A 72,089-nucleotide genomic window follows, 5' to 3' on the forward strand; every position below is an offset into this window, starting at 1 on the left:
TTGGTCACCTGTATATAATTTTAGTAGCCCAAACAACAACCTTCAATCACCCAAGGGTATTTTACACGTAAAGGTTAGGGTGCCCGAACAGCTGGAGAAAAGTCAGAAACAAGTTCGGTCGACCGAGGAAGATACGCTCATTCTAGTTCGGTCGCTCGAAGTCAAGTCAATGAAATTGACATTCCACAGTTCGATTGACCAAGGAAAATAAGCTTTGCCAAGTTCGGTCACCCAAAACCTCATGGTTTTTGGGCTAAGGTCCTGATTTCATGTGCTATTAAAGTGTAGGGACCTAAGGGCCATTCTAGAGTCATTTGAGCTTACAATTATCTACATGCATGACATGCAGAGATTATTACAGACCCATTTGAAATTAAATTAATATAGACCCAATAATATTACAACAAATGATATATATATATATATATATATATAAATGTTGGGTCTTCATAATCCTTTAAGCTGCTGCAAGGTATCAATGTGATCCAGTTAGTATGATCCTGCACACAAACGTGAAAGCCATCAAATACAAAGAATATTTGTCATTATCAAAATCGGGTGTGACCCATAGGGTCAACAGATACTCCATCTTGGTTTGTACCTTTCCACCATGAGTTCACTACATTCAGTAGTGACATGCGTTTAGGACTCAGGTCACTTCAGGAGAACGTGACCTTACTCCAGACTACCTTTTCCTCACTTGACCAATGCTTTACTCGCATAGAGCAGTTTAGGGCTAGTGCTTGTCGGAGCGTTGCTCCAATGGACATCAGCTCTACCCCTCCTAGTGATAATATCTTGTTTTTTTTAATGTTGTATTTTAGTAATCTATGTATTGGCTTTGCATCTCTACTTTTTTTTTTTTTTTTCTTTTTGGCATGCAACTCCCAATATTCATGACATTTTGTACACATTACTGCACTGCATGCATATGCATATTGTTGTGTACTATTTTAAGTATCCTTGTGACTTTGCTATTTGTTCTATTTTTGATTGATATTAAAGGGGGAGAGGCCTTTTAGAGTAAAAATGAGAGCATTTTTTTAAATAGCAAATGGGAGAAAACCAAAATAAGGAAATATAAAAACTTTGAGCTATAATGCAAATTATATGAGATAATGCTCTAATAATGATATGATATGATGACTTGAGACATGTTACTAATGCTAGTATGTTGAAATGAATTATGATGCATTAAAACTTGATTATGATATATAGATATTTGAACTTACATCTAAAACCTTGATTTTGATCCATATGAATGATTTTTCCAAACATTGTTTAAAGTATGCTTATTGAAAGGGGGGGATCTTATAAAGGTTTTCTAATCTTTACTCTTTATTTGTCATCATAATAAAAAAGGGAGAGATTTTTGGCCTAACATGACTTTCGAATCTTATTTTGATGAGAAAAAATAAAGGTAAATTTAATATGTTGTGGTTTAAGTGATGATGTTTCAAGAAATCAAGTATATGAAAAGTTCAAAAGTTCAAGTATCATGAGTTCAAGATCACAAGTGTCATTAAATGTTCATACTCCAAACAACAAGTGATCAAAAGCAAGCTTAAAGGGATAAAGACAGACAAACTTTATGAAAGCTTAAAGGATATTGAAGCTCAAGACAAAATGGACTCAAAGCAAAGATATACAAGAAGACTTCAAGTTTAGAATGTTTTAAAGTCTTAAGGAAGTCTTTTGTTAGTACTTCATTCAAATATCAAAAAGAATTCTTTGAAGCTCATTAGGGCTATTCATAGACTTAGAGACCTTATTTTGAAAACCCTTGAAATTATCATTTTTAAAGTATCAAAACAAGTTGGCAAGAATTTTTGGTAACAAAGTTTAAAAACTGTGTTTTAACTGTTCAGGCAACTCACAATTTTGCTGAATTAAATTTGGAAGACAGTATAGGCTCAACCAACTGACCCCTGTGAGATGAGGAGACTAACCCTATTTTGACTTTGAAATTATGCTATATTTAAAGATCAGGCGATTGTCTCCGATGAGTTCAGGCGACTGACCTTCGTAACGACTAGTTTAAAAATAGCGTTTAAATGTTTCAAAAATGAGTTTCTTGTGCCCCAAACTTTGTCAAAACTTGGGAAACACTCCAAGTAACTTGGGCAACATGAAAATATGACTTTTTAGCTCTATAAATACATGATTTCTCAAATCAAATTGAACACCAAGAATTGAAAATATGATTTCAAGCCTATATTGTTCATACTCTCTCAAAGCCTTCTTGCACACATCTACTTGCTAAGATTTTCTAAGAATTACCGAGTTATTGTTCACCGATCTCTGAACACAACTTTTGAGTTTTGAATCAACCAAAGAAAGATCCTAGTGATATACTTTTGAGATTCAATTCTATTCTTCATTGATATTTACATTGAAGTAATAATTAGTTGTGCTAAATCTTTTACTAATCAGCTTAGTTTGAGAGTAATTCTTGTACACAATAACTTGTTCTTATTTTCTTGTATTTTTTATAGTTCAAGGCTGTTGAAACGTTCTACTGAGCATAAGGTATCTCTTGGAGAGAAGGGCTCCAACCTATTGAAGGAGTGTTGTAATGGTTTGCTCCGCCCAAAAAGGTGTGTTATAGTAGAATCCTTAGGTGGTGTCCCTAAGGCGAGGACGTAGGCGAGTATAGCTGAACCTTGTAAAAATTAGGTCTCACTCTCTTCCCGAACCCTTTAATTTTTTGCATATATAAATTGCGTGGTTGTTTATTTAAGTACATGAAACTAAATTGATATTGAGATTGAGGAAACTTTAATTAAAGGGAGTACATTGATTAATCTTTTGTGGAAACCTTAAAAGGAGTACGTTGATCAATTGTTTGCGAAAAACTTGATTAAAGCAAGTGCATTGATCAAAGAACCTAATTGACAACAACGATTGAATCTTTGAAGTACTGCTGTAATTCATATATTATTTAAGTAACTTGTTGATTGTGTTGATTTATTGATTTGATTGATTGGGTGTTGGTTTCAATTGTTGTAAGACCAAGTTGATACACTTTCCAATTAAGATTTAAAAGTTAATTTGATTTTCAGCTGAATATTGTAACTGAAATTCAAAACCATCCTTTTGTGATTGCTAAGAATAAAATAAGTTGGGAAAGAATTTATTAAAAGAATTCAAAGAAATATTTATAAACCCAATTCAACCCCCTTCTTGGGACTACACCTTACTTTTCACCAGCGCATTAGGGTTTTACCCATTTACTGTCTGTGTACCTCATTCTCTTACCCTACCTTTATCTACTTTTCCATTTACTTTCCTTGAAGATGCATCAATGCTCGGAATCTCAGGCTAACTCCACGAAGCCGACTCCCCACAATCCCTCGCCAAACAGCAGAGGGTTCAAGACTTGTCGTGGGGAGAATCTTCTTCCTAGACTCAAGCGGCTTCGAATGAGTAGGAACATACTTTACAAGGGACAAGGGAACCAAGGGTAACCCTTAGGATGACCATTGGGGGTGTGCAGTTGCCCCTGAAGCATTCTGCTGTGCCACCAACTACTAAGCAGCTCTCAGAGGTTACCTTAGGCTTCCGGCAGCCACATTCCCCTAGTTGGTGCTGCTTTGAATGTTTCAGTTGACCATGCTAATGGATATTGCCACCAGGCCATCAGAAGATTTGTCAGCCTAGCCAGTCCAACTCCAGATTCTCATACCGCATAGGCAACCCTCCCCTTTTACTCCTAACCTACGCCGCATACTAGAAGAAATGGCACGAGATAGAGATGCAAGGAGAGCCACTGAGATCTCGACTTGTCCGGCCGGCTCTAATTCTGACTCTAATTTTGATTTCAATTCCGACTTTGATTGTGGTGGATTTTAGGATCCATTTTGCACTCTCTCTCTACATATGTACTATGCTTCAACACACTTTTTTTGTTTTTCTTTTCTTGGTATTTTTTTTTCTCATATCACGTCATGTTTTTGTTGGCCGTACCAATGCTTGTAATGCTCGATATACATTGTATTGCCTTTGGATATAAATGAGAATTACAGGGTGCTTTTGGTATTCACATGTCTTTTGTGCTTCAATGTATCAATTAATACGCTTTCTATTTCTGGATTCTATTTTGTTATTACTCATGCAAGTACACTGGTTGATTTAATTGCACCATGAAGTGTTTCCTTCCTATACATTCAAAGTTCATTCTTTCCACACTTCAGTGAGGACGCTGAAGTTTTAAGTTGGGAGTAGAGGTAGGAAAACACTACATGACACATATTAAGCACAAAAATGACACAATTTTTTAAAAATTTTTGGTAACATTATCTGATTTATGCCATGTTAGCACTGATGATGCCCTTTACATACTTCTATATCGCCTACATGTTGCATGAGTAGGCCCACAATTTATATGACTTTGTTATGCTCACTAACAATGTAGTGAGTTACTTATGCGTAGTTTCACATACTATAACTAATACATTACTTTCCCACTCTATAACGATTGACTACTGGTTCATTCGTGTTAATATGGTTGTGCAAGTTCTTGTATTCACATGATACTTCACAAGGCTAGGATGCACCTTCACATGATTTGTAGCACTTAGGGTTCCTTAAGAGCACTAAGAGAACAACCATGGCGACTCTGACACCTTGTGAGGTACTGTTGAGCCTTTCATTTACTTCTTGAGTTGTTGACGTCAAACTATGAGTTCACAGAACTCAACTTTCCTTTTCTGGATTATCCTTGTATGCCAGTCTCTGTTCTTGCATTTGCTAGCCTAGAGGTGATGTCTAGTCGGGAGATATAAACCTAGGTCTTGTAACCTACTCAAGACATGAAAAGTGAGTCTCCCCTAGAGATAGACCTATTTCATGGGCTTCTTTTCAAGCTTAATTTTCCACTAGTGGTATAAATACATAAAAGTTGTAATGATTTTCCTAGTTGACCATGAAAGAAAAATGCATAAAAGAATGAGCATAAGAGAAAAATAAATGAAAAACATATAGAATACCTGTTCCAAATATAAATTGGTCAAGCTAGGGACACAACACACATGATTCTACAAGTATAAAGCTTCTTCAGCTGTCCGATGCATCTGATGTATTCACACTTGTTTTATTGAATAAGTCAATCTAGGGTGGTCTTGGTTGGATATGGCGAATAGGTGAGAAGGTGCTAGGGTGAATGACTCGAAACCTCATTAATAGGCTGGTTTCCTTTCTTACGAGACTAGTTCACTCCATGTTTAGCATCAGTTCATCAAATTATGTGGGATGTTTGATCATGACATTCTTCCTCACATATGATAGTGAACCTATCTTCTTGAGTGATTTTGAGAGTATGCCAGTAAGGCTGAGTCAAGACGACCGTTCTGTGAGTGTCCAAAGGTAACCTGAGTGTAAAGAATCATTCACTCCACACATGTCTTGTGATTTTGTCTATCCATACTTGAATTTATATGATGATATTAACTCTGAATTGCAATTTTTGGTTGATTCTCTATGAGTTATGCTTTTCATGATGGTTGCACACTCTTGAGACTTGTATGAGTGATTTGTTACGGAGTTATGTGTATAATAGAGTTATGAATGAAAAAGCCTGCGTGTAATTAGGTTATGCACATTTATGTGAAATGGCATGACTTTATTGTATTTTAGTCCTACTTGAATGTTAACTAATATTGGTGTTTGTGGGTACTACCCTGGAAACCCTCACGAGACTACAACCCATCCACTAGGGTTAACCTAGGGGTTTAAAGCCTTGTTACATATGGTAAATGCAAAAGTGTTTCCCATGAAAAAAGGGGTAGATAGGATTCTCTATTTTTCTTAGTTTTTGCTTTGCTCGAGGACTAACAAAGTGTAATTTGGGGGTTATGATGAGTCCCTAAAATGCACTATTTTAGGCCCCCATTTACCTCTATTTTGTCTTCTTTTATAATGTAATTACCCTTTGTTATCACAGTTAGGAATTATGCAAGGTTTGTTCAGGTTTTAGGAAAAGCAAGTTAAAATCGAGGAGTTAAGGATTACAAGAAGCTAAATGAGTTTTTGGGATACTTAAAGCTCAAATGAGATGATCAGCCAAACCGCTAGAGCCTGAATTCATCAAAGGAGAAAAGACCCAACTCAACCATGCGGTGTTACCAACAACACACAGGGTCAACTAGGTCTCAAGCTGCAGACTCCAAGGTTCATAATGAAGAAGAATTGCTGCATGGTTCGACCAAGTGACCCTCAGGGGCGACTAGGTCGAGATACTGAGAGTCTTGACCAAGTACTTGACCAAAAAGACCTTGAGGGACGACAAAGTCGATGCGTATTCTTAACTACATTAGTGTGGATGTTTAGGGGTCGGTGAGGGCAGCATCACAAGTTGAACATGGGTATTTTATGAGGTTATCACGTAATGTTATAATTGGTGTATTCCCAAAAGGGGGGGGGGTTAATTGGAATTTTAAACTTTTCTCTTAGGTTGAACTAGATGTTGGCAACATATTACAACCTGGGGTCTTTCTATGTAGTTCCAAATGTGCTGATAAATATAATATATAGAAATTTAAATCAAGCACATCATCTACATAATAGCATACACGTGTGGTAAATATAAAGTTCGGAAATATAAATAAATACACGATATGTTATCGGGGTTCCGCCAACTGTGCCTACTTCCCCGCCTCTAACTCGCAAGCCCGAGGATTCCACTAATAGCTTACTTAAAGCGGGAGCACGATTACAACCAGGTCATTTAGCATAGGGCTGACCTCAACCTTAACCAGGTCAATTAGCGGGGCTGACCCCAACCTACACGCCTTAACAAGATGGCGCACCTAGCTTTCCTAACCGGGTCTAAGTCAATCCGGGACTATTCCAAGGCTAGTTTCCCTCTTCAGGCCCATGCCTGGAATACAATAGTTTTTCTCAATAAATGAAGTGGTATAGTGATTATGCTTTCAAGTAAAGCATATGTGAACCCAGTTACATTCAATCACATACACCACAAATGATATAATATGTAAGCTCAGTGTGGTCTAAATGTTTCAACTCTAAAATATATTTTCTATCAATGTAATGCATACATGAGAGTGTCAATAGAAAATCTTTGTATATCAAGATACTCACCCTATAAGTTCACACAAAGATATCAAGTCTCAAATATTTCAATCAGCAGGATGTCTCAAGCATGTAAATATCAAATAATGTATATGCTTGGTTTGCAAAAGACGTGTAATCTTTGTATTCAGTAAATAATATATGAGTGCATTAATATTGCAACAAAGATCACTATCACATAAGCAAATATCTTCTCAAAATTATATCAAAATAAATACGACAAGATATTTGAAAATGTTTTGAAGAGATTTTGTAATCCACAAAAAAATACGAACTTCTCAAGTTATTGCAATGGATATGCAATACTCAAAAGTTTAATACAAGTCTTCTTAGGTAAGACTTATTAGCAAAGTCCCCTAAGAATACTTAGATTTAGCTCTCAAGAAAATTATATCAAACAACTCGAGCAAGGAGAGCAAACCTATATGCACAACCACACTTAAACACACTTACAAAGAAGTTTGAGTAGTATGATCCGATAAGAATATGTGTAGGAGACTCAAATATGAGTATTATAGGTTTTGGGATTTTCAAGGACTTTCTCCTAATCACGATTGCTAATCTCTTGCTAATCTTAGCAAATGATGGACTATATATAGACATTAGAAGAATTATAGTCGTTAGGACATGTAGGGTATTATTAATTTTGTTTAAGAGCAATTGAACCCTAATTAACCCTGTTTAAAAATGTTTAACCGCGGTAAAAATCAAAGCAACCTGAGAGGTCCGGTCAACCAGAACCCTTTTAGTCGACCAGAGTTCATATGATTCGGTCAACCAAGGCACTTTTGAACTGAAGACTCGGTCGATCGAAAATGGGAAATTTCCTATTTTACCGAGGTTCGGTCGACCAGACCATTTTGAACTGAATGGTTCGGTCGACTAGACCATTGGGATTTCTTTCAAGGACCCTCGGTCAACCAGATGGTCAATTTGTTGACCATAGGAGGTTTTGGTCGACCGGGGGTTTTTAAACTACACTTGCTCGGTCAACTAGGACCTTGGTCAACTGTTGACCCAAGCCTATTTCGGTCGACCGTGACAGAATGAACTGCCAGTCAACCGCAAGTGCACAATGTGTGCATTTCGATCTTGTCTTGAAATGCACAAATCCTATTCAAGTGCCTAACAATCATAAGTACAATGGTGTGTGTCCTGGGGTCATTTTTATCCAATTTAAAGACACCGAAAGAATCCAATGTTGGCTGACCGAAGGGTAAACCCTAATATCTTTCTAAGGTCATTTTTCATTATGGTTGGTTTGAGCTTACGTATTATCATGCATGTGATGTGTGTGAGCTTATTACAAACCAAAGACCCTAATTAACTATTACAGACCAATTCTACAAATGAATATATTACAATTGAAAACAATAATTGGTCTTCAGGCTTTACTTGCTTTGTGTCCATCTCGATCTTAACAATTTTAGTTCCTGCACAAAATCTCAAACACCCATTAAATACAATGAGTGTTTTTCATAATCAAAACCGGGCGTGACCTATAAGGTCAACATTCTCCCCCTTTTTGATGATGACAAATATGATTAGCAAAAATATAGGGTTAAGGCTAAGAAGGCTCCCCCTCACAATATGCATCCAATGTATTTTTAAACAAATTCATTTTACCCATAATTTTTGCCCCTTTCCATCTCCCCCTTTTGGCAACAGCAAAAAGGGTCATTAGATACAAAACCTCAAACACCCATTAGATACAATGAGTATTTTTCATAATCAAAACCGGGCGTGACCTATAAGGTCAACATTCTCCGCCTTTTTTATGATGACAAATACGATTAGCAAAAATATAGGGTTAAGCCTAAGAAAGCTCCCCCTCATAATATGCATACAATGTATTTTTAAACAAATTCATTTTACCCATTATTTTTGCCCCTTTCCATCTCCCCCTTTTGGCAACAGCAAAAAGGGTCATTTGAGTTAAAATTCTAGACAATGGGTAAGTATTACAGTTATACAAGAAGAATTTGGAAAGATTTAGAAAATTTCGGCAGAGTGTCATTTGTAAATCGGACTTTCCAAAATGAATCTTGTATAAGTGTAACCTGTTTGAGTTGAAATTTCCTAGCAATTTATTCATAACTACTTAAATAGTTCAGTATGGTCCAATCAAGAAAATAAAAATCCAAGATGATCATGAATTGGACACGTTGTGCATCACAGATGATAATCAATACAGCATGTGATAAAAATATGAACTGTGCACACAATCAATAATCAACTTTCAATCAGTCTAAAGCAAGAAGATAAGTCAATCATTAATATCAGTTGCTAAGACCTAGAAAGTTCCCATGAGAGAGCTCCCCCTAAACTTATGCAAGTTATGAAACGATTACTTTAAATGTATATATATATATATGCACAATCGACTCCGAGGAATGTAATATGTAAATGATTTAACTATTGACATATTTAGATTTTGTGCACACAAAAGAGAATTGTTTTAATCATTTGAGCAAATGTCTGCAGAAAAATCAGCAGCATGCCGGCTGTAAACAGGACATTTCCCAAAATTTTTCCTGCACAAAAATGATTCTCAAACAAGTAGTATCATAGGAGTAAGGCATGCGAGAACCTATCATCTACTAGTAGGCAATTCTCATCAACTGCATCCGCCATGCAGTAGGCATTCTATGCTATTCATGCATTTCAATAGAATAATCATTTAACCACAAGCACATAGATGTCAAGGTACTGCTGATATATATCATAATCAAATAGGGTAGTATATCATAGTATCTGCATGAGAATACAAAATAAAAGTAAAAGCTGTTTTATTTAGTACAGACCAAATGATATAGAATAAAATAAAATGAATCAAAGCCACGAAATCTGATCTGCAAACTTCTTCAGAGTCTAGAATGCCCCTCCATCATCTCCTCCATAACCACTGTCACCGGCATCAAAGTCAAAGTCCATGGTCATCCTGTCTCTCTCATCCTGCATCTCTTGAATACGGTCGTTCAACTCACTGAAGCTGACTGTCATGGACCTCTCTAAATCTATAAAGTGACTAGCTGTAGAGATGGAGAACTGTTGGAACTCCTCATGAAGTGCAGTGGATGACAATGCCAAGTCTCTTAGGTCTGACTGGACTAATCCTCAAAATTGTGTGAATGAGTTAGACAAACTGGTGATTGCAGCCATAAGATCGACGTTTGATGGCTGCGAAGGTTGTGGTGGCTCTTGTAGGGCCTCTTCCTGCGCTACTGCTCCCCTAGAAGGCACCCAAATTTTACCAACAAGCTCGTACCCCATCAATCTCAGGGTCACGCCAGAGAAGATATCATCAGGTTGTCTCCTTTTCAGTGAAGCCACATTTGAGCACGTGACTCCAATATTCCTAAACAGCTTGTTTCAGATACCCCCATATGGCATTATAATTCGGTGGCTAATCGTTTTGGCCATCATCCATCGGATTATCAGGCTAGGCAGATCCAATTTCTTTCGAGAAAACAGACACCACATAATGAAACAGTCCAAAATTGACATGTGCACTCGAGATGATGCCTTAGGCAGGACATTATTCGTGATCAAGTGGTGCACAACCTTAGCCTTTAAAGTGAACTGACTATATTGCGGGGGATAGTTTTGGCTAGCAGTGCTAGGATCAGACAGGGTCAGGTTTGCAAATGTGGCAATTAAGAATTCCTGTTCGAAGATCCAGGAATTACCACATCGGGGCACTCGAAGTCTCCACGATCAATATCAAGGACATCTGAAATGTATTGTGCATCAAAACGTACATCTGTCCTCAATACACGGGAGAAGTACCCATTTTCATCATTACCCAAATTATCGTAAAACATTCTAACATACGTTGGGTAATGACCCCCAAGCTGATAGGAAATAAACGTTTTCTAGCCTTGATATTCGAACATATCCATTATGTTGCTAAAATGCTGATTCATGAAGTCCAGATCTAGGAACTTACCTAATATTGCCTCCTTGGGATGGAACTCTCATATGTATCTGACTTTGCACCTTTCTAAAAGAAAGTACTCATCCTCAGCGTGTGCAATATCGTGGGCTTCTATGTGTGCCGTGACTGCAAGGATGTGAGGCTTGGTAACAGGGTTTTCTTGGAAATAGAAGGAAAGGATGAAGGATCTCTCAAGTTTTTCGTGCAAATGAGCTGCAAATGAAGAAAAATTATATATATATATATATATATATCACAGCTCGGTCGACTAGAAGTAGATACGGTCGATAGACGATTGAACTTCCCCATGCCCCGACACTGTTTGGTCGACCGAGGAGAAAATGAACTGAGATGGTCAGTCGATTGAGAGGGAAAACTGTAACCATGTTTGGTCGACCAGGGGAAAACCAAAACTTTCAGTCGACCGTGGGAATATGTTTACTGAGGTTCGATCGACCGTGAGGGTCTAAGTCAACATGGTTCGGTCTACCGAGAGACTTTACTCATGCAATGCTCGGTCGACCGAGCATAGTGAATTTTACCAATTTTTCTTCATTTTGATCCAAAGTTCTCCCTTAGGCTCAGATTTGATATGTTACAACAAAACATGATTCTTACGGATTCTTGGTGAAGAGATATTAAAGAATTGAGGTACGTACCAAGAATCAACTTATTGACCGTAAATTACTTCCCTTTAAGTTCAAACTATTTTGGCACCGAGCACAAAAGAGTATGTGGCTTTTCCTAAGCTATGCTCTTTGATGATTGGAGAGTATCCTTTAGAAATGATGACATAAAGGAGCAAGGATATGAACCAAGGAATGGGTGAAACCTCACCAAGTATGATCGTGGTTTGGTAAGGACTCCCTATGGATGAGATAAACAAGAATTAAAGGATTTGTAATTCAAACTCAGAGGGACCAATTCCCTAGAGGATACCTCTAATTTGGTTATAGCTATGAGAAGCACTCAACATACATTAGTCATTTATGATCAATAGTGCTTTAAGCTTAGAGTGATGACTTGATTTTGATTTAGGCTTTTCATATTCAAAAGTGAGTTTAGGGTATAGTGATAATGGACAACAGTGGCTTAACTTAAAGTATTATATTTAAGCATGAGTTAAGCATTTGAAAATATTTTACCTAGCAAAGATGCCTAGTTCATTTTGAAGTGGAATTTATCCAATTTTTGAATTGGCATGCTAATCTTATGATTATTAGTATGGTAAGAGAGCAAAGTGAATACATATACTAAGGATTTCCATTTTAAGCACAAACCACTTCCTAAGCCTACAGTGATCACAACCCCTAAACCTAGGAACAATGGAAGGATAACTAGAATGCAATTTCAATTTGAATCTGTTTTTACTTAAGTCCTACGGGGTTTGCTTTGCTAATTATCGATTTCATTTCCTTTTCTAAGCCTCTGGCACTTCAAAGTAAGTAGTTAAACCATATGTGCCACACAGTTTTGCAACATAAGCAGGTATTGAATGTACATAAGGGATTGTGCTTATTTATTCCATTTTTCTTTAGTGAGGCTAGACTGTTGGTTCTATGTGAGCAACCTGAACCCTTTTTGAAAAGAGTTTTCTTTTTAGGTCCTAAGGGGTTGTTTAGGTTGCCTTTATCTCTTAGGGATTTGAAAAACATTTCAAAATAATTTTTACTTTTTCTTTCTGAGCAAATGATTTTCAAAATCTTCTCCATTTTTCTCCTTTCTAGTGTGGCCCGATATTCTTTCAAATCATTTAAGTGCTTTGCCACCTTTCCATTTTCATCTTTCAAAAATGTTTTCTTCTTTGATATTTCAACTAGAATTCTATGCATTTTAAATGAAGTCTTTTCTAGTTTTCCATATGAAGGCATCTCATCAAATGATTCATCATATGATTTATCAAAATGAAAGACACATGAATCATTGCATTCATTCATACCATCATCATCACAGGAAACATTTGAAGATTCATCACAAGATATATTATAGGAATCAACAGATGAATCATCACATCCAATATTAATAGAATTATTATGATATTCAACATATGATCCAGCATTTGATACATCGTATGATTTGGAACGAGAATCATCACAGTAAATATCACATGAGCAATTAGATGATTCAACACAAGATTTTTTATAGTAAGCATCGCATGAACCATTTACAGTATTATCAATAGATGATTCAGTATATAACCTATGCCAACATTCAACACAAGAGCCATCAGACAAGCTAGAGTGAGAATCATATACCTCTTTGTTGATTTCTAGCTCAAGATTTACCTCCTCCTGATCATTTGAGCTTGGAGCATTCGGAGGAGTTACGATTTCCTTCTCCTGGGACTCTCCATATTTTTTTTTCTAGTTCATCCTAGATTTCCTGTGCGCTATGACATGCCACGCACTCAACAAAAATATCAGAATCTAACGTAAGGTATGACATGTCCATGGCATTAGAATTAATCATATTAAAATTATTTTCATTTATTTGTGCACATCTTCCTTTAGCAGTCACAAGCCAGACCCTCCAGTCCATAGATTTCAAGAATATGGTCATTCTAACTTTCCACGTGGTGTAGTTGGCACCACAAAATAATGGAGGACTGGAAAGTGACTATCCCTTACTGAATGGGGATACACCAATGTGAGTCATTGCGATCTTTTCACAAAAAAATTTACGTCAAGTGCAACGAGGCTCTGATACCAATTGTTATAATTGGTGTATTGCCAACAGAAAAGGTGAATTTGAATTTTAAACTTTTCTCCTAGGTTGAACTAGATGAGGCAACATATTACAACCTTAGGTCTTTCTATGTAGTTCCAAATGTGCTGATAAATATAATATACAGAAATTTAAATCAAGCGCATCGTCCACATAATAACATACACATGTGGTAAATATAAAGTGCGGAAATATAAATAAACACACAATATGTTATCGAGGTTCAGCTAACTATGCCTACGTCCTCACCTCTAGCTCACAAGCCCGAGGATTCCACTAATAGCTCACTTAAAGGTGGAGTGGCACCTATTACAACCAGGTCAATTAGCACAGGGCTGACCTCAACCTTAACCAGGTCAATTAGCGAGGCTGACCTCAACCTACACGCCTTAACAGGATGGCTTACCTAGCTTTCCTAACCGGGTCTAAGCCAATCTGGGACTATTCCAGGGCTAGTCTCCCTCTTCAGAACCGTGCCTAGAATACAACAGTTTTGCTCAATAAATGAAGCGGTACAGTGATTATGCTTTCAAGTAAAGCAGAAGTGTACCCAGTTATGTTCAATCAGATACACCATAAATGATATAATATGTAAGCTCAGTGTGGTCTAAATTTTTCAACTCTCAAATATATTTTCTATCAGTCTAATGCATACGTGAGAGTGTCAATAGACAATCTTTGTATCTCAAGATATTCACCCAATAAGTTTACATAAAGATATCAAGGCTCAAATATTTCAATCAGCAGAATGTCTCAAGCATGTAAATATCAAATAATGTATATGCTTGGTTTGAAAAAGATGTGTAATCTTTGTATTCAGCAAATAATATATGAGTGAATGAATATTGCAACAAAGATCACTATCACATAAACAAATATCCTCTCAAAGTTATATCAAAATAAATATCACAAGATATTTGAAAATGTTTTGAAGAGATTTTGCAATCCACAAACAAATACGAACTTCTCAAGTTATTGTAATGGATATGCAATACTCAGAAGTTTAATACAAGTCTTCTTAGGTGAGACGTATTAGCAAAGTCTCCTAAGAATACTTAGGTTTAGCTCTCAAGGAAATTATATCAAACAACTGGAGCAAAGAGAGCAAACCTATATGCACAACCACACTTAAACACACGTACAAAGAAGTTTGAGTAGTAAGATCAAGTAAGAATAAGTGTCGGAGACTCAAATATGAGTATTATAGGTTTTGGGATTTTCAAGGACTTTTTCCTAATCAAGATTGCTAATCTCTTGCTAATCTTAGCAAATGATGGGCTATATATAGACATTGGAAGAATTATAGTCATTAGGACATGTAGGGTATTATTAATTTTGTTTAAGATCATTTTAACCCTAATTAACCCTATTTAAAAATGTTTAACCGCGGTAAAAATCAGGGCAACTTGAGAGGTCCGGTCGACTAGAACCATTTCGGTCAACCAGACTTCATATAATTCAGTCGACCAGGGCATTTTTGAACTGAAGACTCGGTCGACCGAAAATGGGTGATTTCCCATTTCACCGAGGTTCGGTCGACCAAGCCATTTTGAACTGAATGGTTCGGTTGACTAGACCATTGGGATTTCTCTCGAGGACCCTCGGTCGACTAGGTAGTTGGTATTCATTTTTGGCTCGATCGACCAGATGGTCAATTTGTTGACCATGGGAGGTTTCGGTCGACTAGGGGGTTTTGAACTACACTTGCTCGGTCGACTAGGACCTTGGTCAACTATTGACCCAGGCCTATTTCGGTCGACTGGGGCAGAATGAACTGCCAAGGTCGGTCGACCGAAAGTGCACAATATGTGCATTTCGGTCCTGTCTTGAAATGTACAAACTCTATTCAAGTGCCTAACAATCATAAGTACAATGATGTGTGTCCTAGGGTCATTTTTGTCCAATTTAAAGACACCAAAAGAATCTGGTGTCGGTCAACCGAAGGGTAAACCCTAAGATCTTTCTATGATCAGTTTTCATTATGGTTGGTTTAAGCTTACGTATTATCATGCATGTGATGTGTGTGAGTTTATTACAAACCAAAGACCCTAATTAACTATTACAGACCTATTCTACAAATGAATATATTACAATTGAAAACAATAATTGATTTTCAGGCTTTACTTGCTTTGTGTCCATCTCGATCTTAACAATTTTAGTTCCTGTACAAAACCTCAAACACCCATTAGATACAATGAGTATTTTTCATAACCAAAACCGGGCGTGACCTATAAGGTCAACACATATGGTCTGGGGATATCTTATATAGCACAAGTTGGATTTGTTTTCCAGGTATAACTTCTGGCTGAGGTGGAGTGCTAGAACGGGAAAAAGTTCCTCAGGTTAGATATTTTTTGCTAAGTACGTTGGTGTTCAATGAGTTTTGTTAGCTAGGCATGGTGTATGTAGGGCTTGCAAGGGACTTCTTGGCAAAGTCAGCAAGTATGGCGTGATTCTCGATTAATCGATCTCCGAAGGTATCACTAGATGGTAGAGTTGCAAATAGAGGCTTGGATTGGTTATACGGTAGACTTTGCAGGTCCAACTATGCATGTTTCTAGTGAGGTGGGATATAGACTTGGTGTTATGTCTAGACTGTGCATCTTTCTAGTATATAAGAAAGATAGGTTCAAGCTGGGTGATCCAATGGCCAACAAGGTGGCAATTGATGGAGGCATGGCTTTAGGTGTTAAAGCCATAGGACAGTGTACTCAGATATATGAAGAAAAACAGGTGCTAGTAATTTGCAGTAGTTGCAATGAGCATGTTGTGCAAGTGGAGTTGGAGACTCGGGGTAGGAGTGCGGGGATTTCTAACTCAGAATACTTGTGGTATCACTGAATAAACTGGAACAGAAATGAAATTGTGATGCAGGTGGAGTTTCATACTCATGGCAAAGATGACGTTTGTCATGATGTAAGGAGATTGACCTCAGGAAACCAGCAGGATCACAATAGACTCAGAGGCACTATCAAGCCACCACCTAGGTGTGATCTGATGTCTTGTGCAACCAGTACTACCAGGAAAGATCCTACTACCTTTCAGGTTGAAGTGCATGCCCAGGAGAAAGGGAGGGATACAGGTGCACTGGTGCAAGAGATGGAGGTACCTGTATAAGAATTAGATAGGAGGGTTGGTGGTGCCCCCAGAGGGGGAGAGGGAGATAGGTTGCGAGTGGGCAAGTACTCTGTTGTTTTATGTGAGTGACATGTCAATTTCTGGAAAGGTTCCGACTGAGGTAAATTAGTCGGGGACTCTGTTGAGAATGGAAGTTAACATGAAGGCATTAAGTGCTTCCAAAAGTGTTCTTGGGTTGGAGATTCACAAGAATAAAGTTATAGGGAGATTGGGATTATCTCAGGGTGACTTTGTCACTTTGGGGAGATTTATGTTATCTCAAGGCAATTTTATGGACAAAACTACTTGGAGATTGTGGTTATCTCAAGGTTGTTTTAGGAATCAGGTGTTGGTGAGGTTTAGCATGGTTGATGTTAAACCTTTCACCAACACACCATTGGCGAATCTAAGTAAACGGTCTATCGCTTTGTACTTGAGGATGGATGGTGATGTTCGAGTCATGTCAAAGATTTCCTACGTCAGTCCAGTTGTGTACTTTGGCGGGCAATAGAGGGTTCCATCAGTTGTGAGGTTCACCAATGGGGACTACACAAGGGGCTTGGAGGCAGGACGCTTATAACAGGGTACGTTATAGGAAGGCCTAATTGTTGAAAGTCCAAAGTATAGTATCAGGGTGCACTGGTTACAACTGGTTCAGAGTTCTTAGCAGAGGCTAAGGCTGACAAGATAGCATCGTGGTTTAAAGGATCATTCAAGGAGTTGGGTGTTCATCTAGGTGAAGTTCCTATTACCACGGTCAATTTCAAGCATGGCTTTGACTTGGTTTACATCTCCAAATCTTAGAGGGGAGTCAGGTTCTAATCTATAGTCCCGGGTGGAGTAGCAGTTATACTTTTAGATTTCTAAGGTTGTGAATATTTGCCAAGATGGAGATTGTTAGGGACATGGATCATATTCAGAGCGGATCACATGTACTAGAGAGAGCTACGTGAAGCAAATGAAAATTAGATGAGAAAAGGCTTAAGGCAATACGCAGGAAGATCTTTGCTTAGTTTCCATTAGCGCAGATTATGTGATTTGAATTCGAGGGCTTGTAGATTTGGCTTACCTTAAGGATTTTCCTTCGGGAGATCACTATAGATGTAGTTTAGGTTTACTAGAAAACTTCTATATGCATTAGATGTTATATAAACATCATTATGTAACCCTATTGGGGGGAAAGACATTGACCATAGTGAAAACCCAAGTGTTGATCCCGTGGACGTAGGCTATTGCCAAACCACGTAAATCTTGTGCATTCTAGTTGTATTTTTTATTCTTCTTATTATTGTTTGAGTACTTCTTGAGTATATTTCAGCATCAAGTGATTGCATTAGTGGTTGTTGATTGTTTTGTGTTTGATCGTGTGCTTCCACTGCACCTGTTCAAGTTGAACGAACATCAATGGATTTTCTTGAAAATCTTGAATGATATAACCATTATGAAAATTGCAAATTTTGAGAATTATAGTCTTTGTTGAATAATGAAAATATGATAAAATTTTTGAAAATCATGAATGTATGCATTCTTAAAAAAAAAAAAAAAAACCACCAGAACACTTAGGTTCAAACTTGATTTTCAAAATTATAGACTACTCTGCAAAATTCTTATTCTCTATTTTTTTTTTTTTTCCACTTGATATTGACAAAGGAAAAGAAATTTTCAATCTTGGAAAATTTGTTTTTAAGTTAATTGGTATCAATTCTTGTTTATTTGACTTATGATCAACAACAACTGGCATCAATTTGCACATATGACCATGCATTAATTTGGTATCATCTATTTTCATATTCTTAACCTTGATAAAAATTTCACGATGGACATTTTGGTTTATCTTTTTAGAAGAACATATTTTTGGATAAAATTCAAACCTTGTGCTTAAAATTTTTAATCTTTAGCCTTATCCCTCTTATTTTGGTTTTGATGATGTCAAAGAGGTACAGATATAAGAAAAATAGGAATTTGTGAGTAAACTTAATTGATTTATATTGTTCCTACTTTTTGAATAGTTTGTCTTTATCAAAGGGGGAGATTGTTAGCCCCACAGTTTCATCAACCTGGTGTAATGATAACATACTATGTTATGGAACTAATGACTATGTGCTTAAGTTGTGTTTTACAAGGTTTAAGTCATTAAATTTGAAGAAAAGTAGAAAAACTAAGAGAAGATATAGAAGACTTAAATTTGATTTATTTGTATTGTTTTCTTTTTGTTGAATTTTTGAGTCTGGTCCCTGTTTTGATGCTGACAAAGCACCAGTTTTTTATGTGTGTTTTTAAGTGTTTGAACATGTTTACTATTCAAAACACACATAAGGCGAAAAGGAAATGGAAGTTGGGACGGGACTTAAAGCATACACACAACTTGGTGTATCCCATAAAGAAAGAGCAAAAGACGAAGACATTTATTTTAAGTTGTATATGCATTTAATTTTTATTATTTTGATCCGTAATAAATGCATACATCCTACATGATATAACTTAATGCTTTGATAGGCCATAGACATACCTTAGGTTCGGTCGACTAACCTTGTGTTTTTATACCCTTTAACTAAATTGCCACAAGCTTATTCACACAAGGTTGAAAAAGCACAGGGGCTAAATAAAACATAAATGCACATTTTTGAATAGCCTCGGGCAACCGATCAATTTATGTGTTATAGCCCTCAGTCAACCAAACACACTATAGGCCAAAAAGTCAAATTGTTGACTACACCTTGGGCGATCGAAGAAAAATGAACGCATCTTCCACGCTTGATCGAACCCTGGTCATTGACTTTTCCACCATCCCCGAGCGCCCAAACTTTTAGTTCAAAATCACTCCGGGAGATCGAATTGTGAGGTTCGACGGACCAAACCATTCACCGGGCGACCGAAACCATGAAGGTTTGGAAAATTGCCTAGCTCAGCCAACCGATTGTTGCCCTCAGTCAACCGAATCTAAAAAATTCACTTTTCTCTTTGTGTCTATTCGGGCGATTGACCCTAAGGACCGAGCAACTAAAACTCTTGGGTTGCCAATAATTATTTGCTATAACTCAGGTTAAAATTTAATTAAACAAATCTAATAATACCTGGCGTGTCCCAATGGTCATATCTTTTAGAAAAAACTATAAATACCCCTTTCATTTGTTTAATTAGCAACTTTGATTAACCAATTTTTCTCTCAAAATTATTTTCTTAATCAAAGTTCCCCCACTCATATTTTTATTGTAAAATCATTTTTGGGGTAAATTTTTACACTCTCCAAACTCTCTTTGATTCTTTCCTTGAAACATTTCTAAGAGAGTATTTTGTTTGCACAATCATTTTGATAATGTTTATTGCAAAAACAAATTTTGAGCATAAATCCTAATTTCTACAAATAATTTTTATTGCTAATCTTTGTTGGAGAAATATTTATTTTATTTTGATTTTTGAAGCATGTATTGCATATTTCCCTTAACATCAAAGATCACACATTTTAGTTTTTGCAAAAATATCATTAAGACCAAAAACCTTAGGGTTCTCTGGTTCGTATTAGAAAAATATTTTTAGGAGAATATTTTATTAAGGGTTCAAATCTTTGAAGCATTTTATCATATATATCTTTCTTTAAAGATTGGAATATTTGTTTTGAAAAACACCCTTTTCTACAGAGCATAACTCATATCATATTAGCGTGCATGTATTGAGCTACACTATTGTACATCATCTGCTTAGCATAAAAGCATTGTCTTTGTACACAAATTTTATTGAACATCTGTTGTATTCCAGATGTGTGATTTGAAGAGGGAGACTAGCCTTGTGAATAGTCTTGGATTTGCTCATAGTCGGTTAGGAGAGCACCGGATTGGTTCAAACCCAGTTAGGAGAACTAGGAGATGCACCCTCCTGAGAAAGTGTGCAAGGTGGCTCCACCTGGTAAGTGAGCTAGGGAATGTCTGCTTCGGAAGGACATTGTAAACGGTTTCTGCTCCACCCATAAGTGAGCAGGGTTAGTAGAATCCTTAGGGGGTACGCCAAAGTTGGGGATGTAAGCTGGTTTGGTCGAACCTCAATAACAAATCTGTGTGTCACACTCCCTCTTTATCTCATTTACATTTCTGCACTTAAATTTCTGTATATATATATGTTTTTTTATTCACGGTTACAATTATTTGCATGCACACATTTAAATTAAATAAGATTTACTGCACACGTGTATGCTTGAACTCATAGTTTAAACATTTTACATACACGCGTGTACATTAAATGAGATATGATTTGTGGCGAATTGACGAATTGTTTAAATTAGCCAAAACGGTTTTAAATCCCAATTCACTCCCTCACTCTTAGGATCACACCAATTCCAACACTCTCTATTGTACTATTCTTCAACTTGTAATACTATGATAAAATATAAGACATAATACTAAAGGGCTTAAATTGGGATCAAATGGAAGGCCAAACCCCGACCTCGTGTTAGGGGCGGTCGATCAGCCCCAATAGGCAATCGATCGGTCTAGAATATTTTGCCTACAATAGCCATTTTCCTTCTTTAATGACTAGTAAACGGTCGATCAGGTCTAGTAAGTGCTTGATCGATCGATCTGGTAAGTCAAAAGGTTTCAACAAGTAGAAAATGACTAGTTTTCATCCAAACTCTACATATATGCCCTCCTAACCCTTAAGAACTTGAAAGAAACTATCTATACTAAATATCCAAGTGTTTTTGCTTTTAATTCTCTATTAGTCGATCCACTATTTGTACTTAAATTGCTTATCTTTAAAAGAGAAATCTTGAGCCTTTCGTTTGATTATTCTTTAGGAGTTTATTTTGTGGGCTTCAAATTGTAAATCTTCCTTGTGAGGAATTTGTTTTGTAAGCTTTGATGTATTTGGTTCTCTGGTCTTAAAAAAACAATAATGTTAAGTTGGTTGCCTTATCTCTGAAAAACAAGGGTTGTATTTGGTTTTCTTGGCCTTTGTTAAAATAAAGGGAATTAGTGGAACCTCAAGATAGCTAGTCGTATGAGAGTGGATGTAAGCGAGAATATCTGAACCACTATAGAAAGAAGTTTGCATCTTTCTTCCCTTCTCTCTTTAAATTACTTCCATATTTGTGTGATTTGCTTAATTTGTCTATTTGTTTCAATTTTTGTATCAAGCTTTTAATAGTTCATTAAACCCAATTCACCCACTTCTTGGGTTGCCTTTGGGCCATCGCATATCAAAAAGATCTCATAGCTTGAACCCTGTAGCCCCTTTCAAAGCAAGTGAAAATGCATATTTCGAAGATAGGGTCTAACTTATATTCGGGCTTGATCACTATAGGAATGTGAGCATTTTCTAAGAATCGAATATGCTCTATGTGGAGTAGTCTACCTCTTAACTTGTCCTAGCTTCCTTCGCCCATTTACTATCCAACTTTGTAGAAAGTGGCTTGTTTAATACTATAACAAGTTGTGTTGAATGCATCTAATAAAAAAAAATTAAGAAATTATTAATGTTATCTCAATCTCCTAGCCTTCTCAAATGGGGTTTGTTAATCCTCACTACCACTCCATCTAATTGTGACGTCCTATAGAAAATGTCTAGCAATTCCCCTAAACATGAAAAAAATTTAAAAACTTGTCTAAATATATTATTATCTAACTTGAGACACTTCACTGACTTTCTTGTCTATTTCTTAACTTTGCCTTCCATTGTATTTCTTGAATGAGAAAACGTTTTTTTTGTTTATAAAGTAAACCATAGCTTCTTGGAGTGATTGTTATGAAAGTGACAAAGTACAAAGTTCCATTCCTTACTAGTCTAGTACGCTAGAAATCCCTAAACATCAAAGTGAGCTTAGTCTAGGTGTTTTACTATTTTTGGAGCATGATTATACTTTTAGTGTGCATTATTTTCTCAACACATAATACGTGTAAAAGTCAACTTTGAACTATCTACTTCAAACCTTTCAATTCCTTTTGTGGAATTCTATCTGATCTCACTCGCATCCAACACTACAAGTTAAAGTTTTCCTTCCCATCAAACATGGCTAACTTATTCATCTTTTATGCATTTAGGATTGGACATGTTATTGAGAACTCCATCGGTACATATTTTGACCCATGTTTAATCCCCATATGTATCCCTTATCTCAAGTTTGTCTCTCAAGTTGAGGTAGTTCGAAGATTCACCCTGTGGCTGGTGGCCATCTGACATGTTGATTGTGATAAGAATCAATCTTATGATCGACATTAGGGGGTAATGTTTGTGCATGATTTTGATAATCTTGAGGTAATGATGGTCTTTTCATCTCTAGGGCTTCCCACTACTTAAAGATTAGGTAATTGAATAAGATAGAAAAATATGACTCTTGATTAGTAAAATTCAAAGGTAATTCCAAACTAATCAAGTACAGTGCGTGAGATAGGCATTTAATGGGCTCTAATACCTTCTCTGGACACAATCAAACTCCAAAACCCAACTTGCAGAGGCCATGTCTACTTATTCATTGCACCTAAGTGTAGGTAAAAAATAAAACAATTGATCGATAGCGATTAATTAGGTAATCTAATTGCATTTAGGATAAAATTTAAGAGGTGGTTTTTGACACATTGCGATAGCTCTACCTCAATTATTAAAATTAAACATCAAAGTTAAAAGACTATACCACTTAATTAAGATGATAAACACATAGAGACCCAATTATTTCTAAATGATTAAAACATGTATATAAGTTGTCAAAAATAACAGCCCTACACTAAATCTAAAATATTTCCCCAATCACAATAAAAGAAATCCAGAAATAAATTAAAGATAAAAATATAATAATAATTTTAATCATTTATAAATTTAAAAATTGTGAATCAAATTGTCGCCTGCAACGCGTGGATAATATAATAAGCTTCAAATCCCGAGAGGCCTTGTCATCAACTTGCTACGTGCTTGCAATTAACGATTACTGCGTGTATGCATGTCTGCTCCATTCAAGTCCTCACAGGAAAAAAGGATTGCTCCACTGCCGCCTCTGAGTTAGTTCAACCATGAGTTACCTCATTCCCATATCATTGCACAACACGTTGCAAATTAATCCATGCATTATTGATTTTAATTCCGCAACTTCAATTATTGGGGAGAGAGAGAGAGAGAGAGAGAGAGAGAGAGAGAGATGTTTTTGGCAGGTTTCATGTGTAGGATATTTTGTTTGAGATGGGTTGGAGGACCCTTCGTTATCCAATGGAAGGGCGAATTATATTGCTGTCCTATGCTCCGGGACTCTGCAAGCCCTGAGCGGTCGTGTCAAAACCATCGAGCAGCATCTGCTGTTTTCGACGCGTAAAAATCTATTGTTCATTGACGGGGAATTCCAATGGCATAACGATGCATGATTGCTTCAATTCTCATGCTATAAAAAATAATAATAATAAATTTTGACATGACTGTTTGCTGTGGTAGGTATTCCTCTCTTTAATGTGGGGAAGCAGATGGAAAGAGACCTACGTGTTTATCCACATGGATTCCATCTTGACATCAAACTTTTGGGTACTTTATTTAATGCGGGAGTGATTTAATTTGGAGGATGTTTGGAAAGTTGGATATTTTACAAGCTTGTCTGGATCAAGAATTTAAGAGTTAAAAAATAAAAAATCATTATATTTTTTTTTATTGCAGTTTATTGTATATTATATTGTATTAAACAAATGAAAGTTGTTCTAATAAGATTAAAAAATTTTAAAAATTAAATATTAATCATGAGCAAAATTAAAATTTAATTCATTCATTTGTTATATATATTTTTTATTTTTTTCAGTAATTAAATATGAAAAAATGAATTTCTTTGTATTTTTAGTTTCTATTCCCTATATTTTTTAAATTCTAAATAAGACCTTTAGATTCTTTAGAAATGTATGATGCTTTGAACATTCAAAAATTAAAACAAAATCTTGGATTCTCAAGTGAATCTAATTTTATCATTGTTAATTGATGAAATAATCATTTCACATTACTAATAATACTATTCTTGGTTTTTTAGTATTCATGGTTATTATTATTATTATTATTATTATAGACAACCAATTTTGTCTGGAGCCCAATATAAAAAATTTAGGCATTCCCATTGTTCATACAAATACCGAAGCGGGGTCCGGGATACTAAATTTCAGGGAAATACATCAAAGAAATACCGTGAAATACAAGAAAAATACAAAAGGGAATATGCCAGAATATATTCAATTAAGTTGAATGAATTATTTCTCAAAATTGAATGATTTATAATAAAGAATGATGACTTGTTTCCAAATTCAATTAACTTGTTTGTAATTTATATGAAAAGAAATCAGTATAAGACATCTAGTTGAGTCTATGATGGAAACTCTCTACAAATGGAAAACACACGCATGAAAAGAAAAGAAATTGCCTAAGATGGTTTGGTTTACTTTTAATTATGAATAAAATCTAGCCCTATAAGTAGGGGGCATCCGCAAGGGGAGTGACGACCACGCAAGAAGAGAGGGAAAAAAAAAGAATTTCGTGCATCCTTGGGGCAGCTAAGAAAGAGTGAGGGAGAGAAGAAAATTATTTGCTGAAAATTTAGGATTGGAGATGCTTGCGCAGTCAGTTTAATCTTAACAATCAAATGGTAATTTCTCGTCCGATTGAGCTGAAAGTTTGACAAGTTGTTCTGATTCATCGTTCTTCATTTTGGTCAGTCATATTGTCATTTGGAGTTTTGAAAATATGGTTTTGTGGCTTAGGTAGCAGCCCCATTGCGTCAACACCTTCAAGATTGGAGGTTCTTGCGCAGTCAGATTGATCTAGATGTTCAGATAGTGATTTCTCGTCCAATTGAGATAAAATTTTGTTAGGTTGTTCGTGACTCATCCGTCTTCATTATTGTCGGTTAGATTGTCATTTGGAATTTTGTAACTTTGGTTTTATGGCTTGAACAATAGCCCCATTACAACAACAACCTTGATGGTTGAGGCTTAAGGTATGTGATTGGGCTGAAATTGTTCAGATTTATTTCTTACATGTTTCTAGATATTTGCATATGCTTAACTCTTATACCATGTATGCTCCTCTGTGCACCTTACTGATTCTATTAGATGCTCATGGAAATACATTTTGAATGAATGAATCATATTTGTTCTATGCTATAATTGTTCTAATATGTTGTGTATGCTAGTTATCCTTCCATGACTCCTTGAATGAATGAATGATGAGGAGTGATTGTAGCTTTTATAACTAATATGAGGATATACATAAGTGCAATGAATTCTATTATTACTTACTTGGTGCAACATGTCTTTAAAATAGGTTCTTATGGGATGCATGTAATTGCTTTTATTGATGTGAGCTAATTGTAAACATTGAATATTTTTTTCAATCATGAATTTATATTTTCTCTTGCATCTTTATTAATTTCTAGTGTTCTCAATTTCTTGGCTTGCCTTTTGTTAGAAATCACTTCAAAAGCATGTGTTGGCATGCCCCTTTTTTATAAAGGCTGGACAAATTATGGGATACTTCTAAAAACTCTTTTGTTCACCTAAATAAGGCTTATGACTCTTGATTTTGATGATAATAAAGTAAGGTTACTTAATTGCTTCAAAGTTGCGATATTTTCAGATATTGAAGTTAAAGCATACTTCAAGTGATTGATTTTAAAAGCTCATATCATATTCAAAATTGAAAGCTCAAGGAAAAATGAAGCTCAGGACTTGAAAGAACTCAAAGCAACAAATTCATAAAGATTCTCAAAGAGTTCAAGAGTTGAAGAGGGTCAATAGGACGTGGTTGTAAGTACTTCAAGTATATTCAAAGTATGGAATTCTTTTTTAAGCTCATTAGGAAAAAGAGACTTAGAGACCTATTTTTAATACTTGAACATACTTTAAAAAGAAAACAAATTAACATTCCAAGAATTAAGAAGCAAAGAGAGAGAATACAAACATATTTAAAAAAAAAAAAAAACCAGCATTTCATCTTGACAGGAGCCTGACTGGGCATTGTCAGTCGGCTGCTCAATAAAGGGTCTTTAAAATACATAGATAGAAGGTTGTCAGGCTACTGTTTGGACCTTGACAGGCACCTAACGGTGCAAAATGAGAAGCCTGACCAGGTTTCATCAGGCTGTTGTCACCCTTCTGCCTATTTTTTTAAAACTGAGTTATTTAGTGACAGGCGCTTGACCACATGGTGACAGGCGACTACCACCTTACTGCCTGTGAAAATTAATTATGTAATTCATTGACAAGCCACTAACTGAAAGCCCTTCGGCTACTGCCACACGGTAGATTTTAAATTTTATAACAGACATATTTTTGAAAAATAGATTGCTTGGGGCTTAAACCTGTTCAAAACTTAGACACTACTCCAAATAAACTTGGGGATCAAGTTAGACACTTTTCTAAATCTATAGATAACCCTAATACCAATGAATTTAATTACCAAGAATCAATTATAGCTCTCATACTCTCTCAGTTGTTCTCAAACTCTCAAAGGCTCTCTCACTCTCATCTTGTGCACGAATCCTACTAACGTACCGTTGTCTTTCATTACTAAAATTGTGCATCAAGTTCTAAATCTTTCATCTATTGAAGGAACCATTTGGTGATATACTCTTTGAGCTTCAATATGAATTTCATATTTGAATTGCTCTGAAGTATATAGATTGAATTTGTACTAATCAGCTCTTTTGAGAGCATCTCTTGTACACCTTCTTTTAAATCTTGTCTTGTAGATTCATTGAGGGTTCGGGTGCTTGAATCGTTGGACTGAACGAGGGGATATCATTTGAAGAAGCACACTCTAGCCTAATTGAAAAAGTGACCGAGTGAGGGGATATCACTTGGAGAGGCGGGCTCTAACTTATGAAGGAGTGTGTAACGGTGTTGTTCCACCTAGAAAAGGAACTGATATGGTGGAATCCTTTGGTAGTTTTCCAAAGGCAAGGATGTAGGCTGGGGATAAGTCGAATCTCGTAAAAACCTGGTGTCTCTCTCTTTTCCTTACTCTCTTTACTTTCAACATATATTAACTGCGTTGATGTTTTAAATTCTTAATAATAAATACTACGGAGTTTGAAAATTAAATAAATTGAAGTTTAAATTTTTTTTTGGGATTGCGGAGACTGAAAGGGAGTTCGTTGGTTTATCCATACTTTGCGAAAACTGTAAGAAAGTATGTTGATTGGTCAAACACCCAAAGACTCTTTAACTGAAAGTTTATTTAAAGTCTAAGCTTTTGGAAAGAGTATTGGATTTTATATTAAGCATCATATTGAGAAAGCAAATCCATTACTACAGGGATTGAATCAAAATCATATATATAGGGTTACAAACAAACAAAAGTTGAATTCTTGTAAAATGCTGAATCTTATATCTTAGTTTGGATCTTGTGGTTGATTGGATAATTGATTGGTTGATTAAGTTTAATTTTATTGTGTGGTTGTGGATTGAATAAAGACTTAAAGCTTTTGTTGTAAGTTTGATAAATAAATAAGAGGTAAAGAATTCTTTAAAAAGATTTAGAAGAAATTTTAATAACCCAATTCACCCCCTCTTTTAGGACTACATCTTAGTTTTCAATTGGTATTAGAGTGGGGTTATAACAAATCCTAACAAGTAGTTATATAAAGATCTTAATGGCTCACATAGGCGTGACTCCCTTTGGAGAGAGCCAATCCTCAACTAGGCCACCCATCTTTTGTGGTTTAAATTATACATTTTTGAAACAAAGGATGTGAATGTATAAGAAATTATACATCTTCAAACTATGGATTTGAGAGCTTTGGAGGTTGTCACGGATGGTGATCTAACTCCTGCCAAACTAGAAGATGGTAAAAAAAAAATCCCTAAAGAGAAAAAGGACATAACTGAAATAGATCACAAAATGCTACAAGTAAACGCAAGTGCTATCAATGCTTTATATTGTGCTCTAGATATTAATGAATTCAATAGAGTCATGACCTGCAAAATAACCAAGAAAATATGGGATAAATTAGAAGTTACCTATGAAGATACTACTAATGTAAAGGACAATCGAATCGATATGTTCACTAGCGAATTTGAAGCTTTTAAGATGAAAACGGATGAATCGATCACTAGCATGTACACTAGGTTCGCCCACATAATTAACTCCCTCAATGCCTTAGGAAAAACATACACCACTTATGAAATGATTAGAAAAATTCTTAGAAGACTGCCACCTATATAGGAACCAAAAGCCACTGCAATAACCGAAGAAAGAAATTTGAAAAATACCTTCTTAGATGAACTTATAGGTTCTCTCCTCACATATGAAATGGTAATGAATGAAATAAGTGGAAAAACTAAAGCTCAAGAATCTATAGCCTTCAAAGTTTCAAAAGAAAACTCTAGTGATGAGGATAAAGATGAAATGGATGAAGATGAACTGGCCTATATATCTAAGAACCTTGCAAGAATACTAAGAAGGAAGAACAAATTCAAAAGAAGAATCCAAAACTCCGAATCAGATGAAGAAGAAACTAATACAAAGAAATCAAAGAATAAAATCCCCACATGTTATAATTGCAAGAAGGATAGACACATAAAATCGGAATGTCCACTGCTTAAGAAAGAGTCTAAGAAGAAAAAGAAAAAGGCAATGAAAGCCACTACTTAGGACAATTTGAGTGCAAGTAGTTCCGATAATGAATCAAGTGACCAAGAGGTTGCTTATACTTGTTATATGGCTTGGGACGATGAGGAAAGCTCCTCATCCAAATTGGTTAATGGCTATAGTAGTGATGAATCCAATGATGAAAGCATGTCACCTTATGAAGAGTTATAAAATGATTTATTCAAAGTGCATAAGATGTTAGTCAAAGTAACTAAACAATACACAACATTGAAAAACAAGAATTTGCATAACAAGATATTGAAGTATAAGTTCTTGATTGGAAAGCCAAATTGCTTTTCAAGTAGCTCGTTAGAGAAACAAGATGTCTTATACTTTAGAAAAAAAAAAAAAAAAAAAACTCGTTAAAGAAATAAACTCTGATACTATATAGAATTTGCAGATGTTAGAACCGGAGGAGCCCATGGGTGGGTTTGATACACATGGTTGAACACCAATTTGACCCAAAAGTTTAAACTAATTGGGTCTTGGGTCCATCCATGTATATAAGCACCCATCATTCACTTTAATTTTCCAATGTGGGACAAGCTCACAAGTGGAATTCTCAATAATCTCCCCCTCACTTGTGAGTTCCTCTACTCCCTCTTGAACGGAAATCGTCTCCCTTTTAGGATAATTTTCCAACAATTGCTCAAGTGGGCCTTACCACTGGCATCTTACGTGCCTCAGATTGCATTCCACATGCTTCCAAACCAATCCTACCTCCCACGTCTTGACCCTATTCGGATCCATCTGCAGCCTAGATGATCCTTATTGGCCTCAGCCACACACTTGGTCCTCCAACTGTTAACACGTCAGGAGAATTAGCTTCTCATCTTGACTTTTACGATGTCACTCACCCAAAGTTACGAACCGTCGGCTCTGATACCACTTGTTAGGACCCGAGGAGCCCATGGGTGGGCTTGATACACATGGTTGAACACCAATTTGACCCAAAAGCTCAAACTAATTGGGTCTTGGGTCCATCCATGTATATAAGCACCCATCATTCATTTTAATTTTTTAATGTGGGACAAACTCACTAGTGGAATTCTCAACATCATATATATATATATATATATATGACTTGTACAAAGTATGGTAGTTACAAATTCAAAAATATTCAAATGCATAACAAGAATATCTTAAACTATTAGATAACAACAAATATTCAAAAAATATAATAAGACAAATCTCAGGCTATTGGATATCAACCAATATTAAAATAAGAAGATCCTCGGTTGCATCAGCAACGAACAAAATTGTCAACATTTCCAACAAACCCCTAACTGTTTCAATACACCACCTTCCGTTTGAACAAACAATCGACGGTTTCCTTCTGGAAATGTTTTTGTCTGAAACCATCGATGTAATCGTCAATGGGCTATGCAATAACCGTCGACGGTTTTCAAGAAATCTAGTACAACTACATGATTTCCATTATACATACATACTTGCACTATTTCCACAATTGTTTTCTTTTTCTCTTCTTTTTCCATACATGATCCACCCCCAACTAAATGAGAAAATGCACTTACCCACAATACCAAGAATAAAAAAGGAATGCTAAATTTCACGAGTCTATTACCATCGTGGCTTATGTGTTACGAGGTGAGTGATTGAAGCAATATTGGTCTCTAATGTGATGGGCCAGTGTCTTTAAGCATTTTGGAAAACAGAAAACCAACCCCTTTCTCCATTCTATGCATGAAAACTATCTTCTGCTTCCTCCAATTCAATCCCCTCCTCAGCTAGCCTTGTGTCCTTGTACACGTACCACTTGGCACAAACCAAATACACTCCCAAGTTCAAGACACTCAATACTGCCAAAAGCCAATAAAAATTGTAAAGCTTCCCCTTGTTGAGGTTATCAGCTAGCCATGGCTTCCTGTGCCCTGTCACCTTGTGCACTATAGAAACCAGAGTCGAACTAACGAAAAACCCTAGCGAAAGGGTGCTCAGAAACAAGCCTGTGCTCATAGTCTTCATCCCTTTTGGACATTCCCTCAGGAAGAAATCCAATTGCCCAATATAAGTGAAGGCCTCACCAGAACCCACAAAGAAGAACTGGGGCACTAACCAAAACACACTCAGGGGGATCTCGACCGTTGGGTCGCCCGTCAATCCGTTTGATCGGGCATATCGCTGCCGCTTGATCTCGACAAGGGCTGCTGCCACCATTGCACATATTGAGAAGACAAGACCGACCCCTATGCGCTGCAGCGGAGTGAGGCCTTGTGGGTTGTGGCGCAACCGAGCTGCAATTGGTACAATGAGCCGATCGTAGATTGGCACGGTTAGCAGAATGCTGCCGACGAAGAAGACCGTGAGCGATGCTGCAGGGATCTGGAATGATTTGCCGATGTGGCGGTCCATGGTGGTGGCCTGAGATACGGAGAAGGTGGTCATTTGGGCATAGATAGTCCAGAACATTATGGTGGTGGCCCAAATGGGCAGCATTCTAATAACCAGCTTCACTTCTTCGACATCTGTTAAGGTTGATAAACTCCATTTGTTCACTTTAGTGGTGCTTACGTTTTCAGTTCCCTTGATGGCTGCCCTGTCCAGGAAACTGCACTCACGGAAAGAAAACATAAAATCACCTGTTAGCCCGCAGAGAAATGTTTCTACACCAAATTAATTTACAGGAGTGACCACTAATTTAACTTGATAGCATAAGAAATTAAGCATCGGGTCCCTCTTGTGCAGATTCCAGTTTTTTTTTTCCCCGATGGGGGACAATTCATGTTCGATATTTCGAAGTTAGAGATCAATTGACACTCTGACGGAGAGATCTGTAATTAATTATTCAGAGATTCTTTTGTGCGTCTTTTTGCATAGGAGATAAAATTTGGTAAGCAGAAAAGGGGGGAAGCTTATAGGGAGGAATGGAAAAAGTGGGAAGTAAATAGGGAAAAATAGAGCAAAATGATGGTTAGGTAGGCAGGGGGAGGTGGTGATGAATTGAATTGGAGAAGACCAGCCGAAAGCAAAATCTGTTGGGAAAGGTCATGCGTTACTTTGTATCCAATCCATGAGTTGCAGAGAGGGAAGGCTGGTTAACATAAATAATGTATAATGGAGGTAGAAAGAGACAAAAGCGAGAAGACTAAAGTGGGTGCGGGGGACAGAGTGGTACAATGGCTCGTGATATTTGATTCCCTTCTTTATCTGTTCTTTCGTACCATCAGTTCAACTAATGTTGCAAGATGTGTCCATGTGTGGTGCACCTCATCAACTTCCTAGGCCAGACCCGAAACCCATTAATATCTGTACTTGGTTTAAGGAATAGAAAGGGAATTAAGAGGAATAAGGATGAAAATTTAAATGATGATCTTGAGGAATTTGTACAAAAGAGGGGTATGGTTTAGTATAAGTTTTAATAAGGTGAGTTTGTACTATTTTAATGGATTTTGATATTACTATAATATTTTGGTGGGTTTTAAATCTTATGTAAAAAAAACTTGTAAGGGTATATTTGTTGAAGCCTGAAAATATTGGAAAGATGCAGAATTGGAACATCAGCAAGAAGCGGGCAAGCTGAGCTGAGTTACAAGGTTGTAATAGAAATATTCCCTTCAATTTTTTATTTTTTTTTTATTTTTGGTGTAAAATGTTAACAGATATATACTTTGTACAGAATTTGTTAGAAGAAGAATCTTTCACAAGCTGTATATATTTGACAATTTGTTCATTGAATAAATTAATCGAAGAAGAGAAATTCTTTCTTCTCTGCAATTTTTTCTGTGCTTCAGTTTTTCCACTCTAAAAAATCCAACATGGTATCAGAGCATGAGCTAGAAGAATCCGAAATTGGTAATCCTCCTCCAAACACCAACCCCAATCCAAATCAAAGCCAAAATCAAACTCAGCCTGTAGGACAAAACTCAAGAGCTCTTCTTCACGATTCTAATCACCACAGCAGCCCTTTCTACATCGACAACAAGGATGCAAATGGTGGCATGCTTGTTACTCACCGTTTAGATGCCAATAATTATCACTCTTGGACTCGATCAATGAGAAGAGCATTAAGGAAAAAGAACAAGCTCGGTTTCATAGATGGAACTCTCTGTGAGCCAAAAGATCCGGAAGATCCTTTAATGGAGCATTGGCTAAGGTGTAATGATATTGTTATAACCTGGATGCAAAACACAATGACACTAGATATCAAGAGCAGCATTGTTTATGCTGAGACAGCACATCTCCTATGGCTGGATCTTGAACAACGCTTCTCCCAGAAAAATGTCCCACGCATTTTTGAAACAGTCTTGATGCAAAATCAAGACCCTCAAAGTGTTTACTTCTCTAAACTCTAAACTCTTTTGGATGAATTGCTAAACTATGAGAGTATTCCTAACTGTACGTGTGGAGGCTTAAAGATTATGGTTTAAAATCAACAAAGGGATTGGGTTATGAAATTTTTAATGGGGTTGGATGAGTCATATAAGGAAGTTAAGGCCCAGATTTTGTTAATTAAGCCATTCCCTAGCTTGAATGAAGTTTATTATGTGATTCAACAAGAAGAAAAGAGGATAGAGATATCCAATCCGAATGCTGTAGTTCCTGATTCCATGGCTCTTTTCAGAAAAGGGAATTTCTGAGAGGGAGGCAAATCAAATGTTTCTTCACAAAGAAAAGACCAATACTACTGCACTCATTGCAAAATCTCAGGTCATTCTATTGAATGTTGTTTTAAGGCTAACCCAAGTAGACCAGTCTGCTCTCACTGTCAAATGCTAGGACATACAACAGAGAAATGTTTCAAACTCCATGGGTATCCGTCAGGGTACAAAAGTAATTATAAGAGCAAATCAGTTGTTAACATGGCCGCTACAGCTATGGTTCCTACTCAGGAAATGGTGAAGGACAAAGGCCAAGTATCTTTGAGTCACGAACAATTCTCCCAGCTAATGGCACTCATCAAGCCACCTACGAACCCTCAGCCCTTCACTTCTTCATCAAACTGTTGGGCTTTTGTGCAGCCTAATTGTGTTTTAATTTGGATGCCGACCCGAATTGCTTTCAAGTGATTAGGGTTAGCGCAGTTGTACCTGCGAGAGAGTGAGAGGGAGAGCATTGTATCGCCACACTCTTTGTGTTTTCTTCCTGATAATATTGAAATTCCTGCAACTCCGTGGACGTAAGCAAAATTTCCGAACCACGTAAATATTGTCTTGTGCGTGAGATTGATTTTCTTTGGCGTTATTTTTCCTCTATTTTGTTTGTCACAGGTTTTGGGAATTTGTTCTTTATTCCCAACACAAACAATGTAAAAAGCTATAGTTACTCCCTCATCCTCTGATGCAAGCATTCATAAAATGTCTAGTATACCTTTATGCTTATATGTTTTTCAACACAAACCAGGAAATGTTTTTTATACTCCCTGGATCCTTGATACAGGAGCAACAGATCATATGATCTGCTCCACTCCCCTTTTTACTTCTATTCAGGCAACTGCATCTTACTTTGTAGTTTTACCAAATGGAGAAAATGTTCTTGTAATACATGTAGGAACTGTCAAATTCTCAGACTCTCTCATTCTCCATGATGTCCTTTGCATTCCTAATTAATTTTACTTTCAATTTAATTTCTGCAAAGAAACTTGCTCAATCTCTAAATTGTTGCCTTGTATTCTTTTCTGACTACTGTTATATTCAGGACCTTTTGACTTGCAGAATGACTGGAATGGGTGAAGTGAAAGATGGGCTATACCATATGCTGCGACAACAAGTGTCTCCTTCAACTCTGTCAGAAGTTCTTGACCAATTCAATTTTTCGCTTCCCTTCTCTGCATCAACCACCAAAAGACGTCAGGACCTTGATCTCTGGCACTACAGATTAGGCCATTCTTAATATTCTGGTTTTAATCTTGATAGCAATGTTTGCATACCTGCATCCTCTAACACCAATCCTTGTTCCATTTGTCCCTTGGCGAAGCAACACAAATTACGCTTTCATGTAAGCCGGCACAAAACAAAAAAAATGTTTTGATTTAATTCATTGTGATATTTGGGGTCCTTGTAATGAGATTAGTACAAATGGTTACAAATAATTCTTGTCCATTGTTGATGATTTAAGTAGATGCACATGGGTTTATTTGCTGAGATTGAAATTTGATACAACCATTATTTTACAAGATTTTTGTGCCATGAAAAAAACCCAATTGGAGACCAAAGTCAAAATCATTGGAACAAACAATGGAGGTGAATTTAATATGACTAATTTTGTACAATATTTAAATGTGTGAATTTGAATAGCATGTATAATTTTGTACAATATTTCATTGAAATTCACAAATTATAAATTTAAGATCCAAACTAACTTCTCAAATATGTAACTACGTGTATATTATCTTTTCATTAGTTTTTTATGATAGCTTCTAAAATTGTAAAAATTTAAAATTTTAATTTCTTTAGTGGATGAGTCACCTAGAAAATAGATAATGCTTAGTCTTATAAACTGAATTAAGTTTTATTGTATTTCGCAAGTCAAACTTAAACTTATAACTCTTCTCATTTATACATTGTTAAACAATGCTAAACATGACATGTTTTGTTAGTTGGAATGCAATATTGCAGATCCATCTACAAATATGTAGGCCCACATATTGCATTCAGGTAGAACGTGTGTATCATATCACTTAAGTTTATTTCTAATAGTGTGATATTAGATTGAAAGTATAGATTTCAAATTTTGAATTTAAATTTAAATTTAAATTTAATAAATTTTAAAAAAAATTAATATAACTTTATATTTCATTCCATCCAAATTTAATATAAATTCAAAACAATAATTAAAAAATGAGATCTAGAATTCTCGACTCTGATTGGTTGGACTGAAAGCGTGGAATTGAAAACCCAAACAGGAGATCCAGACAAGGTATGACACCTGTGCAAGCGTTACTCACGTAATGTGATGCAACACTCGGAACGGTTTTTGGCTTGTAATAGCTGCAGCCAAACAATATCCTCTGTTTATCCCTGCCCTGTGGCTGGCCTATACCACACCAATCTAGAATCAATAATTCTTTGATTCTGATTGGCTGGTTTTGCTTAATCATTGATACTTTTTCGTTCTTTCTAAAATTGCCTAATCAATCTTAAGAAGAAAAAGATAATTTCTGCAGATTGGTTCAAAAGACACTTACCAGAATTGCTTGCTATGGGGTAACCTCTGTTTCTTCATTCCTTGTTCCTCTGCAACATCGTCAACGTTGAACAGAAATGACGGATCAGAGGGCAATTCCAAATGCCTTTTTCTCCAAGCTGCAACAACCACAGAAGCAATCTGCGTTAATGGGCTCCCAACGAGCTTCTTGAATCGGTATCTCCTGGTGCCCGATAAGAACACAACCAATCCCATAAGTATGGCGCAGGCAGAAATCCCATAACCCCACTGCCTCCCCAAGTTGTCTTGTATATAAACAAGAATGGTTACTGCACAAAGTGATCCAATGTTTATGAAGAAGAAGAACCAATGGAAGAACTTAATCATTCGGCTTTTCTCCTCCTTGTCCGTTTCGTCGAATTGGTCCGAACCGAAGCCGGAAACGCTCGATTTGACGCCGCCAGTGCCGAGCGCGGTGAGGTATAGCGCCAAGTAGAGAACCACGAGCTGAATCCCAGTTGCAGGAACGCAAGATGGGCCGGTGTTGGCTGCGCATTTCGGTGGCCTGAGGCTGGGGATTATAGTTGAGATTGTCAAGATTATGACGCCCTGTTCAAACAAAAAAAAAAAAAAAACACAATTAAGCTCAAGAAGCCAGAACTGAAGTGCCACTAGCTCTGGGCGTCCCCTAAATTTTTTGAAACGGGCCATAGCCTGCTACCAAAGGCAGAAGAAATGTCCTTTTTTATTTATTTATTTATTTTTTTCGAAGTATACTTTTCTTTTCTTTTTTTATAAGGAAAAACACACATACAAGAAAAAGGGTAACGAAAAATATCACTGATTTAGAGGGATAAAAACAAAGAGGTAATGGAAAATGATGGAACCAAGGGCAGGGCCAAAGTCTTACAGTGGCCTCTACTGTGGCGAAAATGGCGACGGTAAGGTACCTGTTATCAAATGAACAAAAAAAATGGTTAATAAGCACAAAGCATGCTTAACCCAAGCATCGGGTAACAAAAATGGAAACAAAAGACAAGAAGAAACCAACAATAGTGCAATGAAATACAATTAAACTTTGAAAAGAAAAAAAAAAATCGAATACGGTAGCTACCGGCCGAGAAACGTGTCTGCGATGAAACCGCCGAGCAGGCAGAGCATGAAGGAGGTGCCAAGGAAGTTGGTGACGGTGTTGGCGGAGGTAGCATTGCCCAAATGCATGGTGCCCGTCAGGTAAGTCACCAGATTCACCACGATCCCCAGCGTGGTTAGCCTCTCACATGCCTCCACCCCTGCTCCATCCCCCACAAAATTAAAACAGAGAAATTAACCATCAAACAGGGACAGAAATGTCAGAAACTACTAAAATCAATACCCAAACAAGTTAATAAATCCCCTAATTAGAAGCCAGAAGCAGAAGAGAGAAGATACTAAAAGAGTGCAGAGAAGAAAATCATGGCGGCAGCAGCAGCAGCAGCAGCAGAAGAAGAAGAAGAAGAAGAAGAAGTGGACCTAGAATCATGGCGGCGCTGGTCCAGCCACCGGTTCTGGACTTGGAGGCGGGGCGGCCCTGAAAGTCCCAGGCGTAGGGGACCATGACTTGGGGGAGAGCCATTGTTATGGCAGTAAGGGAGCTGTTGAGTCTGATTGCAGAGCTTGTTTTTATCTACTACTCTGGTGCAAGGGGAGGAAGGCAGGGCATTGGCCCATTTATAGCTGCCCAAGGGGCCTTGACTTGTAAGGGAATTGGGTGACTATTTAAGAAGTGTTGTAAAATGGTAATTACTGGTCGTAATGCTAATTCATAGTTTTTTATGTGAGGTTTGCGTCACAGACTTCACCTTTTATAAATTTAGATATTACTGGTGAATCTAATTCGGTTTGAGCTTATTAAATTAGAAACAAATTTTTTTTTTTTTCATTCAGATAATGGTAATTTCGCACCAATTAAGAGGCTTGTTAAATAAAATTATTTTATTAAATCTGATTTAAATTATTAAAATTTTAATTTTATTAATAAATATTTAACTGCAAACAAATGACTTCTCATCTTTAACACGAAAATTGTAGGAAAAAAAAAAAGTATGCAAAATTAATTTCATTCCAAATGAGAAATTAGGGCTCAATTTCGAAACATGAAATTTGAAAAATGTCTATATATAATGATTATTGTTGTATACCGAGTTATAAATTTCATAATTTTATCCTATAAAAGGTAATTGAAGGCAAAATTGTCATTAATGCTTATAAACTAAAGTTTTTACTAGTGTACATTTCCATGTGGAATCATGATATATTGTAACAAGATATTGAGACTTTTTTTCCCCAATTGTCCAATTGCATAATGTTCCGTTGAATAACATTTAAATTTTACTTTATTTTATTTATTTATCTTTTATGATTTAGACCTCCAATCTAGACAAATCATTTGGATTCATGTAGGCGAGACCAAATAAAGGGATGAAAACATTGTCGCCCGTTTACTGACACATCTCTAACAATTTATTAGGCAAACTACAAGTAAAAACTCGAATATATGATCTTGAAGTCAACAAAGTCTAACTTTATCCTTACCACTTGAACAAATCTAGATGGACAATATTTGACATATAAGATGGGATAGAACGTAATAAAAATTGCTCACTATAAACTTTTATTTCATTCTAGTACAATAAACATTGTATTTTTTTCAATTAATAAAAAGGAAAAAGAAATTAGAAACTATCACCAAAAGAATATTGAAACACTCATGTCCTTCAATCCTAATTATGATGCAAAAGTAATTTTGAAGTAAGCATGATGTCCTATTAGATTAGGCTTAAAGCTTGACTTTATAGTGGTGGTTACCAAGAAGATTAAGGTAGTATAAGTGAGAGGTGGAATCTAACCACCTCTCATATTTTAGAAATTCAAGTTATGTTTGGGTTATAAAATGCCTAATTCGTATGAATATAATTGATTAAGGTGTAAATGCATTAGGAATAATATAAAATAATAATATACAAGAAATTCATTCGTATAATTACGTGGTTGTGCTTGGGGGTATAGGAGCGGCGAAGCCCCTATTTGTCCCCTTGCGGTATCATACAATACATTTGAATCAAGAAGTAATGTAATTTTATTATCATATGATGGTATTTTGGGATTTTTATATGGCAAACTATATACACATACTACGACAATCTAGGATTAAAACCCTAAAGCTGTTTTTGTTTGATATTGAAAATTATGCAAAAATTTTTGAATATAGGCACATTACCAAACAATGTAAATTCGTATTCTTTGTTTCTATTTTTATTTTCTCTATATTTTATATTTATTGTGTATGCGTACGCGTATAATCCTATGGAGTAATTTTGCAACATTTAATTAAAAATTTTATATTAAAAATTATTTTGTGATGGCAACACTTATAAGTTTTATAAAATTATGTATATTATGACCTAATATTCTTAACAATAAATATTTGATAAAATGTAACCTTAAAAATGTGTTCACCTATAGAACATTAGGTGATGTTAAAAAATTTAAAGACTTGTTTAATTCTCCAATTTCCACAATTGAGAAAATGAGAAAAATAAAATTATATTTTTTTCACGATTATTTGAAAGCATTGAAAATAAAAATAAAATTTTATTTTCCCCGCAAAAAATAGGTCTTATGTATCCCATGACAATTAGGTAATGATAGGATGATGACAAAGGAGTATTTCAATATGACGACAAGGGAAGTTTAAAAGCTTGCTTTATATAAGGGTCTAAGAATAGGTTTTACTTTCTAACATGGCCCTCTCATGCATGTGCAAAATATTTGGGTACCATGAATAGAGCATGAACATATTCTTTTACTTTGCACCTTATATAAAATGAAAATTGGGCACCTAGAATTTGACCTTTTAGACCTTTTAACTTAAAGAGACTTGGTATTTTATCTTTGTTGACTTTTTGGGTCCGTCTTTTGTTTTGATTATGACAAAATACAGTATCTCATTTGTGTGTTTTGAGTATTTGAACAGATTTATTTTTCTAAACACGGATGACAAATGAGAAATGGAAGTCAAGAAGTACTTAAACGAGCATACCTCAGCGTTTTCCATGGTATTGCAAAGGAGCAGCGCATGAAAACCTATCTTTGTTTTAAGTTGTATTTTCATATTTATCTTTCGGGTCTATAATAATAATGTAAGGTCTGTAATAATTAATGCATCTGCATGCATGGTAGGACTATAAGCTCAGCAATATCGTGGACAGACCGTAGGATAACCAAAAGACCCTATACCTTAAATAGACCTTAGGTCCTTGCACTAGCACTTAGAAAAGTTCTCATTATCATATATTCTATCAGGGGAAAACAATTTTCAAAAAACAGGACTTAGGTGTTAAAATATTAAGATTTCGGGCGACTGAACAATTGAAAAGTCAAACTGTTGACTATAGTTCGGATGACCGAACAAATTTGAACTAAACATCCACAGTCAACCGAACCCAAGTCTTGACTTTTCCAACAACTCAGACGCCCAAATATTTACTTTCAAAATACCCCCAGGTGACTAAACTTAGGCCCTGGCGACTAAACCTTGAGTAGGTTGGAAATCACCTTAGACTCAGCCACCCAAACCATTTTTTAGGCACCCAAACTTCAAAAATTACTTTTCTTTATGTGTCTATTCAGGCGATCGAACCTATGGCTCAGTCGACCGAAACTCTTGGGTTGGCCAAATCTTACCACGGGTAATTAAAGGTAAATTAGGGTTATTTTTTATAAACATGTTTTAAACAATTTTAATTATTACAATTATGTCCCAATGGTGATATTTTTGAGTGGGGCTATATATATAAGTTCATTTGCAAAGATTAAGCCAAGATTAGAACTTTTGATTAAAAAATTTTCTCTGAAATGTTTAGAGCTTCACTTCTACATATAAGCCTAGACACTCCACCCTTTTTCATTCCTTTGTTAAAACCAATCTACAAGCTTATACTCTCATATTAATTGTTGATTTTAGGAGAGTTAAGCTCAAAAGTTCTCCCCATATATTTAATCTATAAATTCGTTTTGTGGGAAAACTTGTTAAGCTTGTGAGTCTTGAGCTTGCTTGCATTTTTTGAAGAACACGTGGTTGATATATTTATGTAGATTGTTTCAAAGAAATTTTCTAGTACACTCTCATACATTGATTGCACATTGACATAATATTGAGAGTAATTTCACATATCTTCATTGAGCTTATAATTCTATCATTTGGAAGTGCATTAGTTATTGCTTGTGCATATTGGTACATTGTGATACCCTGTGAAAGAAAGGCTTAAAAAAAATTTGATGATAGTACCCATATCAAGAAGGTGCACATTTCTTTTCTGGAGGCTTCCTATAAGAACTCCACAGTTAAGCGTACTTGAATTGGAGTAATCTTAGGATGGGTGACATTCTGGGAAATTTTCTTAGGAACTTTGTGAATAAGGACAAAACACATTGAAAAGGACACGTGTTGATCTATGGAGCCAGTCATTAGTCCGATAAGGTCCGCCCCTTGTTGTCTTGTCCAGGTGGAAGAAAAGAGACGTAGTGCTCCTTGGCAGACCCAAGTTGGGGCGTTACATAATGGTATCAGGGCAATTACCCAGCTGAAAATGTGATGAGATTCACATTGCCTGGATTTAGAAATGTGGATTCACAACGAGGACATTACGTTCTGTAAGTGGGGGAGAATTTGATACCCCATGGAAGAAAGGCTTAAAAAGAATTTCGATGTTACTACCAATATCAACAAGGCGCACCTTTCTTTTCGGGAGCCTTCCCATAAGAACTCTACAGTTAAGCGTGTTTGGCTTACCCATATCAACAAGGTACACCTTTCTTTTGGGGAGTCTTCCCATAAGAACTCCACAGTTAAGCGTGTTTGACTTGGAGTAATCTTAGGATGAGTGACTTTCTAGGAAGTTTTCTCAGGAAGTGTGTAAGGACAAAACACGTTGAAAAGGACATGTGTTGGTTTGTGGGGCCACTCATTAGTTCGATAAGGCCCACCCCCTGTTGTCTGGTCCAAGTGGAGGAGGAGAGACATATACTCCCTGGAAGACCTAGGTTGGGGCGTTACATAGATAATCTTTTTGTATTAGAAGCATCTTCATTTGTACACAAAAAATTTGTATTCATTGTTGTATTCTAGGATTGGTTTGAGGGAGCATTGATCTAACTCATAAGGATCGATAGGTGTTAGCTTTGGTGCAATCCTAAGAGGGGGGTGAATTAGGTTTTAAAACTTTTTTTCTAATTTAAATGTTTCACCGATTCACCACATATCATATCCCATTTTCACGTGTGTAAGTAAATTAATGAAACAATAAAAGCATACATACACATGAAATATATCTCATTTAAAATAGAGGTGAACATGCAAATAATTATAATGACAAATGAAAGCATACACATGCGAAAATTAAAGTTCAATAATTTAAATGAGATAGGGAGAAAGTGACACACAATATTTGTTATCAAGGTTCGGCCAAACCAGGCTACGTCCCCGCCTTGGGCATACCTCCTAAGAATTACACTAACCCTGCTCACTTAAATGGGTGGAGCAGAAGCCTTTTACATCCTCTCCTTATGGGGCGAGGAAAACCCCAGCTCAATTACTAGGCTGAGCCGAACTAGTCTCACTTACGGGGCTGGGACTCCTTAGTTCAATTTTTGGACTAAACCGAACCGGTCTCACTTACGGGGCTAAGACTCCCTAGTTCAATTAACGAGCTGAACCCAACTAGTACTTGAAAAACATTTTTGCACATGAAAATGTTTCTGAAAAATTCAAGCAGAAATGTACACATTTAGGCTCATAAAAAAAAAAAACACACTCCAATGATATAAAATAATACTTAGGGAGTAAGAGTGCTTATATAAATAATGTGCACAAATAAAATACGCAGATATAAAAATGATTATTATGTTCTCCAACAAAGATTTTTTCAAATAAAAGTATTTGGAAAATTTGGAGTTTATGTTCAAGAAAATATTTGTACAATAAATAATTTTCTCCCAAAAAATATTTATCAAAGAAATAATCTGGGAGAAACCAAAGCTATATTCTAAAAAATGATTTTCAAAAATAACTAGTTTGTGAGAGTATAACAAGTGAATACGAAAAGAAATAACCAAAATAAATATATTTTCTTTACCAAATGATTTTGAAATGAATGGATTGAAAGAGAGTTGGAGAGTTTAGTTTGAAAAATTTTGCCTCAAAGAAGAAATTTTTGCAATAAAAATGGGTTGGGGGAACTTTGATTAACATAGGATTAGAGAGAAATTTAGAGTTAATCAAAGTTTCTAATCTAGAGTTTTGAGGGGGTATTTATAGAATTTTTAGAAAAATATGATCGTTAGGGACATATTAGGGATTTTTGGAAAACTTTAAATGAGGTTAATAAAATTTTAACCGTATTTTAACCTTGGTAATTCTCGCCAACCCGAGAGCACCAGTTGACTGAACTTAAGGTTCGATTGACCAAGTGTCCAAGTTCGGTCGACTGTGGAGAAAATGAGTTGAGTTGTTGGTCAACCATCTCAGAAGATTTGAAAGTGATTTCCCAATTAAGCGTGGTTCAGTTGACCGGGACACTTTGACCTATGAAGTTTAGTTGATTAGGTAATTGAGACATCACCCGAGGAACTTCAGTCGACCATAGTGTTGCAACACATTTTGGGTCGGTCGATCAAAGGGTCAAAGTGTTGACGTTTGGGTAGTTCGGTCGACCACCATAATTGAATTGGTCTGGTTCGGTCGACCGAGCCATGGTTAAATTGTTGACCACTTACCAGGTTGATCGACAAAATACTTTTCAAGCATTCAGGTTCAGTCGACCGAACATGCATTTTTTATGCATATTAGTCTTGATCCCTTTATATATTAACCCTATTCATATGATGTTTATTTTTAATGCAATAGGGAACCTTTTTATGTAGATTTGTGGGTCCTAAGGTCAGTCTAAGGCATTTGAGAATTAACCCCAAAAATCTGGCGTCGATCGATCGAAGGGTGATTCCTAAGGTTTTGTGGCCCCCTATGGTAAGTCTATGGTCATCTGAGCATATAATTCATATCATGCAGATGCATGCATTATTACAGACCAGAGTTATGAAAATAAATGCAATACAAATAAAACACAAATGTCTTCTTCTTTCTTCTTTGTTCTTTAACTCTATGGAATACGCTAGATATGAGCTTTGAGTCATGTCATGGCTTCCATGTCCTCTTGATCTTATGTGTGACCTAAATTATACCTGTTCACCCACTTAAAAGCACACATAAGAACCGCTTGTGTTTGTCAGCATCAAAACGGGGATTGGACTCAAAAAGCTAACAGTAAGGCCTTCTCCGCCCCATAAGGAGAGTTTGTAAAGGTTGAGATCAGCCCTGGTAATTTGACTTGGTTGTAAACGGTGCCGCACCACCCGTTAAGTAAGCAATAGTGGTAATCCTCAGGCTTGCGAGTTAAAGTGGGAACGTAGGCAGTATTGGCCAAACCCTGATAACATATCCAGTGTGAATTTTATTTTTCGCAATTTACTTTCTGCACCTGTATGTTTATGTTTATTGTTTGAATATTTGATTGGGTTTGTGATTACATAGAAAGACCCTAAGTTTGTGTAATACTGCTTGTGCAATCTGGTTTAAGCTATGAATATTTTTAAATACCCAATTCACCCCCTCTTAAGAATACACCAATTCCAACAATCTTAAAACTTCTCGAACTTGTAGTATAATGATAACAACTACAACAAAATCAAGTCTTAAGTCCCATTAGTTGGGGTTGGCTATATGAATCTTTTTTTTCCAATTTATATGATCATGGATCATTTCTTTTAACAAATTCAAGTTATTAAATCCTTACTCACTATCTTATTTGTTGTAATATGTGGCTCATGTAATGAGTGGAACACATGTACAAAAAAAAAAAAAAAACATAGTGGAAAACAAGGAAGCTAGTGTGTAAGAAATAGTCGACGATTTTAAAGAGTTACAATGATGATTTGTTCTCATTAATAAATTATCGACGATTTGTCTGAAATGTCGATGGTTTTTCTTGATGGTTTCAGGTTCAGAAGAAAACAATCAATTACTTTATTGATGATTTGGTCTCAACAATAAATCGTCGATGGTTTGTTTGAAACCATCAACGATTTTGCTCGGTTACACAATGCTGGTTTTCGGATTTTGAATTGGGAAGGGGAATAGGTTGGGTTTCGAGGGAGGGGGGAACCTACGATAGGGTTATATATACAATGTTATATGTTGTAACTCAATGTCTTTAGACACAAGATAGTTAAAATTCACAACCGTTTGCTTCCGTGGATTTAGGCATTTTCGAACCATGTAATTCTTTGTGTCATTGTTTTATTACTTTTTTTGAATCTATGTGTTTGTTTTTTTTTTTTTTTTGTATATTGTTTTTTTTTTTTTATATATTTCATCATTGGTTGCTGCATTGTGTGATTTGGTTTTCCATTGCACATTTATTTCCACAACAAAATTGGTATCAAAGAAATTGGTTACAATAGTTTATGGGATTTCTTTTGCAAAGTTCGATGCTATCAAGTTTGATGGATCGGGAAACTTTGGACTATGACAGAGGAGTGTTATGGATCTATTCGTGCAGCAGGGTATGGTGAAGGCATTACACGGAAGCCAACTGGAAGGCTTGGATGAAACAAGTTGGAAGGAGTTGGAAGCGAAGATTGTGGCGAGTATCAGGCTTTGTCTGGCTAATGACGTGTTGTATCATGTCATGGATGAGGAATCTACTATGGCTGTTTTTTCAGAAACTGGAAAGCCGATATATGTTCAAGTCTTTAATAAACAATTTGTATCTTAAGCAGAAGTTTGTATTGGCTTAAGATGCAGAGGGTTCAAATTTGAACCAACACATCAATGTATTTAATAAGATTATAAGTGATTTGATATGCGTTGATGTGAAGTTCGAGGAGGAAGATAAGGCTTTGATGCTACTTAATTCCTTACCTGCATCTCATATGTATGAAAATCTAGTTACAACTATAACATTGGGGAAAAGAAACCTTGAATTTGGAAGAGGTTACAAGCGCTATGCTAGGCTTTCATCAAATAAAGAAAGCCAGGGATGAGATTTTGCAAGGTAAAGGGCTTGTGGTGAAGGGTAACCAGGAACATGGGAGAAGCAAATTCCAGAGCGGATCGAGTAATAATAAGTTTCGGTTGTAGTCCAAGAAAAAGAAAGACATATGGTGTTTTAAGTGCGGGAAAAGGGACACATAAAACCGGAGTGTTCGGAAAGGAAGAAAGGGAATGCAAAAAATTAATAAGTGTGATTTTAGGTGTAATCCCAAGAAGGGGGGCTGAATTGGATATTTTAAAATTTTTCTAGGTTTACTATCCTATTTTAAAATCACAGCCAGTATTACTCAACCTAGAGTCTTTCTAATCAAGTGTAAATCCAACAGATATAAGAATATCTAAATAACCTAAACAAGTATAGCAGTTTCAGTATTTCCCAAACAATCACAAATTAATACTTAAAAAAAATGCAGTAATTCCAACAGATAGATAGAAGCATGCAAGTAGAGGAATGTAAAGAGAATAGGGAAATAGTGACGCAGGGTTTTTATTGAGGTTCGTCCAATCCTACCTACGTCCCCACCTCAAGCTAACTCACTTTAGGATTCACTAAATGCTCACTTAACTGGGTGGAGTGACGCCATTTACAACCTCTCCTTACAGGGTGGAGTCTCCCTGGCTCACTTACCGAGCGGAGCCAAACTGGTTCTCCTTACAAGGCGGAGTCTCCTTACCTCACCTAACCGGGATTGAGCCAAACCAGTACAACTGATCCTTATAGGATGGATCACTCCTAGCTCACCTAACTAGGCTTAAGCCAAACCGGTAGACCTTACAGAATGGTTTCCTCCTTTTCCGACGATACCACATGCTAGGAATACAAAGATATAATTTTGTATACAAATCAAGGCTTCTAAAATAAGAAAAGATGTACAAGTTTAAGTATTATATGCACTTTCAGATGATTTACAAATGAAACTCTGTAGAGTATGTAATTTTTTTTTTCAAAATGATTTTTCAAATAAAGACTGAGAGTTTTGAAAAATGCTTTTTCTCAAGATTGGCCTTGGGTAAAACCAAAATAAAAGAGGCTTTTCAAGAAAAGAATATACAAATTAATATATTGCTCAAGTACTCTTGATTTACTCATAGATTATCTCCACAAACAATTTTCAATGATGATGCATATAGGAGATTTAGGTCTTTGAGATTAACCACAAAAAGCATTAAAGACTTTTGAGCTAAATATAAAAAGTTGAATATTTGCTCAAGCCTTTTTCGAGAACCCAAAATAAATTTTCTCCAAGAAAGTATTTTTCAAGACAAAGTGGATTGGAGAAATGATTTGCTCTTAGAAATGTTAAGAACAAGAGGCTTCTCAAGCAAGATATATTACTTTGAATAAATGCTCAAAGGCTACATGTATGAACCCCAAGATTTTCCCAAAAGTATTTTCCAAAAGGAGTATGGGAAAAACAAATTTGATCTTTGAAAGTAGAGTATGAAAAAATAAAAAATAATCAAAGAATAATGAAATGAATTTTTAGTATGAGTCTCTAAAATTCGCAAAGTAATTTGGGCTTGTATTTATAGTCAAATTTCAAATATGGCTGTTAGGTGAACATTGGGCATTAAAATATTTTTTTAATTTGAAATTTTCTAACCTTATTGGCTTAAAATTTGAACTACCTGAGAGGTTCTGTTGACTGGCCCAAGGTTTGATTGGCCAACCTAAGGCGATTTTCTCAAATCACCGAGATTTGGCATGCCAACCATGATGAACCGATCGACTAAGCTAGGAGACCACCGCCCGTTCTTAACACATTATAAAGGAGTTGGTCTATCGGTCCTATGTAAATAACGTTTGTGGCCCTACTTACTCATCGGTTGGGCGGGCCTTTATGAATTCGGCTACTTTACATGCGTCAGTCAATCGGGCCAAATATACTATAGAAGGCTGGTCGGTCGGGCCTTCATAAAATTGAGTTTTTTGGCCTTTGTCTTATTTAAAGAAAAACTTTATACCGTTTTGTCAAAGATAGTCTTCAAGGATAAAACAGGTTTTGTTTAGCTTGGGGTTACAATGGTCAATCTAGGTCTTAATAGAGCTTCAATATAAATCAAGTGAAATGCATACACATCCAAACCCTAATTACTATTACAACACAAAAATTATATAAGTCTTTTGTCTTTGCTCTCTAGTGTCCATGGAATACGCCTCGGAATACGATCATGTAAGAGCTTTTCAAGGCTTCCATATTGCAGCATCATCTGTGCTTTTCTACGATTTAACCTATTCAACACTAAGCACAAACATAAGATGCTGTTGTTTGTCATAATCAAAACAGGGATAGGACTCAAAAAGTCAACAATCTCCCCATTTTTGATGATGACAAACATAAGAGTAAAAAATAGGGTTGACTTGAAAAGGCTCCTCCTAATAATATGCATAAATCAAAACTTATTCAATATAAGACAAGGCATATTCATACAAAAAGACTTCTGAATTTTCAAGTTGCTCATTTAAGTGCAATTTGGTTTAATGTGCATTATGTATTGAAACTTATTTTGAAAATGTTTCAATTATGTATGAAATTACATGATACATAAATGATTGTAAATATTACACCAAGTACCATGTTTATTATTTTTCAAATGAATAAAGAAAGGACAAGGAGATACCAAAGAATAATTTTGCTCTCAACAAATCTCCCCCTTTGGTCATTAGCAAAAGGGCAACAAAAATATCCCCTTAAATAAGAGGATCATTGAAATAGTCAAAGCCCTTAAATTTTTGACTTTCATGACAAAAAGAATAGATAATAGCATAATTCATGAATTTGATTTGATTTTAAAAAAAAATCTCCCCTGTTTAATGTTATCATTAAGTATAAGGAGCTGATACCAATGCTTGCTAAAGAAGAAACATTGAAAAGAAATTTAAGCAAGCATATATTTCCTGGTTAACCATTTAAGAATTTTAATCAGAGATGAACAACCATATAGATCCTTAAAGTGTAAGAATTTTAGTACAAGATCATATGGCACCAAGAATTACTATGGGTAGTAAGAATTAAGGATTTAAACATCATAGGCCACAATAATTTGCAAAACTAAGTTGAGGTGCGGGTGAGAAAAAAAATAAGTCTTTGTTTCAAGAACTCCCCTTATCGATCTAAAAAGAGAGCTTAGTTAAAAAAAAAATTCTAGATAATAATTATGACATTTTAACTTACCATAATAAAAATTTCATGAAGTACACATGTATCAGTGAATTTTTATTTAAGTCTTGCAAGGTGTTCACATGCTACCAGAACAATCCATATCAAATGAAATTCAATCGACGTAGGATATGATGTTTATGGAGATCAACACAACCTTAGGACTCAAAAACAAAAACAATGATGTGTATAATTTAGATTACTTTTAGAAAAATTTGGGCAACATGCCCTTTGAAAATAGGACGTTTTTTCATAGACACCTACTTCAAAATATGTTTGTTCACACCAAACATTTTACAATAATTTGCATCATGCAAATTCCATTCAGATCAAACATTTTAAATGAATCAACCAGTAATGAATTTTATACAACACATAAGCTTCAAATAATAAGCATTGACTCATATAATGGGTTCATGCATCCCACATCCAATCTATATCAAAAAATAGTTAAAAATGGATAAGATATGATGTTCATGGTGCACAAGGCAACCTTAGGGCTCAAAAACAAAAACAATAGTCATATAATGAAAATGAGTCTGTGATTAAGGGGGGTTTTACAAAGAATATGCAAAATTAAATTTAAGAATGAGGTTTAAAATTCATTCGTAGTTCACTCATCCTCTTAAAAAAGATTTAATATGCAGCATATCATAATCATGTAATCATGTATGGGAAATTTAACTAAATTTTGGTAGCATGCTGTTGATTTTTTGAGTCCGATCCCTAGTTTTGATAATGACAAACAGCAAGTTACTTATGTGTGTTTTTAATACTTAAGCAGACTTAATATTTTAGCGCACACATAAGAAAGTGATGGAAGTCAGAAGGAACATAAAGACCATATCAGCCGGCATACTCCATGATGAATCAGAGGAGCAAAAGAAGAAGGAGAAGACATTTGTGCTATATTGTAAATGCATTTTGTTTTATATTTTGGGTTTGTAATATTATGGATTGTAATAATTGCATTGCATGCATGATAGGATGCATAAGCTCAAATACCTTAGATATACCCTAGGTCCTTGCACACTCACTTAGGAAAATCCCCACTATCTTACAAATACTATCTATACAAACAAGGGAAATCTATATTCATAAACAGGACTTAGAACTTAAATTGAAAGGGTTTTAGGCGACCGAACCATGCGCATTAAAAATGCCTCGGTCGACCGAAGTGTTGAAAATTCAATCTGATTGACTTGGGTCAGGTGACCAAACCGAAATGAATTGAACGTTCATGGTCAACCAAACCATGAATGCTGACTTTTTCACCTTTCCCAGGTGCCCAAACTTCAAGATCAAATATACCCCAGGAAACCGAATCATGAAGTTTGGTAGACTGAACTGATAATCGGGTGATCGAACCTCGAGCGTTTGGAAAATCGCCTTGGTTCAACCACCCAGATGTTTTCTTGGGCACCCGAAATTGAAATTCAACTTTTTCATCTGTGTCTATTCGAGCGACCAACCCTATGGATCTAGCAACCAAAACTCTCGGGTTGGATTATTTTTACCACGGGTTATTAAGGGTAAAACGGGGTTATTTGGATTAAAATTGTTTAAAAAATAAATTTAATTATTACCCTTATGTCCCAACGGTTATGTTTTTGAGTGAGCATATAATATGTGTTCATTTGCAAAGATTAAGTAGAGATTAGTGATTTTGATTAAGAAAATATCCTTTGAATTTTTTGAGAACTCTTCCCTCAAATACAAGCCAAAATACTCCTCCTTTGATCAATCTCTTGAAAAATAATATTGAGTGAGAGTATTCCAAGCGATCCTACACTTCCAATTATTGCTCAAACTCTCATTGTTTTTTATTGCTTATTGATTTTTGATTGAGTGTTAAGGCAAAAGTCTTCCCATCTGATTTAATTAATAAATTCAATGTGAGGGGAAACTTCTTAGCTTTTGAGTCTTTGCATTTGTATTGCAAGACTCTTAAGCTTGTTTTGTGATTGTGAAGCAAAAATCTTTTTGACAAGCTTGTGCTCTAATATCTCTTGTGCTAAACTTTTGAGAAAATCATTTTGAGATATTTAGATTACACTCTTTGAAAATATTTGAAACCCTATTTGTGGTTGATATATATTTATATATTATTTCAATGATAGATTGATAATACACTCTCACGCCTGATTGATTATTGACATTACCTTGAGTGTTATTTCACATATTTGCATCGAGCTTAAAGTTATTATCTATTGTTGTGGATTAATTATACTAGTACAAATCTACTTATTAGAGAAGCACATATTTTGTACACGAAATTTATATTGTGAATCTGTTGTATTCTAGGCATGGACTGAAGGGGTGAAAATATAGTCCGGAAGGATTGTATGTAAAGGCTGAGGTCAGCCCCGATAATTTGACCTAATTGTATACGGTGTCGCTCCACCCATTAAGTAAGCTCTAGTGGAATCCTCAGGCTTGCAAGCTAGAGGCGGGGATGTAGGCACTTTTGCCGAACCTCGATAACACATCTGGTGTCTTTTTTATTTTATTTGCTTTACTATACTATGCATGGTTGTTTGATTTATTTAGAACAAATTAATTATAGTTGTATTTATTGGCTTGCTTCTTACACGTTCTAGATTGACCTTAGGTTTGAGAAATATTACTGCTGGTTAGTTGATCTAGGAAAGAAAATTTTAAAATATCCAATTCACCCCCACCTCTTAGGATTACAGTAAAGTCAACACATGCCGTCTGTAAATAAAATATTTTTCCATACTTGCAAATAAAACAAATAAACTAGATAACCTGCCAAATTCTACAACATGCAATTCACAAGTTTGCATCATACATATGCCATTTAATTCAAGCATGCAACAACTTTGAATCTCTACCATCATGCAATTCAAAATACTGCACCAGCCATGTAGTTGGCATTCCGTTCAAATAGCATGCACTCCTAATGTCAACTACCAGCATACAATTCTCAATACTGCATTAGCTATGTAGTTGGTGTTCTAGATGAAATAGCATGCATTTCAATAATTGACATTATAAATAGAAATAAACCATCCATCATATATATATATAAGATAGATGGTGAGTGTGTGTAGTGTAGTGTGGTGCAGTGTATGACACATAAAACCAAGTGTAAGATGTTTAGGACTACAGACCCATTAGTGAAAAAATGTATATCGGCCAAAAAATTATAAAAGTCCTGCTCCCCCTGAAATGCTGCTCATAGGCCTCTAATTATGTGCTTCACTATGTGATCCTGCTTCTCCGCCACCGATGTCCATCTAATCCCCTCCATCCTCATCATCACCACAGTTTAGTTCATTTATATGGTCATTGAGATCATTGAAGTTTGCCAACATAATGGATTCTAGCTCATTGTATTTGTGCCTGTCCTCTGCAAAGACTGTATACTTTCTGAATTCCTTTTGAAGCGCTGTATATCGAGCATTAGAAGAAGCTGCTAGTTCCCTTAATTCTATTTCCATGGATGTGAGGCATGCATCTTTGGTCTCTTTGGATTTAGCTGTGGCCTCTTTGAATTCACTGAAGGATGCTGCAAGACCTATAATAGCTGCCATTATCTCAACATTTGTAGACTGTGGAGGTTGATCTTGAGGAGCACCTGGCTGGTCTCCTGCTCTCCTAGGGTCCATAGGCAACCACATATTTCTAGCAAGCTAGTACCCCATATGGCATATGGCATAGGGTATGGCATGATATCCTGTGTCCTGAAGTCTTTAAGAACATCCATTTTATCATCAAGTTGGGCAGATCTAACCTCTTTCTTGTGAAAAGACACCACATAACAAAGCAATCTAGAAATGAAACATGCACCTCTAGACCCAAGCTTTGGTAAAATATTATACGAGATCAAGTGGTGTATGACCTTAGCTTCTGGGGTGAAGGTCTTATAATCAGGGGCATGATGATGGTTGACAATTGGGACTGTCATAACTAGGTTCACACACCTCTCTACATTGAATTCTTGTTCGTTAATACAGGTAGTCCCGGGGTCAGGACATTCGAACTCCCCCCTCTGCAACGCCTCAAAATTTCTACCATATTTTTTTTCTTTTCATATTTCTTTGATACCATAGCTCAAATAAAACATATAGTGGAAACATATATGTTGGAATTGGTGTGATTCCAAGAGGGGGGGGGGGGTGAATTGGGTTTCAAAAACATTTTGGTTTAATTTAGTATTTAAGATGATTTACCACATATTATATCCCATTCAATATACACGCGTGTATGTAAAATAATTTTAACAATAAAAGTAAACATACACGTGTGCAGTATATCTTATTTAAATCAAATGTGTGTATGAAAATAATTATGACATTAAATAAAACATTCATATACATGCTGAAATTAAAGTGCAGGAATTTAAATAAGATAAAGAGAAAGTGGCACACAGATTTGTTATCAAGGTTCAGCCAAACTAGCCTACGTACCTGCCTTAGGGATAACCCTCAAGGATTCCAATCTTGCTCACTTAAACGGGTGGAGTAGAAGCCGCAACAACCTCTCCTTACAAGGCGAGGTAAATCCTAACTCAATTACAAGGCTGAGCCCAACTTGTCTCACTTACGGGGCTGAGACTCCCTAGTTTAATTTTGGGTTGAACCCAACCGATACAATAAAAATATTTTTGTACATATAATATGCTTCTAAAAATACAAGCAAAGATGTACACGTTTAAACTCTAACAAATGCACTCTCTAATGATATGAAATATGCTTAATAGAGTAAGTGTGCTTAAATAGATTTAAACCCTAATAAGAAATTTTCTCCAAAAATATATTTCAATAAAAATCAGGAGAACCTAAGGTTTGTTTTCAAAGAAATTTTTGCACAAAATAATATGTATGATCTTTAGTTTGAGAAATAGTGTGCAAAAATATTGGCAAGCTAAAAATGAGTTTCTCCAAAAAAAAAAAAATATTCATGAAGATGAAACAAGTGGAGAAACATCAAGCAAACTCTCTCAAGAATGATTTTCAAGAATAAATAAAAAGATGAGAGTGAGTGCTTATCAAAGCAAATAAAAGCCCAAATAAAATACTCTCTTGTAAAAATGATTTATAATAATAAATGAAAGAGAGTTTTGGAGTGTAAAAGATTTGCCTTAAGAAATAGTTTTTGCAACAAAAAATAAGTTGGGGAAACTTTGATTAACAAGAGGTTAAAAATATTTGAGTGAATGTTGACTTTTTGAGTCCGATCCTTGTTTTGATGCTGACAAAGAACTTGGATCTAATGTGGGTGCCTAGTACTTGAACATGTTTATGATTCATATCACACATGGAAGAGGATTAATGGAAGCCTAGACGAAACTTAAAGCTCGTATCATCCGACATTTTCCATGCACAAAGAGCAAAAGAAGAAGGAGATATTTATGTTTATTGTAAATGCATTTAATTATTTGGTCTATAATTATAATTGTCTAGAATAACTGCATCATGCATGATAAGGATTATGTGATCAAGACCACAGATTGACTTTAGGGATACGTCGAATTTTTGGGGTTAACTCTTAAGAGACCATATGTAACGACTTGATTTTTCATACCATTTTATTTATTTTATATATATATATATATATATATATATTTATATTTATATTGTAAAGTTTTACTACTCTGATAGCCTGTAATATAATCCATAACATCATCACAGTCCAAGTGGGGACCGTGTAACCTGTATATCCATATTCTACCTATGCAGTAGAATACAAAAATGCATATTGTTAACTCTATGAGTTTGATCTTGTTTTGATTATGACAAAACCAATGTTTCTCACCTATACATTGAGCTTCTTGAATAGGTTTATCCTTAGCATGAATTGTTGGTAGGAACTCAAACAAGTCATATGGACTATGAAGATCAAGCTTCATTTATGGTGCCTGAAGAATCTAAAGAATGAAGACCCTTTCTCTATTGTATTTGCATTCTTTTTTAATTGGTCTGTAATAATTTATATGACTTGTAATAATGCATCTGCATGCATGATAGGATTAATGCTCAACAAGACCATAGAAAACTAAATGACCTTAGGGATCACCCTTCGACCAATGCCGGATTTTTTTGGTGTCCTCATAGACCTTAGAAAGACCTTAGGTCCCTACAAAAATGCACAAAATAGTCCCTATATCACATATATTATCAGGAGAAATAATTGAATTAAAAATTAGACTTAATAGACAAAATTGTAAGAGGTCGGGCAACCGAACCAGATGTGTTCAAAACACCTCGGGCGCCCGAATAGCTGAAAAGTCAGCGGGTTGACTTGGTTCTGCCCTACCGAACCAAAAAAGAATGTATTGCCCTCGGGTGACTAAAAGTTCAAGTTTGGGTTACCGAACTTTACACCGAGCGACTGAATTGCAGACCTTTTGGAAATCGCCTCGGTTCAGCAAACCGAACCTTGATTCGAGCATCCAAACTTCAAAATGAACTTTTTTCACTATGTCTGTTTGGGCGACTGAACCGTGGCTCAGGCACCTGAAACTCTCGGGTTGGTTTTATTTTTAACCGAGATAAAAGGGGTTAAACAAGGTTAAAATATTAAACTTATTTAAAATATTTTTAATAATACCCATTGAGTCCCCAACAGTCATAATTTTGCCCTTGCCTATATATATATATATATATATATATATATATATATATATATATATATCTTCTCATTTGCAAAATTAAAGATTGATTAGCAAGATCATTAAGGAAAAACTCTCTCAAATTTTCAAATCCCATTTAGCTCATACTACTTCCATACATTCTTTATTTTGCTATTCCCTTGATAGATCAAGTTTCCAAGAGTGTTATTGAGTGTTTTATATTACTAAAACTCTCATTGTTTATTGATTAATTATTTTCATTGAGAGTTCTTAGTTAGGGTTTTCCCCCGATCTAAACAATAAATCTTTGAGCAGGAATACCCTTATAGCTAGTGAGTCTTTGCATCTTGATTGCAAGACTCATCAAGCTTGTGGATTTTGACTTATAAAAATATTATTTTACACAAGCTTGTATATTATCTTTGATATTGTTTTTCCAACGTCAATCCAAAAATATCTATTGTGCTTTACATTTAGAATATCCTTGAGATATTTGATTTGGATTATGTTAAACTTCCTTTGATCATTTGTGTGTTGAATATCTTATCTTGAATCAAAGGTTGAACTCTCACATATACATACACTCACACATCTTAGAGAGTTTACATATTAGATCTCACCTGAGCATTAAATCCATATCATCTGTGAGTGCATAATTATTTGGACTGTATTGTAGTACATATATGCTTATATAGAAGCGTTTAAAATTGTACGCAAAATTTCATATTCATTGATTGTATTCCAGGTGTGGATTGGAGGGACAGTAATCTTGCCCAGAAGGATTGTTTGTAAAGGTTGAAATCAGCCTTGTGCTAATTAACCTGGTTGTTTAGGTGTCACTCCACCCGTTAAGTGAGCATTATAGTGTAATCCTTGTGCAGGTGTGCTAAGGCACAGACATAGGCAGGATTAGAGAACCTCGATATCATAATCGATGTCACTTTGACATTTCCTGCATTATATTCTGTTGCGTGCTTGATTTAATTTCCTTGTTGAATATACTGCGTATCTAATTGACACAAAATTGCATTGAGTTGAGAAATACTAAAATTGCGTTGTATGCTTTGAATATTGGCAAATATTTCATATTTGCAATTTCATATATACTTAGACTGTCCCTAGGTTGTGTAATACTGCTACTAGACTGATTGACCTAGCAAGGAATTTTTAAATACCAATTCATCCCCCCTCTTGGGATTGCACCAAAGCTAACACATATAACAATATTATATACAATACCATATGTCAATAATTCCCCAAAATATACGGACAAAATCTTACCCAAAATACCCGATCACCTAGGGACCACTCAAAAATGTCTCTCCCAAAATACTCACCCTACAGACTAAGTGGCACAAGATCCCCTTTATCTCTGTGCCTGATCTGCTCGCATACCTGGATCACTTGAAAAGTGTTAAATTACTGGAATGAGATAACTCTCAGTAAAACAAAATATGCTATTACCAGTGTGTGGCAGATGAGTTTTCATAACGGTAATATCTTATTTAAAAGTACTGTATGTTGTAAACAACTGGGTCCGAGAAAACACATATAAATAATACATTGTATAACTCACACCTATTTTGTTTAACATAAACTGTTTCTGAATATTCTATTCAAACATACTTTTAATATCTATAGGTATGACTATTGTTTCTGTAAATATAGATATATAGTAATAATAACTGAGAAAACTTCCCTGGATGGATAACTGAATGTCATGAATCAACCCCTTATGACAGGGTTATGCAGCCCGTAGGTGAGACTTAACACTGTTTGGCTGACCAAGAAAAGTCAACTGAACTCCGATAGTCAAATTGGCTACCTCAACCCTAACTGACGGGGAGCCTATCCACAACAAAGGCATGATCAACTGCTGAAAATCCACATACTATCTAAGATATGTGGTTGCACTCTGAACTGAAATAGCAATGATACCATGCTCTGAAAACTGATTTGGTCCATCAGGGTCTGATACTATATATATTTATATAACTGATATTTCTATATTACTTGTAATAACCTGAACCGTGATATATGGATTAAATTAATTAAGAGAAGGATAAAGGGGTAAATTGAGTAGGCTTCGTCGACGAAGGCTTTGTGCTGCTCAGCGACAAAGTGTAGGGTCTTGTCGATGAGGAGAAGCCAAGAGGTTTTGAAAATATGGAAATCTCAAGCTTGTCGACGAGGTCACCATCTCATTGACGAGGTGTCTTCAGTGCCTCGTCGACAAAGGAGCCATTTTGTTGACGAGGATAGCCGAGTCGAAGGGCTATAAATATCCGTTTTCATTACTTCTCAGTTAAGAAATTTTAAAATCTCTCTCTATCTCTCTAGAACTCGAATGGATACTCTCTATATATATATATATATATATATTTCTTCATCGTACGTTGCGGGAATCGTTGATCTATCATTACCATGAGGATCAGTTAAGGATTCTCTGCAAGTTCTACGGATCGGATCTTTGTTCCAAGCATTTTTGAGTTTTGGCTTGAAATTAAGGTAAGACTTGGTTTTTAATTTTGATATGGTAGTTATATAGGGAATAGGATTGTGAGTATCTTCTATACTATGCTTCGTAGATTTTAGGAACTCAATTCGATGTTTAGGGGCCGTAGAGTTCGGGATTGACCATTAGGGGAAAGGTAAGGGGATTCAGTTTATGTCAGTTTTTTTTTTAAATCAGACTCAATGGAATTGTGGTCTATGGTCCTATGTGCGTTTTGGTTATTCATTTGGGTGGATCTAATGGGTAAAACTATGGGTTTTTCATGATTACAGTTTTGGAAAAAGGGGGTGATGGGCTGGATCCCTAGTTTTGTTGAAAAACCGTAAGTATATTGTGATATATATTGTGTTATAGGGATGGTCGTGCCTTAACTTGTTTAAACTATATGTGTTTGGAAAACCATGATTTTAGATTGCCAAATGGGTGTGGTTTGTTTGGTTATATGAGCATACATAGTTGTGTATTTTTGAAATGCAATAAGAACTGGGTTCCGAGTTGTTCCAGGTACTGAAAGAGTGTCCGACTCTATATCCGAGGGTCTATGAAATCGCTAGCCATGTTTGGCAAGAGTTTTCGGCTCCATATTCGAGGGTGTGCACCTTACCGGCTGATCACCAAAGGGTGTGGATCCACCAGTTTGTACCGGTACAATGCCATGGGAGTTTGGGACTAACCATGTGTCAGGGACGACGTGTAATGGGGGCCGGCTTTGGGCCGAAGGGTGTGACGACACCGAGTTGCTTGATTATGTATGTATAAGTGTATGCATTGTATTAGAACTGTTTTGTGAAAATACTGGAATTACATTTAATTGTGTATATTTTGTGTATCATGATAACACTTATATGCTATACACCGATATAACCTATATCTGCCCTTACTGAGAGGTGTCTCACCCCTTCTGTACGTACATATTTTTTAGGTCCTTCGAGTAACCAGAACTAGCGTCCTTTGAATTGGGAGCATAGTGGTCGATGTACAACGAGAGGTACTTGGGTAAGTACTAGGACTGTATCAGGTGGTCTTTTGTGGTTTTGGCCGATACCCGGGTTGTGTTTTGTATTATAGACCTAGATTTACTTTTGCATAGACTTTGGTATGGTACTATATGTGTATAGAAAGACCATTTTCTGTTGCGTATATTATGTTGTATATTGATGTGTGTAGGGTGCCTGGGAGCCCCACGGGGTCGGACCCTCATTCATTATCTTGTGTATGGATGTTTTGTATGGAACAGGGATAGGTTAGGTTACTAATTCACCCTTGGGTCCCATTACCGAGTTTGGGGCGTGATAGCTTGGTATTAGAGCTAACTAGGTTGGTAGGTCTTGTAGACTTGGTTAGGTATAACTATATGTGTATACCAGAGTATATGTTGTTGGAAAATGGGTAGAGTAGGGTGAGGGTTATTTTGTTGCTAGACAGGGACTCATTGGCGGTGTTCCATGTTTTTCCTAGAATGAGGATTTTAGTAAAATCATGGAAAACCATTGATGATATTTGTGTCGGTGTGATAGGATAGACCTAGACCGGTGAGGTGGTAGTTAACATGATTAGTAGTAAAGAATTGCATTAGTTGTATGTGTTGTAGGAGTACTAATAGATTCCTATCATTTTTCAAAATGGAGTCCAAGGATAATAACTTAGAGAGTGGCTCTAAGGGGACGGCGAGTGATGAGTCTCCTTCCGTGCCTCGAGGTTTGACAAGGTAGGTGCTGCGGGAGATCAGGCGAAGTGTTAGGAGACGCGAACACTCCCCTACTGTGGTGGGGTGCATTATTGAGAGGTTCACCCGCATGCATCCTCCAATGTTCTCTGGGGACCTGATTCGTTGATAGCTAAGGATTAAGTAGAGAAGACTGAGAGGATCTTCGAGTTCTTACACTGTATAGATAGGCAAAGAGTCCTCTATGCTACCTTCCAGGTATCTAGGGAGGCAGGGCGATGGTGGACTGTGGTGAGTTTGCTAGAGAAGCAGAGAGCCGGTCCGGTGGAGATGACGTGAAGCCATTTCAAGGAGGTGTTCTTCGACAGATACTTCCCGTCTTCCACATATGATGCTAAGGCGGATAAGTTTTCAGCATTGACTTAGGGGAGTATGACGGTGTAGAGGTATGTTGTTCGGTATATAGAGTTATCCTAATTCGCGATGTGCTTGATCTCAAGCGAGTACGAGAAGACTTGGAGGTTCAAGAAGGGTCTGAGGAAGGACATCCGCAGATTAGTGGGTATGCTTCAGATTTTTGAATTCTCAGTTTTGGTGGATATGACCACTGTGATTGAGACCGGTATCAGAGAGGATAAGGTGGATCAAAAGCCGAATAATAGGCTAGTATGACCGGTGCAAACTGCAAGTGCACAGTATCGTAGTTTTATAATATAATGATGTGTAGAGTATCGTCCTCAGGGATTGATGTCTTAATTTTACCAAGTACCGAAATTTTACTAACCTTGATTTTATTTAGAAAAATTAATAATTTTAGACTACGAAATTTAAACAAAGCTACTTTAAATAAACTATTCAGGAGAATTTAAAACTGGATACCACGTGTCAAATTGATGATGGTGAAAACTTATAGGAAACCGATTTCACCTAATTTCTCACTATGCTTTACTCATTTAGCTAATTCAACTTTGTTTTCTTTATTTGTTAGCAAATCGCCAATTTTTCCAAAAGCCTCTTTCGATTGTCAATCAGAACCTATTCTTGTTTATTATTTAACATAAGAGTATGCAAATTAATAACGCAAGAACGCAGTAAGACCCTCGATTTTTAATGCTACGTAGGTTCATACAAGTCTTTCGATCTCTATATTTACCTACGCTGAATTATCCAAGATCTATCCTATAATCCCCCCTTTCGGTAGCAAATCACAAGACTAAAATAATTTAATTAATGGCCAGTTAATTAAAAGCATTAGGCACAGAATAACTCAAACAAATATTGATGGAAACTACTTCAGATTAGCATCAAAGAGCAAACATAGTTCGAAACTGTCTACATCATTTTCCTAGAATTCAAAAATTTAGTTCATTCCGAAAATTAAATCCAACATACAGATTTCACCATATTTTCTTCAATTTGGAGCGTACGGGAAAGATCAACATTCGCCGCACCGCCGTCGCGCGTCACGAACACCCCGAACACCGCCGTTGTTCGCCACCTTCTGATTCTGAAAAGATATTATTTTTGCGTGCTTCCAACTCTCCTTTGCTGGCTGTGTGTGTATCTTCACAGCACCCCCAAAATAAAACCACAAGAAAGCTCCCAAAAAATAATTTTTCTCAAGAAACTCTATGTGGTTTGGCCTCCCTTGTGTTTCTCTCCCAGAAGAATCAATTCTTTTTTTTTTTTTTTTTGTAAGATGCAGCCTCCTCTCCAGCCCTCAGCACACGCTGCCCCCCCCCCCCTTCCTTTCCTGCACACCCCTCTCTCCCAAGAAACCCTCCTCTTTTTGACTTTTCCTCTTTCCTTTCTTTTTGCTTTCCTTTCTTTGCTTTTCTTCCCTTTCTTTTGTCTTTCCATTTTTTGTCTTTCCTTTCTAAAAACCCAGCGCCTCACCCTTCTGAGATGACCCGGCTGCATGGCTGGGTCACATCTCATTTTTTGATTTTTTTTTTTTTTTTCAAAGGTACATGAACTACCCTCCTATTTCAAGCCTACTTTCAACCCTCTTATAGCTTGTAACTCTCAAATCTTAAAACAGAAAAGATGTAGAGATCTTTTTCAAATTTTCCCAGAATTTTGAATCGGCTCAATCGGAGCTCGTATGAGGAAGCTACGCCAAGATTACGAAGAGTTGTCGAAATAATCCATAAAACGGCGTATGCTAACTTCACGTCCGATTTTGATCTTGATGCATCCATTATTTTGCAAAATGCAAAACATGGGAATTGTAGAACATTTCCTTATCTTTCTATGGCATCCTGAATCATCTGAATTGGACATTGGATGAGAGAGTTACGCACAGATTAAAAAGTATAGTTGGTTTTTGGCTTCCGATAGTTGTGCTACAAGAAAAAAATACCAAAATTTCATAAATTACTTAATAAAACTCAAATATTATAAATAGAACATAATTTTAAAATATTGAGAGTAATTAGGCATTTAAATACAAAATAGGATTCTCAATGCTTGATTTAAAGCACTTAATTACGCAATTTAAGCGCGTAATCATAGTACCTTCTGGTTCTCAGTCAGGATCTTGCCAAGGATCATGGAAGAAGAGGAACAGGGGCTCAGGTAACCGCCAAAATACTGAGCATCAAGGTTCTCAAATGAACCAGTCGTGTGATCGTTGTACTAGGTGCCACAGATGGCATAATGGTGATTGTCAGTCGTTTGGGGGTAACTGCTACAACTGTGGCCAGTTAGGTCACATGGCTCAGGATTTTCATATTCCAAAGAGGGGCACACCCTCTTCGAGTCATATCAGGGAAGTAATCAGGTATCCCAAGGAATCTATCAGGAAAACACAGTTCCGGCAAGGGTGTACTCGCTTACTCCAATGGATGCTGAGCATGCGGGAAATGTGGTGACAGGTACTATGATATTATTTTTTTAATAGAGTTGTGATTTTATTTGATTCGGGTGCGACCCACTCCTTTATATTTGTTAATTTTGTGAAACTGTGTGGGGTAGACACCCAAGTCATGAAAGAAGGATTGTCTGTAGCTACACCGTTTGGGAGTGTATCATTCTGTAGGAGGATGTTAGAAGACTACCCAGTGGTAATCCAAGGGAAGTTGCTATCGGCGAATCTTATGGTATACGATATGTCGGGGTTTGTTGTCATATTGGGGATGGATTGGTTATTCTCCAGTTATGCTGTGATCGACTGTCGTAGAAAGGCGGTGGTGTTCAGACCTCCTAGGGAGCAGGAGTATGAGTTTGTAGGATCGTGTGTGCGTTCGACGCCACAGGTTCTATCGGCACTATAGGCGAGGAGGTTACTCTTGGACAGATGTCAGGGGTACCTAACTTGCGTGAGGGAACTGCCGTGAGATGAATTTCAGAAGTGAGCTCACATGATACAAAAATGGTGTACATGATCACCTAAGGGTGATAACAAGAGGAATGCATCCATGCTTTTCATTTAAATCATTTTGAAATTGAATGAAATAAGAATGTCTTTTAGTCTCATCTCATCCTGTCCTCCTTGGATCATCACCTTGTGCCAAATTTTGCCTATTTTTTCTTGCATTTTATGTAAGTGACATAGGAAATAATTTTATCAGTACAAAGGACTTGGATCCAATAGTTGGTTTTGGGAGTCTATTCAAAGGGGCAAAGAGAGAGAGAGAGAGAGAGAGAGAGAGAGAGAGAGAGAGAGAGAGAGAGAGAGAGAGAGAGAGAGAGAGAAACCTCCAAGATGAATTTTAGTAAAGAACGCCACTTCAAAATGTTGTCAAGGAGTTTTGTGGGATGTGGATTTCAAAATGATGAAGAGTTGTAGGAGAAATATACAGAAATGGCTTATCAAACTTTGTCCTACATTTGTTTGATGAAATTAGTGAAAAAGTCTTTTTTCTTTGTTATCTAAGTTATGATTGGTGTCTTAAAGGTATGATGATTATATTCTGATCAAATGAGGGGTGACCATCTTTGGTCGACTAGTATCCCTAAAAAGAACTAAATATTGATTTATCATTTGTTAACCAAGTTGAGTCTGAATGTTAAACCAATCTTTTCTTAAAAGTTAGTTCATCAAAAATTTAACCTGAGTTTGGGTCTACTAGTATTTGGCAAGTTATTTGAGACAATAATCATTACCAAAAGGATGGCAGGGCATTTTTCTGCTACCCAAAAGAAATTTAAAGAAGAAATCCCTTGCAAGCCCTTTTGAGCCGGAAAAATTCATTTCTTGATTAACTTGTCAGAGGATCACACCCCACACTGAGGCAGTTTTAAAAAGATCAATTCCAAATAAAGTTCAAATGAAAATGAAGTTAAGATTCCTTCATAAAGGGAAAAACAAAAGTTGTGGTAAAAGAAGACGATGGAGATGAAAAAACGAAAGAGAAAAAGGAAAGAGAAAGAAGAAGAAAAGGAAGAAGAAAAAAAAAAATAAGGGACATACTACATATGTGATCTTTGACCAAATTACCCTTGATGAAATCAATGATTTTGAGCCTTATTTAACTCTTTTATTTTTTAACCCATACCCCTAGCCTACATTACGGTCCAAATGAAATTCCTGATCAGATTGGTATATGCTGTCTCAAATGATTTGTCAGACTCAATGTTGAGTCTAAACTACATAATGACCTGATCCTGAAAAGGTACGTAGGCAGCTTATTCAAATAATAAGTTCGGTCAATATTTTGCAAATACTACACCACAAACTAGGTCAGAAATTTTTAATATGCGATGGTATTTTTGAGCCTTAATTTCCTCGTTCTTAGTGAAACCTAAATCCTAAGCCTACATTTCATCCTGTGTCTTAAAGTCCATCCTAAGATTGGAATATTGATCGAACTACTTAATGAGACACTAGTTATAATTCAAGACAGGGAGTTTGAAATAAGCTTGAAATAAGTAAGAAAGAATATCTAAGTGGTGATACAGTGGACGAGTTATTGTTATAAGGCTAAAAAGAAAAAAAAAAACGGTTTGCCCATTGATACAATTCTCTAAGCTAGCAAAGTTACATTAGTGTCAAAGTATTGGCAAAATTTGTCTCCTATTTAACAAGCACAAAAAATCAAGTAAAGACAAGCAAATTTGTGCATTTCATCCATATTCCTATTGAGATTGAGTTATCTGATTGCATGCTTATTTATTTAAATTTTGAAGAGATTTTAAAACATTAATAATGCAATCCAAAGAAGATCCCTGTGGAGAAAGAGCAACCTAACTGGGGCAAATGTCATGTTAGGTTTCATAGACCTGCTCGTTCAAGAAGAATCTAACAATAGGGTCAAGATCAGTTATAGATCCATTAAATTGGGGTAGATTTTGTGATTGAGTTTCATTTGAGTCAAGTCGACCACCTCTATTAAGAAAATCAAGCCAAGATAAGTTATAGATCCATTCAGTTGGAGCAGGTTTCGGGTTGAGTTTCAAGGGAACCAATTCAGAGACAACATAGCTAAGATGAGAGATTAAGTTGTTGATTATAGGCGCATTGGAAAAAGGAAGTTCATGCATTATCATGCATTGCACAATATATAATGCATACCTATCCCCGTGTTCAGATATCATATCAAACAATATGCATGCACCCTCGCATTCTAGCATCACCGATAGCAACATTTATACATCATATAACATCATTCAGTCTTGTCGTACATCTCTTTTCATCATTGTCCAAGCAACCCTTGTTTTACTAATGTTTGAATATTAAGGCAAATGAACCAAGTATAAGTCAAGTCATTGTTGTGTGCTTCAGCGCTCGGGTTTTCAAACATAGCGCAAGTAATTATTATATGCTTCGGCGTTCAAGTTCTCAAACCCAATGCAAGTTATTCTCATGTGCTTCGGCTCTCGGGTTCTCAAACCCAGTGCAAGTCATTCTCTTGTACTTTGGCGTTCGGGTTCTCACACCCAGTGCATGTCATTCTTGAGTACTTCAGCACTTGGGTTCTTACACCTAGTGCAAGTCATTCTTATGTGCTTTGGCGCTCGAGTTCTCAAACCCAGTGCAAGTCATTCTCATGTACTTCGACGCTTGGGTCCTCAAACTTGGTGCAAGTCATTCTCATGTACTTTGGCGCTTGGGTTCTCAAACCCAGTGCAAGTTATTCTTATGTACTTTGGCGCTTGGGTTCTCATACTCAGTGCAAGTCATTCTCGTGTGCTTTGGCGCTCGGGTCCTCAAACCCAATGCAAGTCATTCTTGTGTACTTCGGCGCTTAAGTCCTCAAACCCGGTGCAAGTCATTCTCATGTACTTTGGCGCTTGGGTTCTCACACCCAGTGCAAGTCATTCTCATGTGCTTCGGCGCTTGAGTTCTCAAACCCAGTGCAAGTCATTCTCGTGTACTTCGGCGCTTGGGTCCTCAAACTTGGTGCAAGTCATTCTCATATACTTTAGCGCTCGGGTTCTCAAACCTAGTGCAAGTTATTCTCATGTACTTCGGCGCTTGGGTTCTCACACCTAGTGCAAGTCATTCTTATGTACTTTGGCGCTCGGGTTCTCAAACCCAGTGCAAGTTATTCTCATGTACTTCGGCGCTTGGGTTCTCACACCTAGTGCAAGTCATTCTCATGTGCTTCGGTGCTCAGATTCTCACACTCGGTGCAAGTCATAATTATATAATTTGGCACTCGGGTTCTCACACCCGGTGCAAGTCATCATCATATATTTCGGCACTCGGGCTTGCACACTCGGTGCAAGTCATCGTCATATACTTCAGCACTCGGGTTCTCACACCCGGTGCAAGTCATCATCATATACTTCGGCACTCGGGTTCTCACACCTAGTGCAAGTCATCATCATATACTTTGGCATTCGGGTTCTCATACCTGGTGCAAGTCATCATCATATACTTCGACATTTGGGTTCTCGATGCAAGTCATCCTCTTCAGTTTCTATTGACTTTTTCAAAAATATCATTTGGATTACCTTGTTCATTCAAGAAGTCATCTTCCAGAGAATCGTGCTAAACATTCATAGATTGCCTTGTTATCCATGATTGGTAGAAGTGAATAGTACCTGATTGAAAAACTCTAGGCAGTTGTGTGGCCTAACTAAAATAGGTGTTTTTTATCTTTATAAGCTTGTTGCTAGAGGTAACATAGAAGAGCTCTTACTGTTACCTTGAAGCAACGAAGCTTATAAAGAAGGGTAGCTGTAGATACCCTATTTTTGCCCGAGTTAAACATAATCAAGGGGTTACTATATTTGTTATTATTATTGTTATTATTAGCATCTTTTATTGTTATTATTATTATTATTATTATTATTATTATTATTAGTAGTAGTAATATTTAATTATTATTATTATTATTTTTAGTATTTATTATTATTATTATTATTATTATTATTATTATTGTTATTGTTGTTTTACCATTACTATATTATTATTATTATTATTATTATTAAAAAAAAGTGTAAAATACAGATAAAAAAAAAAAAAACCAAAGGGGGCGGCACATGCTTTAGTCTAGGGTTTTAAATTTTTTTTTTTTTTTTTTATATAAGTAGGGGAGGGAGCTCGCATACGGAGAATCATAAAAAAAGAAACCAAAGCTCCCACACCATCTTCTTCTCTCCTTTTCTTCCCTCAATCTCATTCTCTCTTCCTCACTCAGACCCTCTTTCGGCTCATTCTCTTACTCTCCCTCTGCACTGCGGCCTCTTCTCCAGCTCCAGCCCGAAGACTCAACACAGCAGCGAGAGCTCGAGGCTCCCCTCTGCTGTAATCGAAGCACAGCTCCATCCCCAGTGATCCCAGCTGCTGCACACAACCAACCGAGTTCCACAACAACTTGCTGCCACACCAGGCCAGACCTCTTCCCGAACTCCACCTTCTGGCTAGCCACCCGAGCACCATAGCAGCAACCTGCTGCCAGCCGAGAGCACAACCTTTCCTTGCTCCGGCAACAGCTCCAGACTCCTGCAACCACTCCGGCCAACCACAGTCGAGCACCTCCCTGCTCCATCGTCGCTGCTCCCTGCAGATCCAGCCACGCCAAGTACCCGACACCAGCAACCATCCGAGCATCTCTGCCGCTGCAACACCGGCTAGTCACAACCATCGCCCAACAGCAAAAGCCACAGCCACCGCAGCCCCACGGCCAGACCACAGCAGACCAGCTCCTCTACTGCTAGCAACAGCGATCCTTGCTCCTCCATGCACAGGCGGCAGCAGCAACAACCACCACGGCCAGCCTTCTCCCAGCCTCCCTCCGTCACGCCCATAGCCACACACACACCCACGGTGAGTCCTCTGGTGAACTCCTCTTGCATGCGAACACACAGACACGTGCACGTGTATTTCCTTCCTATTTCTTTTCTTATTTTGATTGGTTTTAATATTTAAAGATTAAGACTTCATGTGTGTATATTAATATATTATTTATTGTGGTATTTAGCTAATATCCATATCTGGGCATTTTATCGTTGTGATGATTGTTTAAATTTTTTGTATTATTCTAATTGGTTTGTTTTCCTTATTGTAGGTTTTTTTTTTCTTTTTTGTGAAGGTAAGAATTATAGCTTTAATATTTCAATATGATAATGTGTATTATTGTATACATGTGAGTAATATTTGATGTCGGGCAAGATTGTTAAGATTTTTTTTATTGGCATGTATTCAGAGCATTTATTATACGAATTTTTTATTATTATTAGAGTTCTCTTTCGTTATTATTGGCATGTTTATATTATCATTGAATTGCATGTGTTGTTTGCATATTTATTATAGTGATTGCCTCATATAGTTATTTGCATATTTACATTATTATTGACCACACATTTTATTGTGTTTCAATTTTAGAGTTTTGCTACGTTTCCTAATTATCACACGTTTCCATATTGTACGTTTGCATAATAGATTTGTAGTTTGAATTATTTCTATAATTTTGTTTCCATGTTGATATGTTGTATACTATTTATGGGATTTAATTATTTTTACATTTGTATTGTCATATTTATATATTCGATGTGTGTGCCATCATTATTATTATTATTATTATTATGGCATAAAGCATTATTATAGTATTTTTAGTATATATGGTATATATTATGGTGTTATTGCTATGTTTATATTTAGTATTACTTATTAGGGTGTTTTTAGTATTTTAACATATAGGGTATTACTTATTACGATCTCTTTAGTATATTAGTATATATAACTTACTAGGGTATTTTTTTAGTATTTTAATATATATGGTATTATTTATTATAGTGTACATTAATCATTATGTACTATGGTACTTATTTTTATATTTTAGTATTATATATATATATATATATGTATATTTTTAAATATTTTTGATTTTTCCCTATGATTTCAAAAAGGGGTATGAGCTTTGAGGCTTCAAGTACCTTTAGTTCTCAGGGAATATATATATATATATATATATATATATATATATATTATGTATATTTTTATATGATTTATTTATTATTTATTTATTTTATATGTGTATAAAAATTCACAAAAAGAGAAACCTAAACGGCTTTTTAAATTCACTTTAGGATAATTTTGGAATTAATTAGGTACCGCTCGTAAGAACAGGCGCGTAAGGAGTGCTCGTACCTTCCCCTTGTGTAACGGAACTCCCGATCCCGGTTTGGTAACGCAGACTCGTTTTATCCTTAATTAGGTAGTGATCACGTATTCTAATCACACTAAAAGGTTAGTGACAACTCCATTAACCTTTTAGTGTGGCTACTAACCTTTTAGTATGGTTAGAACACATGATTACTACCCAATTAAGGGTAGAATGGGTCTACGTTACCAAAGTTGGGATCGGGAGTTCCGTTACGCGAGGGGAAGGTACAAGCACCCCCTACGCGTCCGTTCTTACGAACGGTACCTAATTAATTACGAAATTATCCCAAAGTGAATTTAAAAAGCCATTTAGGTAACTCTTTTTGTGAATTTACAAATACACATACAAAATAAATGAATAAATAAATAAATAAACCATACAGAAATATACATAATATATATATATATATATATATATATATATATATATTCCCTCAGAACTAAAGGTATGTGAAACCCGAAAGCTCATACCTTTTTTTGAAACCATAGGGAAAAATAAAAAATATTTAAAAATATATATATATATATATATATATATAATACTAAAATATAAAAATAAGTACCATAGTACATAATAATTATTATACACTATAATAAATAAGACCATATATATTAAAATACTAAAAAAATACCCTAGTAAGTTGTATATACTAGTATACTAAAGAGACCGTAATAAGTAATACCCTATATGTTAAAATACTAAAAACACCCTAATAAGTAATACTAAATATAAACATAGCAATAATACCATAATAGATACCATATATACTAAGAAAACTATAATAATGCTTATTATGGAATAATACCATAATATATACCATATATACTAAGAAAACTATAATAATGCTTCTTGCCATAATAATAATAATAATAATAATAATAATGATGATGATGATGGCACGCACATTGAATGTATAAATATGACAATACGAATGTAAAAAATATTAAACCCCATAAATAGTATACAACATATCAACATGGAAACAAAATTATGGAAATAATTCAAACTACAAATCTATTATGCAAACGTATACATGTACAATATGGAAACGTGCGATAATTAGAAAACATAGCAAAAATCTAAAATTGAAACACAATAAAATGTGCGGTCAATAATAATGTAAATATGCAAATAACTATACGAGACAATCACTAGAATAAATATGCAAACAACACGTGCAATTCAATGATAATATAAACATACCAATAATAACGAAAGAAAACTCTAATAATAATAAAAATTCCGTATAATAAATGCTCTGAATACATGCCAATAAAAAAAAAATCTTAACAATCCTGCCCGACATCAAATATTACTCACATGTATACAATAATACACATTATTATATTTATATATTAAACACTATAATTCTTACCTTCACAAAAAAACAAAAAAAAAAAACCTACAATAAGGAAAACAAATCAATTAATATACTAAAAAAATCTAAACAATCATCACACCAATAAAATGCCTAGATATGAATATTAGCTTAATACCACAATAAATAATATATTAATATACACACATGAAGTCTTAATCTTTAAATATTAAAACCAATCAAAACAAGAAAAGAAATAGGAAGGAAATACACGTGCACGTGTGTGTGCATTCGCATGCAAGGGGAGTTCACCAGAGGACTCACCGTGGGTGTGTGTGTGTGGCTGTGGGCGTGACGGAGTGAGGCTGGGAGAAGGCTAGCCGTGGTGGTTGCTGCCTGGGCCGCTGCTGCTGCTGCTGCTGCAGCTGCCTGTTCGTGGAGGAGCAAGGACGGTTGTTGCTGGCAGCAGAGGAGCTGGTCTACGGTGGTCTGGTCGTGGGGCTGTGGTGGCTGTGGCTTTTGCTGCTGGGCGATGGTTGTGACTGGCCTGGTGTTGCAG

The 72,089-nt window shown here is 36.1% G+C and overlaps 1 protein-coding gene across 1 annotated transcript; it reads right to left on the reverse strand.

Moving 5' to 3' along the window:
* Positions 1-30,661: 30,661 nt before the first annotated feature.
* Positions 30,662-38,288, reverse strand: LOC131164642 (protein NRT1/ PTR FAMILY 6.3). The gene is made up of 5 exons (XM_058121977.1): positions 38,078-38,288; positions 37,680-37,857; positions 37,476-37,515; positions 36,606-37,174; positions 30,662-32,030 (listed from the first exon to the last, which is right to left on the reverse strand). The coding sequence occupies exons 1-5, from the start codon at positions 38,178-38,180 to the stop codon at positions 31,160-31,162; spliced, it is 1,761 nt and encodes a 586-aa protein (XP_057977960.1). The 5' UTR covers positions 38,181-38,288; the 3' UTR covers positions 30,662-31,159.
* Between the last annotated feature and the right edge of the window lie 33,801 nt (positions 38,289-72,089).

This window comes from Malania oleifera, chromosome 9 (assembly GCF_029873635.1).
Source record: "Malania oleifera isolate guangnan ecotype guangnan chromosome 9, ASM2987363v1, whole genome shotgun sequence".
In the NCBI taxonomy this organism is placed as follows: domain Eukaryota; kingdom Viridiplantae; phylum Streptophyta; class Magnoliopsida; order Santalales; family Ximeniaceae; genus Malania; species Malania oleifera.

What these genes read in the sequence shown, in the direction of transcription:
- LOC131164642 (XM_058121977.1), bottom strand. Translation starts at nt 38,180, where the DNA reads ATGGCTCTCCCCCAAGTCATGGTCCCCTACGCCTGGGACTTTCAGGGC. An exon ending in GCAGACACGTTTCTCGGCCG is followed by an intron (nt 37,516 to 37,679) that starts GTAGCTACCGTA and finishes ATTTGATAACAG; the next exon opens with GTACCTTACCGTCGCCATTT. An exon ending in TCGCCACAGTAGAGGCCACT is followed by an intron (nt 37,175 to 37,475) that starts GTAAGACTTTGG and finishes TTGTTTGAACAG; the next exon opens with GGCGTCATAATCTTGACAAT.